At 36.4% G+C, this 53,316-nt stretch overlaps 3 protein-coding genes across 5 annotated transcripts; 2 read left to right on the top strand and 1 right to left on the bottom strand.

The window, feature by feature from the left end:
• The first annotated feature begins 7,430 nt into the window (after positions 1 to 7,430).
• LOC109062507 (guanine nucleotide-binding protein G(I)/G(S)/G(T) subunit beta-1-like) lies at positions 7,431 to 28,008 on the top strand. Of its 2 annotated transcripts, none has more exons than XM_042726574.1 (11): positions 7,431 to 7,823; positions 15,040 to 15,147; positions 16,476 to 16,514; positions 16,652 to 16,758; positions 17,203 to 17,266; positions 20,189 to 20,351; positions 20,662 to 20,728; positions 21,693 to 21,894; positions 22,030 to 22,246; positions 22,993 to 23,108; positions 25,684 to 28,008. In XM_042726574.1, exons 2-10 carry the CDS (start codon positions 15,091 to 15,093, stop codon positions 23,097 to 23,099), a joined length of 1,023 nt encoding a protein of 340 aa, XP_042582508.1. In that variant the 5' UTR covers positions 7,431 to 7,823; positions 15,040 to 15,090; the 3' UTR covers positions 23,100 to 23,108; positions 25,684 to 28,008. The 2 variants fall into 2 exon arrangements, with proteins under 2 accessions (XP_042582508.1, XP_042582507.1); XM_042726573.1 differs by having other exon boundaries at positions 22,993 to 23,136.
• Positions 28,009 to 31,503: 3,495 nt separating this feature from the next.
• LOC109062508 (cysteinyl leukotriene receptor 2-like) lies at positions 31,504 to 36,826 on the bottom strand. The gene is made up of 2 exons (XM_042726572.1): positions 36,307 to 36,826; positions 31,504 to 35,130 (listed from the first exon to the last, which is right to left on the bottom strand). The coding sequence occupies exons 1-2, from the start codon at positions 36,311 to 36,313 to the stop codon at positions 33,950 to 33,952; spliced, it is 1,188 nt and encodes a 395-aa protein (XP_042582506.1). The 5' UTR covers positions 36,314 to 36,826; the 3' UTR covers positions 31,504 to 33,949.
• A 1,184-nt stretch (positions 36,827 to 38,010) lies between these two features.
• LOC109062509 (RNA-binding protein 5-like) lies at positions 38,011 to 49,002 on the top strand. 2 transcript variants are annotated; one of them, XM_042726569.1, is made up of 23 exons: positions 38,011 to 38,220; positions 38,296 to 38,451; positions 39,246 to 39,315; positions 39,880 to 39,953; positions 40,705 to 40,788; positions 41,677 to 41,737; positions 42,233 to 42,298; positions 42,491 to 42,651; positions 42,840 to 42,937; positions 43,048 to 43,135; positions 43,226 to 43,294; positions 43,384 to 43,453; positions 43,601 to 43,701; positions 44,237 to 44,360; positions 44,449 to 44,540; positions 44,617 to 44,781; positions 46,577 to 46,717; positions 46,810 to 46,878; positions 46,966 to 47,139; positions 47,386 to 47,460; positions 47,558 to 47,658; positions 47,773 to 47,902; positions 48,610 to 49,002. In XM_042726569.1, exons 2-23 carry the CDS (start codon positions 38,413 to 38,415, stop codon positions 48,733 to 48,735), a joined length of 2,178 nt encoding a protein of 725 aa, XP_042582503.1. In that variant the 5' UTR covers positions 38,011 to 38,220; positions 38,296 to 38,412; the 3' UTR covers positions 48,736 to 49,002. The 2 variants fall into 2 exon arrangements, with proteins under 2 accessions (XP_042582503.1, XP_042582505.1); XM_042726571.1 differs by lacking the exons at positions 38,011 to 38,220; positions 39,880 to 39,953 and having other exon boundaries at positions 38,398 to 38,451.
• Positions 49,003 to 53,316: the final 4,314 nt, after the last annotated feature.

The following is a 53,316-nucleotide window of genomic DNA, read 5'->3' as shown; positions in this document are numbered from 1 at the left end:
TTTTGTAATATTTGTCACACTTAAAAGATTCCAATCGTAGAACAAATTTAATATTACACAAGATAATGCAAGTAAATACAAAATGCAGTTTTTAAATGATGATATCATAATTAAAGGAAAAAAAGCTGTCCAAACCTACGTGAAAAAATTAATTGCCCCCTCCTGTTAAATCATGAAAGAACTGTGATTAAACTTTATTTTAGAAAGCTGAGTTAAATTTCAATAGCCACACCCAAATTCAAGAACAGATGAGAAACAAAATAGTTGATATGTATCAGTCTGGAAAGAGGTATAAAGCCATTTCAAAGGCTTTGGGACTCCAGCGAACTCAGAGCCATTATCCACAAATGGAGAAAACTTGGAACAGTGGTTTACCTTCCCAGGATTGGCCAGCCTACCAAAATTACTCAACATCTAAAGAACTGCAGGCCTCACTCACCTCAATTAACATCAGTGTTCATGATTCAACAATAAGAAAGAGACTGGGCAAAAACTGCATCCATGGGAGAATTCCCAGGTAAAAGCCATTGAAAATAAGAACACAAAGGCTTGTCTCACATTTGCCAAAAAAAAAAAAAAAATATCTTGATTATACCCAAGACTTTTGGGCAAATATTCTGTGGACTGATGAGACAAAAGTTTAACTTTTTGGAAGGTGTGCGGCCCGTTACATTTGGTGTAAAACCAACACAGCATTTCATAAACAGAACATCATAGCAGCAGTCAAACATGGTGGTGGTAGTGTGATGGTCTGGGGTCAGGACCTGGATGACTTGCCATTATTGATGGAAGCATGAATTCTGCACTCGATCAGAAAATCCTGAAGGAGAATGTCCGGCTGTCAGTTTGTGACCTCAAGCTCAAGCACACTTGGGTTACGCAGCAGGACAGTGATCCCAAACACACCAGCATGTCCACCTCTGAATGGCTCAAGAAAAACAATGTGAAGGTTATGAAGTGGCCCAAGATAAAGTCCGGACTTAAATCTGATTGAGATGCTGTGGCATGACCTTAAACAGTCCATTCATGCTCAAAAACCCTCCGATGTGGCTGAATAAAAACAATTCTGCAAAGAAGAGTGGGCCACAATTCCTCCACAGCGATGTGAAAGACTCACTGCCAGTTATCACAAACGCTTGATTTCAGTTGTTGCTGCAAAGGGTGGCACAACCAGTTAGTAGATTTAGATTTGATTAGATCAGATTTATTAGACAATTACTTTTTCACACAGGGCCAGGGAGGTTTGGACAGCTTTTTCCCTTAATAAATAAAATCATTATTTCAAAACTGTATTTTGTATTTACTCAGGTTATCTTTGTGTAATATTGAAATTTGTTTGATCTGAATCTTTTAAGTGTGACAAATATGCAAAAAATAAAAACAGGAAGGGGGCTAAAACCTTTTCACGGCACTGTATAATACTGACACGAAAATTTCACAATGCAAAATCCTAATACTCCTGGCATAATTTTCATTATGAAAACTACAATTTTCCGTTAAGTTTAAATTTAAATATGACATGTACATGGTATATAATGATATATGAATTGAATTAATTTATATAATTATAATATCATTGAAATAAACAAAATATCTAATGTCAGAAAATTGAGTGGAAAAAAATATCCCATTTTATTAATAAGCTTAGTACTGATAATTACTGTAGAAATATTGTAATATTTTACAATACCTAATTTTTTAAAGAGAATTATTAAAGAGAATAAAATAATATTTTTGTAATTTTCTTTTTTTTACAAATTAGTAATTTGTTTGCTTGTTCGTTGTAGGCATACAAAATGAAATTAGGTAATACTATTATTTATTAAATATTATTTATTAGTGCCTCTGCTTGTTCTCAAGTCAAGTGCTATTTCGTTAATAAAATAAAATAAAAACATGCAAAATATTACTCTGTTTGATGACAAAGTTTTGAGGGTGTTTGAGTGTAGCCTTTACCTCCTCATCAAACAAGGCTCTGCATTCTGCATCCTGATTTTTTAGTCTCTTTCATGGTACAGCGCCATTAAACAACATTTTATCTGCAGCAAACAACATTTTATTATCAATATTAAACATTAATATAACTAAAGTGCCTTTTATCCAACATATGTGTTGATGTTAAGTGCTAGCAACTGTATGTGGGACAACAAATCCTTGATTAAAATGAATTGTTGACTAAAATTAATCCAAAAGATGGATGGATTACGAATGATGTAATTCTGAAAGTGGGCTGAGGACTAAATCACATCCGTGGCCTAATGTTTTGCAACAATTAAAATGCCAGTGTCATGTGTTCATTGTAGTACACAATCTGCAGATGGCGTCGTCCATATGCTATTAAAATTATCTTTCTGGCCAACGCTGCCTCCTAGCGGTGACAATGCATCAGTGCTGATCCACTCTAATCCTCTTATTTGTCTGTTTATGAAACACAAGCCAAACTGCTCTCAAATTAACTGTCTAACATGCTAAGAGGAGGAGATACAGAGTAAATATAATCCTTAGTTACAAGATAATACATGTAAGCAACACTCAGTGTACCATATGTAATTTTTTTTACTTCATTTAGCCAAGTATGGTTTCATATCCCTTCCATTTCTACAGTAAAAATACTTTAGTTTTAAATTGTTCATTACAAAATATATGATATATGTAACATAGCAATTTGAGTGGCAAAGTTGATATTTGAAAAATATATTTTTGTTGTTTATTTACAGAGGCCAATATAAGAAATTAATTAATTTAAAAATAAAAGCAAACTTGGTTTTAGTAATTATTTTAGTCAATTGGTATAATTTTAGATTATGTAATATACAGCACCATTGATATTAAACAGTATAATAATAATGAAAATTGCATAGTATCCTGACCCAGACATGTTTTCGTGAGGTTTTGTAAGTTTCAACCATATAGGTCATTATAAAAATCAGAAATACAAACCCAGTTCCAAAAAAGTTGGGACACTGTACAAATTGTGAGTAAAAAAAGGAATGGAATAATTGACAAATCTCATAAACTTATATTTTATTCACAATAAAATATAGATAACATACCAAATGTTGAAAGTGAGACATTTTGAAATGTCATGCCAAATATTGGCTCATTTTGGATATCATGAGAGCTACACATTCCAAAAAAGTTGGGACAGGTACCAATAAGAGGCCGGAAAAGTTAATTGTACATATAAGGAACAGCTGGAGGACAAGTTTGCAACTTATTAGGTCAATTGGCAACATGACTGGATATAAAAAGAGCCTCTCAGAGTGGCAGTGTCTCTCAGAAGTCAAGATGGGCAGAGGATCATCAATTCCCCCAATGCTGCGGCGAAAAATAGTGGAGCAATATCAGAAAGGAGTTTCTCAGAGAAAAAATGCAAAGAGTTTGAAGTTATATTCATCTACAGTGCATAATATAATCCAAAGATTCAGAGAATCTGGAACAATCTCTGTGCGTAAGGGTCAAGGCCGGAAAACCATACTCGATGCCCGTTATCTTCGGGCCCTTAGACGGCACTGTATCACATACAGGAATGCTACTGTAATGCAAATCACAACATGGGCTAAGGAATACTTCCAGAAAACATTGTCGGTGAACACAATCCACCGTGCCATTCGCCGTTGCCGGCTAAAACCCTATAGGTCAAAAAAGAAGCCATATCTAAACATGATCCAGAAGCGCAGGCGTTTTCTCTGGGCCAAGGCTCATTTAAAATGGACCGTGGCAAAGTGTGGTCAGACGAATCAAAATTTGAAGTTCTTTTTGGAAAACTGGGACGCCATGTCATCCGGACTAAAGAGGACAAGGACAACCCAAGTTGTTATCAGCGCTCAGTTCAGAAGCCTGCATCTCTGATGGTATGGGGTTGCATGAGTGTGTGTGGCATGGGCAGCTTACACTTCACTAAAATAACAATCAATGCTGAAAGGTATATCCAAGTTCTAGAACAACATATGCTCCCATCCAGACGTCGTCTCTTTCAGGGAAGACCTTGCATTTTCCAACATGACAATGCCAGACCACATACTGCATCAATTACAACATCAAGGCTGCCTAGAAGAAGGATCCGGGTACTGAAATGGCCAGCCGGCAGTCCAGATTAGACAAGTGTATTAGACAAGAATGGGATAACATTCCTATTCCTAAACTTGAGCAACTTGTCTCCTCAGTCCCCAGACGTTTGCAGACTGTTATAAAAAGAAAAGGGGATGCCACACAGTGGTAAACACTGTAAAGTGTAAACTTTTTTGAGATCTGTTGATGCCATGAAATTTAAAATCAACTTACTTTCCCCATAAATTATACATTTTCTCAGTTTAAACATCTGATATGTCATCTATGTTGTATTCTGAATAAAATATTGAAATTTGAAACTTCCACATCATTGCATTCTGTTTTTATTCACAATTTGTACAGTGTCCCAACTTTTTTGGAATCGGGTTTGTATATTTTACTTCCTAACAAATAGCCTAAGCATGTTTTCCCTCTTAATTTACATTCAATTCTGAAATTAACTTTATTGTGTTAAATGTTCAGTCAGATGGTATTAACAGTATGAAGGTCTAAACAATATTTTTCACCAAACAGGATGTTATTAGGCTAATTACAGCTGTCTAATGTGAAATATATATCAAATAACCTTTTAAATACATTAAAGTCATCATGCAATGGCATTAGCAATCATTTTACTTCCATATTGTGACATATTTCTGAATAAAACAGGAAATTTGGTGCAAAAAAATAACCTGATTTTATTTGTTGGAAATGGACTGGACATTTAATCTTCTCTTTATGACAGGTGGTTTGAGAGCAAAGGATGAAAAATAAGAGTCGTGATGTCAGCTGAAAAGAGAAGCAGAACATTTGTTTCATGCTGAAGATATTCATCACACCGTGTCACTGTGAAACACTAATGACTCGGGCCCAAAATCTAGTTAACTAAAAAGAAGTTCTGGATAATTTTACCGAAGCTCCTCTCATTGTCACAATATAATTGCTGAAAATACTTCTCAAAAAGCACCACATAATTGCTTGAAGTTCCTGTAATTCCTTATTTCAACACTAAAAGGACTGTTAAAGGGATAGTTCACACAAAAATGACAAATCTGTCATTTATTACTCCCCCTCATGCCGTTCCAAACCCGTAAGAACTCTGTTCATCTTCTGAACACAATTTAAGATATTCTTGTAAAAATGTAAAAAACAAAAAGTATTCTCGTAATTTCGTAAAATTACGGTTGAACCACTGATGTCACATGGACTATTTTGTCGATGACTCTGTACCCTTCTGGGCCTTGAACATGGTATGACCTGGCAGGTCAGAAAGCTCTCGGATTTCAACAAAAATTTCTTATTTGTGTTCCGAAGATGAATGAATGTCTTACGAGTTGGAATGACATGAGGGGGAGTAATTAAAGGGATACTCCATCCCAAAATGAAAATTTTGTCATTAATCACTTACCCCCATGTCGTTCCGAACCCGTAGAAGCTTAGTTCGTCTTCAGAACACAATTTAAGATATTTTGGAAGAAAACCGGGAGGCTTGAGACTGTCCCATAGACTGCCAAGTAAATAACAGTGTCAAGGGCCAGAAAAGTATGAAAAGCATCATCAGAATAGTCCATCTGCCATCAGTGATTCAACCGTAACGTTATGAAGCTATGAGAACACTTTTTGTAGATGAAGAAAACAAAAAATAGCACCTTTATTCAACAATTCCTCTCCTCTGTGTCTCTCCAAATCAGCGTGGCGCCAATTTGGCAATTCTGAGCAGTACGCAGGCGGCGTACGCTCTTCTGTGTCAGCTGTGCTGCACCGATGCGCTGTTGTCTTTCAAACCAAACCGTAAATACACGTAAAAAACGTATCCTTGTGGCACTACGCCTGCGTACCGCTCAGAATTGCCAAAATGGCGCTACGCTGATTTGGAGAGACACAGAGGAGAAGAATTGTTGAATAAAGTCATTATTTTTGTTTTCTCAATGAACAAAAATTAACCACACAGCTACATAATGTTACGGTTTAATCACTGATGGCAGATGGACTATTCTGATGATGCTTTTCATACTTTCCTGGACCTTGAAACTGTTATTTACTTGGCAGTCTATGGGACAGTCTCAAGCCTCCCGGTTTTCATCCAAAATATCTTAAATTGTGTTCTGAAGACGAACAAAGCATTTATGGGTTTGGAACGACATGGGGGTAAGTGATTAATGACAAAATTTTCATTTTGGGATGGAGTAACCCTTTAATGACAGAATTTTCATTTTTTGGGTGAACTATCCCTTTAAATTGCCATGGTATTATTTGTTTGTTTATTTGTTTTGGTACATGATACATAATACCAGGGTATTCTTTGAAGTACCTTGAAATACAATGCAAATACAGTGGTCAGTGATGGTCAACAAACTAACAAACAAATACCAATGCACTGCATGACTCATGAGGTTTTACCATTGTAAAACCATGTTTAACAATAACAAGTACTAAAAGTACTACAACATACAATGGAACTACTATACTTCCCATAAGAAGCATCACTTTTAACAGCTTTCAATCTAAATGAAAGCTTTTCCTCCACTATTAGAAGTTTAGTTTCATTTTGTCCTCTCTCTTGTTGTTGTTGTTGTTGTTATATAAAAAGAATGGGGCTAGTTGTCAGATGCTGTTCTCAAACACCTTGTTCAAAACCGCACAGTTTGAAGGCTGCTGAAATTATGATTTTCAATGCAATAAAGTGATGCTTCTAACGGGAAATATAGTAGTGCCATTGTACATTGCAGTACTTTTAGTACTTGTTATTGTTAAACATGGTTTACAATGGTACCATGTCTCATCAGTAATGCAATGCATTGGTATTTGTTTGTTAGTTTGCAAACTACACAATCAAGGTAATGGCAGGCTCCCATTGGGGCAAGTTGTCACAAAAGGCCCACATTTGTAAAATGTCTTTTCTTGCTCCTTTTTTATGACAACGGTGAAAATGTTGAGCCTTTTGTAGTCTTGATGTGTGCCTATAAACTGACTTCCTAAGATAAACATAAAAACATTGTCTGGAGTAAAATATATTGTCTTTTGTCTATTTTGTATTGTTTTCACGTTTATTTTTAATCACTTTTTTATTCTGTTATCTGTGTCTTGTCATTCTGTGTGTGCACTGGAAGCTTATTCTGTCACCAAGACAAATTCCTTGTGTGTGTAAGGACACAATTCTGATCTGATTCTGAAAAATTGTGACAACTAGCCCCAGCCTTCTCCCCTAAAAGTCTGTGGGTGCTCAAGTGTGTTTTATAAGTTTGTATATATGATTTATAATGACAACATTTCGATGCATGTAACAGTAGAAAACGTGCAACTGTGTGTACAAATGTTGCTAAATTGGCTTGGAAACGTTTGTGTCAATTCCATTCCTGCGTAAGAGCGCCGCTGTTCTCGCTCGCGCGGCGTGGGGTTTCCCAGAGCAGACTGCAGGGTTACCGCGCCCATCTCCGTCTGATGGCCGGATGAGAGGTGAACTGAACTGGAGAGAAGTGCTCCTTCAAGGAAGGCAACGGGAAGTGGCCACCGACGGATTTATTCGTTGACCAAAGTCTGCAATCGGACATTTATGAGTGCAGTTTTTCATCGCAGTTGAGATCCCCCTCAAACAGGCTCATTTCCCGCCCGCTGGAGCGAGTTTTGTCGCTGTGGCAGTGGACTCGGTACTTCTCCCGCTGCTAGTTAGCGAGCTAGCTCGTCTTGTTCGTTGATGCGTGGATTTGACAGCCACACCGTCGTTTTTTTCGGTCAATGCCATATAAACAAAGGCCATTTACGACTGAGAACAGGTATGGAACACTAAATGCCTATTTCAAGTGTGTGGAACTGGTTGTTTCGTTTAAAACGGACGAATTTGTTGAATAAAATGCTGGTCACCATAGAAAATGAAGGGGGGTGGGGTGAGGCGCAGGTAGCGGCTAGCCGACCGATTTACATACACAAAGCCAGGCAAATTGACCAAAAACATCTTGTCGTTTAGAACAGTTATTTGCGCGTATTGTTATTTTTGGGGTATTTAATCGTTTGTTTCGTTAATATAGCACGAATGGAGTCGACCGACTTAACTGGAGGCAGTTTTTCGCGAGTCGGCTTGCTAGCACATAAAAACGGCGTTAACGTTAACTTACCTCAGAAATCAAACCGATTGTGAGAAATCGGTTGTGTGGTGATTAGACGTGTTTTAGAAGCATTAAAGGTCGATATTGGGCGAGGGTGGTAGGGGTTTTTGTTGAGAGACTGGTCTGTAGGCTAACTGGCTAATTACTTGAGCTTCTGCTGGCAAAATATTCGGCTTTTCAACCCAACTAACGTTAGGCCTTCCTCTGTGTTACAGAATCGATGATTTTTGCTTGCCAAATACTGGACAAGACATTGCCTTGTACTGGATGTGAATATTGATCGAATTGCAGTCTGTAAATAAAGATTAGTCATTTATTTGTTCACCCGATTGTGTATTACAATCTGCACCATCTGGCTGAATATTACAAGCAATTCCTGAGTGTGCGTGTTTTATTTATATATTTACGTGCAAATGGATTTATTACACGAGTCCAAATGGCTTAACCTGAATCCCAGTGTGCATTTAAGCGACTTAAGCGTGTAAGTGTTTGTCTTTATTGCATTAAGCGTGCACTTGATGCTTTTAACTAGTCTTTAAAACAACCGAATTGGATTTCCTTAACTATGTAACGTACGAGTCTCTTTAAAAGGCCTTGCTGGTCAGGTACAGAGGTGCACTGCCTCCCTCCTCGACATCTCAGTGATGCTCCACTGCGACCCTCTCTAAACTGCTTTTGCTGATGATAAAGCCATGTTAAATGTGTTTTCTCCTGCGAACCAACCGGCCAGCATTTATCACAGTAATGCAGCAAAAAGCGCTGCAGCTCTTCAGATACGCGAAATGAATGGAGCCTGATGGCCTTTATTATCGCTGCTGGAATATTTTAAGAACGGGCGAGCAGCTCAGTATTGAGGTCACTATTAAGGGATTGGTCGGGGGAATATAGGCTATGGGACAAATATGTTGCGCCCCCCTCCTTTTTCCCCTACCTACTTTCTCTTCGCTGGCATTTAGATAAAGGAACACCGTTCATGAATAAATAAACGGAATCAATGAATTCTTCAATGTGGGGCCCAAGAACAAGATGGCGTCCGCAGTCTCTCTCCGGCTTCCCTCTCCGCACTCACATCAGCACGCCGTGGATTTAACCCTCTGAAACGGCGAGGAAATGCATCTTTCCGCTGCAAACACGGCGATTTGTTTTTTAAAAAGAGCTTTGGTAAACATCTCGATGCAAAACTGGATGCATTTCGGAATGAAACGCTCTTGACGTGTCTAGTGCACTAAAGCTGCACGTCCATCATTTCACGCCAAATGAAATAATCGCATATCGAATAGTATTTGGAGAGCGTCGTGACGTAATCGTTAACACATCAATCGCATTTTTGAGTTCAACTTGTGCTATTCGGTGCTCTGCACTCCTGTTGGTGATTTGTGCATCAACATGCACATAACGCTCACAATGGCATGCTGTGTTAAGATAATGCGAATGTATATAGTTTATTAATTTAAAACGAAAGCAAAATGGGTGCTGCACGGCAAATGTTGATTTTATAGTTGTGAAAGCCAAGCAAACATCCTGCTTTTTGTCCATTAGAGTTGGTTCCCTTGAGTTAATTTATTTGTTATATTAAGTGTTGATTTTTAATTGAACTTTATATTTACTAACGCATTATTTGTAATGCATATGCATTTACATGTTGGAATTCCTTCTGAATGGCTTATTTATGATGTGCAATACACACACATTGATTTATTTTTGTAATTGTGGGTAACTAAAAGCATCAGTTTGATTCCCATTGGACGCTTGATAAGTGGGGGGCTGTGATGGCAAAATTGATTTCTGTTTATCCTTTTTTTTTATTTTCACGTTGACACCCATTTGTCATTCAGATGTTGAGATTGTTCATGTAAAATCACTGTGTGTCTTTCTCCTAAATTTGTGAAGTTTTCCAGAAAGGCGATTCCTGTGACGTGGATCCACAGCAACTTCATTTTGTTGTCTTTTCCACATGAAATATATGTACAAGTCAATAAGACAAGTAGCAAAAGTTCAGTATTTTGTTGAATGCATAGTGCCAGTCCCACAAATTCTTCGACTGCAAGCCCATCTCCGTCCAGCTGTTTTTCCATGAGTGACGCTGAGAGGGATTACAGATTTACTGTACGTGGATTTTAGCTTTTAGGATTACAGGCTTGGATAGTGATAGTGCTGGTTACTGTCTTTCCTGTGATCCAGCTTTGGCGATATGCATTTTATTTTTCTTCTGCTAATGCCTAATAAGCCACATCATCCTCCAGCAGTTGGAGTAATTTATGTTGATGGAATAAAATTCAGTTTGGAGATCAGCGGTGGCGTGCATTATCAAGTCAGACATTTTTAGCGTGTTTGGGTCATTTACAAAGGGTTTTGTGAAATAAATGTTTTCTAAAAGGATCTAAGAAAGATTTGCCCTAAAGTGACCTGTGAATACGCAGTCTGTGGCACCTTTAGGCCATTTCTTACAGCTCTCTTTTTGTCCTGCAGTCAGCTGACTCTGATCAAGTGTTTGTTGAGAGGGTGAGATTGAGCTCTGCTAGCACATATGTTGATGCCTTACTGCATTTGACTTTGCTTTGTGCTGTCTTATACTCTGGTCTTTGGCACAGAATAGTCAGTATTTGTGCATAATGAAGTTTCATTTCGGCAGACAATAAAAGGTGAACCCCCCTCATGATGTGGCTTTGTAACACTGAACTACATCATGTTTGTGTATATTAATGACAATATCAGTTTCAGCCTATATTTATGTTATATCTAACTTTTTAAATGATCAACATCGTCCTGGTTAATCTGGTACTGTAAGCCTGTAATATCCAGATTTATTATTTCCATTCCGCGTTTTCGATGGAATAATAGTTATAAATAGTTAATAAATAGTCATCAGCTATTTATTTTGTTTTACTTGTTAAAAGTGATCTGCATTAGTCTGATTAGTTCAATATTGAAAGCTGTTAATATCAGTGTTCATTTTAAATATCTGAGTTTATTTTTAGCTTTTCTTCTATGCTGTTTTCTAAGAAAATAAGGCTTTTTCTGCTTTTGTTATAATATCGGCCTTTTTTCAGTTTAAGCTTTTTCTATGCTGTGATATTAAAGCATAGAAAGTTACATTTATTGGCATGGGATAGTTTGGATTGATATTAAATGCCAGTAATATTAGGGTTTTTCCTCAATTCAAGCAGTGGACTCTTTTTATGCGTAAATAAAGTTGTAGTTAATATAGACCATTGTTTGGGTATTGACCAAATAAAAACTGTAATTGCTATCAGTGTCCACCAAATTTTTCATATTGGCATCTCTATTAGTATTCATGTTGGGTTGAGTAGTTGTGCTGTACTGAAGGTGAGATGAGGGACTTACCTTTTGTAACCATGTCATTTTGATCAGCAAGATTAGAGGATTTAGGCGTATTGTCTTGATGCAGGCCCATTTAAGAGGTCAGCCAATCAGGAAGAAGCAAGTGTATAGGAAAGGATAAGACGTTCAACAAGAGAAATATTTTCTGGCTGTCAAACACAAGGAGCCTTGTGCAAGCCGCGTAAGGTAAGAAATTCAGGGTATAACCTGAAACTTTAAGGAACTTTTAAAGCTCACAGCCACAAGACAGTGATTCTGGTGTCTCAGGAAATTCTTGGCAAGTAGCAGGAAGTTACTTGCAAGTGCTTTTCATCATCAACATACTTTAAGTATTTTGTTTCTGTAAGCTAATTGAATTTTAAGTATGCTTGCTTATTGGTTGCCTGCCTTTATCAGTTTTTGAGTTATGGTTGCTATGTGTGTAACTTCCCATTTTTTTTTTACCGTTTGATCTACCAGGAAACTTTACATGGGATGCTTTATTCTTCTATGGGGTGACATTCAAGAAAACTGTCGAGAAATGTTTGAGAGAGTTTTCTTCTGATAGAATATATGCCTTGCTCGTTCACGCAGCTGCCTTTCTCTTTTCAAACATGGAACCATTGATTTCACAATTAGGACATGGCATAATGCACCAGAGGGCAGTGGCAATTACAGGAAATGGATCCAACCAAATTTTTAGTGCTCCAGTTAGATTGCCCGACCACAGACATCTGGAAGTAGCAAGCATATGTGCAGCTTCGCTGTTATGTAGTGCTTATATCACTTAAAAGTACTGATCATTGCCTGACGGTCCTCAGCCGACCCGTGCAGTGTAATTGTCATCATTTCTTCATCCTTTCTCTAATCATTCCTTCCCTGGTCTTTATGTTCTTCTAGACAGTCTTTGCTCAAGCTCGAACCTGCATTCATCTTCCTCAAATTGGGACGACTAAGACCAGGCTAATGGAAAAGATGACAGCTGCTTGAGAATCGAGATATTGTGCAGCTGCAAATTGGTCTATATTTAAATTAAAAGTAATTTTTCATGACTCTTTTCTAAAGTAGGGCATACGACGTTGGCCTAGAATGGCCAATTCACTCATTTGAAGAACTTGAAACAGTATTTGATGTACAAAATTGCATTTTTTTTTTTTAAATGTTATAGTTGGGATGCAACGAAACCATTTTTTTTCCAATTCGATTTCTTTTAAATGTATAACACAGTAATGAAGGCAGCAACAAATGATAGATAGGAGTCCTGTCTATAATATGTTGCTGCCTCCATTAATGTGCTATACATTAGATTATTAATAGCCTTATAGGACAGAACAAGAAACGCTTATAATAATCTTTCATTGCACAAAAGTATTATAATATGAAAAGCTCCAATACAGAGCGGCACAAAGCACTTATGTGCATCTTGTGCGCAGAATGATGCGCTTGAAGCAACGCAGAGTCACAACACACTGTGCTCTGCATAGAGAAGTTCAAAGCACAAAGGAAAGAAATATTCATATGAAGTTTATTAAATCTGTGCAATAGTTTATTGAGCCTTTTAACAGTTTTAAATCTCAGTTATTGAGCGCTCTTGAAGAGAGTTTCATCATTTTGACTGTCGTAACCGAACGCGGCACGTAGTTTGAATGCTGAATGGAGGATGACAGACATACGTAGCGGAGAGAAGAGTTCACGTGAACTTGATTTTAACGACTGAAATATTCATCTGTACCTCACATGAAACTATGGAATGGCTTCAGAACACTTAGTCTTTGACTTTATGGTGCTTTATAATAATTTTGTGCTTTCGTGGGGCTTAACAATGACACAGATTGGTATACGCACAATATCGGATTTGGATCGGTTCGTCTGAACGATACCCGATCCGGCAGAAAATGGCAGTATCAGAGCTGATACCGATTCTGAGTATCGGATCGATCCACCAGTTTCCTGCTAAAAAGCCAAAGTTAATGTTTATGCATTTAAAAAGATTTTTTTTTTTTTATGCACCAACACCTTAAAGTAGTAATATGCTATTAGAAATAGTATGTACTTAAATTAATCAACCATAAATGCATCTTGGCCTTGGTTGCTCATCCAAATCTTCTTCAGTATATCGGTGGAGTAACAGCATATTGCAGTGCACATGACGACAAATGTGCCACAATTGCATTAACTTGAAACCTTTGTCTGCCATTGCATCTCCAGAAGTATGCCGATCCTTTCCTGCTCTTCACATACCTCTAAAATTAATCCCATCATTAGCTGCCTTTCTCCAGAGTTAGATGCGTACACTCCGTTGGCCCATTAAAACAGCTGCCTTCATCAGCCGTTTGTCTGAGTGCATGAAGGATTTGGGTCAGCAGGATAGGTGCTGCTCTTCCGATCAGTGTCACCGGTGTGTCTTAACTGGATTTGCCTGAAGGAGCTGAATCAAGCGTGTCCCAGGATTATGTCAATGACACTGTGGAGAGAGAGGTGTGAAAACACTGCTGTGGGCTGGGAACGCTAATAGGATGAGAGCTGGCCTAGAAGGACTCGAATCTCTAAATCGAGATTAAAACGGACAGGCTTTAAGTGTTTCAGAGTGCATCAGGTTATTTTTATAAAGGAGTCGCTGTTTGGAATCAGCATTTCATCCTGGAAACCAGACAAAGAATAGTTGCCCAGTATGGACATTGCAGCATATTAACCTTTAATGCTAGCTATTATAGTTGATTGCCATTAGTCTTTTGGATGGAATTAAAATGACCCCATTTACTCTCCTAATTCACATTCCCGATTCTCATGGTGTTTGTTTGCATGAGCATTTATTTAAATTAAATAACTTGCTCCGCCTTTGAAACGACTTTGCTTTTCAGCTGATGTCATCAAGCTCTTAATTTTTTTTCAGTCCCTCCCTCCAACCACATGACCCCATTTTTAGAAGTAGCGCCCATTTTTCATCATCCAATCAATTCCCAATGGATAAAATCGAGTTCTGCCCTACATTCTCATTGAATATCCTGTTTCACTTGTAATTTGGCACATTATGGACATAAAATGCCATTTTATGTTGTGTTTAAACATTTTTCTCATGTTAGAGTTTAGGTTAAGGTATTTTTTTTTTCCTTTGCTGATTATTGACATCATAAAAGGACCGAATCACAGCTCGTTTCTTGCTGTTGTTCTCTTTGTACTTCTGCATTTTTCATTAAGGAGCAACAACTCATTTCACCACAAGAGGAAATGGTTCTTTGGTTGCTTTCAGTAGCTAATGTGGTGGGGTGGGATCTTGAATTTATAAGATTGTGTATTGATAAACAATCTACTAGCGATCCATTAACATGTTACATGACATGGTAAATGCAGACTGAGTGTTGTTCTTGTAGATGCAGGTAGTGTGCAATATTAGTGCGAACAATATGGGTGTTTCTGTATCTGATGTTGAGACCTTTTTATTTGTTTTAAAACAGGAAATACAGACTAAAAGCCAGATAGCCCTCCCTTTAATATCTTTTGAAGGGTTAACCTTTAAATCGGAATTAGATCCTAAATGTTTTCTCTCTCTTTTTCTCTTCTGTAGATTAGAACGTGTCCCGGCAGTAGGAGTGAGGCAGAGCTTTAGAAGAGGAAAATGAGTGAACTGGACCAGTTACGCCAGGAGGCTGAGCAGCTGAAGAACCAGATCAGAGTGAGGATCTCTAATACACAACTTCATTAATTTATTCCTAATCCATACCTGTAAAACATATATCCAAAATGTATATGGTATAATGCAATTGTATCTTAAAGTTGCTAAAATCGAATGAATGACAATTTGACATAATATGTACTAAATATTGCACTCCAAAATTGCAAAATATGGACTAATGGATTGGCCTGGTTAATATTAATTTTAGTACTTTTTTAAAAATAGAAAAATATCTACTGATTATTCAGCATCAAATTAAATAGACGGTTCACCCAAAAAGGTGAAATTGTCATTGACTCACCTACAAGTTGTTCCAAACCTGTGTGACTGACTTTCTTCTGCTGAACACTAAAGATATTTGGAAAAAAAAATGTAACCAAACAGTTGTTGGTCTCCATTGACTTCCACAGTAATTTTTTTATACTATGGGAGTCAGTGGGGACCAGCAACCCACACGTGGTTACCCACATTCTTCAAAGTATCTACTTTTGTGTATGGCAGAAGAATGAAACTCATGCAGGTCTGGAACAACTTGAGGTTGAGTAAACAGAATGACAGAATTTTCATTTTTGGGTAAACTATCTCTTCAAGACTCCAGGTCAAAAGAGGTCTTTGTAGCCTCCAGTTGTTGTTGTGGTAAATGTCAACCACCAGGGAAAAAAACCCCATCACATTCACGATTAGAGATTTTGACATGTCTGCTATATTTAAAATATCAGTGTTTTAAAACTAAGCATATTTCCAATCAAGCTATAAACTATGTGCATGTTTGTTTTTTTACAACCTGATTACTTGGTAGTCTCTTGTTACGCAAAAGTATTTGCATAACCAAAAGACATTTAAATACAGAGGGCAGTTATTTACATAGTTCTACACCATGCAGGATAAACATTTACTGTAACTGTACTGTTTTCATTCCTCACTGAGTTCCAGAAAGAATTTACACTCGATACTTCCTCCATGAAGCCGCTTTACATTTTATCTCAGCATGAGATATTTTTACCAATCCTCAGCTATTGTAATAAAATGATCAAATTTGTCTAAAACCTTTGAGCTTTTAGCTATAATCAATCAAATCAATGAATAAATTCCCATTAACAGGTCAATAACGCTACCAATTCGATTACTCAGTTTGAGCAAGGTGTTGGATGATGTGAATATTTTTTTAAAGAAGGAATTGTATATCACTATTACAACAAATCTTCTGTTACTGTATGGTTATTATATACTAAACATTAACCCTAAATGTTTTGTATATTACATAATCATGAAATAATGCCTTGTTCCACAGTATCGAAACTTGTTTTCTCCATTTCTTTCTTTCCTAGGATGCAAGGAAAGCTTGTGCAGATGCCACACTATCACAGGTAAGAAAATATTTGATTCTAAGTTTGTTTAAATGTTAATTTAAGCAAACCCAATTTAAATAAACAGATTAAGCTCTATACCGCTGCCATCTGTGTGGATAATTTAACAGTTTTTCAATTCACACACACGTTTTCAGATCACAGCCAACATCGACCCTGTTGGCCGAATCCAGATGCGTACAAGAAGAACACTGCGAGGACATCTGGCTAAAATCTACGCCATGCACTGGGGCACCGATTCCAGGTACAGAACCGCTCCATTACGTTATTTGCATGATGGCCTGACCTTATTTGTAAGCCCTTTGAAAACATCCTTATACATCAGGGCGAGCTACACCGAGGGGTTTCCCGTTCGCTGTGGAGGTGGACGAGCTCATGGCTCGAGTGGTGGCCACTGCATGCTATCCCTATTGCATTGAATCATGTTCTTTTATTGTGTTTGTGTAGGTGGTGAGCGATGGTTGTAAGTAGGTGTTATGACTAAGCATGTTGTTACTATTATAGTTACAGCCAAGAAAAATCCATAACGGTACCATTTTTGTTCTGAATGATGCTGGGAATAGTTTAAGATTGTTCTGGGAGACAATCCTCCTGATTGTTATTGTGCAGGCTGTGATTTTACATCCATGTTCCCTCTTAGGGATGTAAACCCCACTCACTCAACTGTGCTCTTGTGCTTTCTTTGCAGGCTGCTTGTCAGTGCCTCCCAGGATGGAAAACTCATTATTTGGGACAGTTATACCACAAATAAGGTATTTGTACTTATTTTTTGATTTTTTGAATTTAAATGTCATATAAAGCATTTCAGTATCACAACATTTTGTTTTGGCAAGAGTTTTAACAAGTTGCACCTGTTTTCTGGGGTGGATACTTGCAGCCATATTGTTTTATTTTATTATTTTTTTTAATGGAATTGTTCTAAACAGGCAGCTGTTGTAGTATAGTAGTTGTTTGACTTGCATTTTTTTTAATACGCCTTTAAATATCTTATAATCTTTTTATAATGCATCTTAATGAACATTTTTCACATTTCCGGGTTTCTCAGCAGTGCAAGTTCATAGTTGGGTTACTTCAAGAGCAGTGAATGGGAGAGTACCACAAATATATTTTTTGCATTCCCTTTTGCTCAAATAACCAAAGAAAAGTTCCATCATAGTGTTTTTTCATGACTTTCAAAAAAAGGAAAAAAAACGAGAAAGACTGATATCGGCAGTCAGAAGAGAGAACGATGTCAAATTTTCCATCCCTCCCATAGACGTTGCATTAGAAACACCCTTGCGTTAGCATAAACTAGTTTTTTGTATTTTGATGCAAATGTGATATAATACAAGGTATAGTGTTATAAATGTACGTACATTTACAAAAAAAAAATCTAAATATAAAAAAACTTTCAAGGATTTACAATCCTGATGACTGTTAAACATGTCATCACAGTCTTGTGAAAAGGGTCCATTGTTATCAACCCCCCAAAAAAAAATATTCAAAGTCTAATTAGACTGATGTTCTAAACATTTGTTTTAAAAAATTTATTTTATTTTTATTATTCATATGAAAATATGAAGATAAATACATTTTAATTATCAGCCACATAAAAGATAATTGAATATTGTCTCATTTTGGTAAATTCCTGTTTATTTTCTCAAATAAATTGCCACAGACCAAGCATCACTATTGCCTGGAAGGAAAAAAAAAATTGTATATGTATGTATGTATATATGTATGTGATAGTGTGTGTATATATATATATATATATATATATATATATATATATACACACATATATACAGGTGCATCAAAAAAAAAAAAAATAAAATCTCGTAAAAAATCACATATATCACAAAAACAAAACAAAAATTGAAAATCTCTTATATAAAAAAATCACAGCACACACACACAAAAATATTAAAAATTCTGTTCTTTTAATTAAACTTGTGATGATTTTGGCTCACATTTAACAAAAACCCAGCAAATTAGAATATGGTGACATGCCAATCAGCTAATCAACTCAAAACCTGAGCCTTCAGAATGGTCTCTCAGTTTGGTTCACTAGGCTACACAATCATGGGGAAGACTGCTGATCTGACAGTTGTCCAGAAGACAATCATTGACACCCTTCACAAGGAGGGTAAACCACAAACATTCACTGCCAAAAAAGCTGGCTGTTCACAGAGTGCTGTGTCCAAGCATGTTAACAGAAAGTTGAGTGGAAGGAAAAAGTGTGGAAGAAAAAGATGCACAACCAACCGAGAGAACCATAGCCTTATGAGGATTGTCCAGCAAAATCGAATGTCATCTGCTGGTGTTGGTCCATTGTGTTTTTTGAAAACCAAAGTCACTGCACCCGTTTACCAAGAAATTTTGGAGCACTTCATGCTTCCTTCTGCTGACGAGCTTTTTGAAGATGCTGATTTCATTTTTCCCGCAGGATTTGGCACCTGCCCACACTGCCAAAAGCACCAAAAGTTGGTTAAATGACATGGTGTTGGTGTGTTTGACTGGCCAGCGCACTCACCAGACCTGAACCCCAGAGAGAATCTATGGGGTATTGTCAAGAGGAAAATGAGAAACAAGAGACCAAAAAATGCAGATGAGCTGAAGGCCACTGTCAAAGAAACCTGGGCTTCCACACCACCTCAGCAGTGCCACAAACTGATCACCACCATGCCACGCCGAACTGAGGCAGTAATTAAAGCAAAAGGAGCCCCTACCAAGTAGTTCATGTACAGTAAATGAACATACTTTCCAGAAGGCCAACAATTCACTAATGTTTTTTTTATTATTATTGGTCTTATGAAGTATTCTCATCACAATAAAAAGTGAATTGGTGGGTTTTTGTTAAATGTGAGCCAAAATCATCACAATTAAAAGAACCAAAGACTTAAACTACTTCAGTCTGTGTGCACTGAATTTATTAATAACACAAGTTTCACAATTTGAGTTGAATTACTGAAATAAATGAACTTTTCCGCGACATTCTAATTTAATGAGATGCACCTGTGTGTGTGTGTGTGTATATATATGTTTATATTTATATTTATCAGGGATTCCCATACACTGATTTATTTGTGGCAGCCCGCCACAATATCCACGTTGACTGCCACAAATAACCACCGCCCACTGCCATCAGTTACCGCGTCTCACACACACGATCGCGACTTTAGCACTATATTTTGCAACTTTCAGACCCTTTTAGCAACTTTTTTCCATAAAAGGTACATACTGACAAACCTAGCAACTTTTTTGGATAAACCTTAGCTATGGTTCTGTTCAGTTGGAAGATTTCTCCATTGCTGCCCCGCGAGCATGAGGTCTGACTTCCCGTTAGCGCAGTGTGGGTGTTTCCAAGCACCGTCGCTATCTCTAGGCGTCTGTTCTGTGCAGTGAGAGATTTTGCCCTAATACAGCAGGAGAGAAGCAGCACGTTTGCACACTCAAACACACCAAATCAAAAAAAACCTCGTCATCTTTTGCATAGGCAAACACTTGCATTTTGTAAAAACCTAGTTTCTGTTATGTCATTATAATATTACAGTTTTGCCCTAATACGAATAGACAATACACACACTATCATCATCATCAACTTGAATCTCCGGTTACATATGCTACATATTACTACCACTTCCCTTCCATATTCCATATTCCTTTTCCTGAGCATTCCATGTGTTGTGTTTCAGGTCCACGCCATTCCTCTGCGCTCCTCCTGGGTGATGACCTGTGCCTACGCTCCTTCAGGGAATTATGTTGCTTGTGGAGGCTTAGACAACATCTGCTCCATCTACAGCCTCAAGACTCGCGAGGGGAACGTGCGTGTCAGCCGTGAGCTGGCCGGACACACAGGTACAGGACGTGTCCTCCCGAGACACACACACACACACACTCTGATCTTGGCTCTTGTGAATATACACAAGGGTCGATGTTTAGCAAAGCTGTAATGAAAGCATGAAACTGCACTGCATCTGATCGACTTTACTGACTGTGTCAGCAATTAAAGCACATTTCCCCTTTAAATTATCATGAGTGTAACACAATGTAAATCATCCTCCTCGCAATGACATATTTTTAATTCACAGATATTATTTTGTTTTAAAGTATTATACATTTCTTAAGATTTTGAGAAGAATCGTGTTAAATTTCCTCCTGTCTACAGGATACCTCTCTTGCTGCCGCTTCGTTGATGACAACCAGATTGTTACAAGTTCTGGCGACACCACCTGGTGAGTGTGAGGAACTGTATCCCAGCAAACCAAAGCTTGGATATCTTGGATACTAAAGCTTACATCTGCAAACAGGACCAGATTTTGCTATCAATGCCAACAGGAATATTTTTATATTTTCAATTTTCTTTAAAGTCAGAAATCAGATTATACATAAAAAAAAAAAAAAAAAAATATATATATATATATATATATATATATATATATATATATATATATATATATATATATATATATATATATATATATATATATATATATAATTTTTTTTTTTTTTTTTTTTTTTTTAAATGGCATATGCGCTGTATTTGTTATGTCAGCATTCTCTTATTTTTTAAAAAATGACCATTCTCTAAAATAAAAAAAATCAACACATCAAATCGTTTGAACCATTGCTACAACATTATAGGACAGACAAAAATAATTTCTTCACTTTTTTTTATTTTTAACTCAATTTATTGTGTTAACTGCTGAATAAAAAAATTAATTTATGGGAAATATGTATATCATAAACTACAAACTAACATTTGGGCCCATTAAGATTGTAGACTGAATCTGCCTATCATCTATTTCTTATTTTTGTTTCATTAAGTTAATTTTGATATTTATGAATACATTTTTAAATACAAATAAAAACTGTATTTGTTAACATATATACATAACATCATAATATATCACATTCTGAGTGTATATTATTACCATTTGTTGTTTTCTTGTGGCATCTGATAGAGCGCTTGAACCCAGAAGCAGTGACACGTGATGTCAGATTTAACATATGGATTGTAAAAATATGTAATAAGATATTGGCACAAGAATAAACCGATTTACCAAACAACCTATAATATTTATTATAAGATATTTAATTATATTCATGTAAATGTAGACATGATCAGATTTTCCAGCTCTTATCTGCAGCTCTGAGAAATGTTGTAGTCATTTTGAAGCACTGTGATCTGTCCTGCAGTGCTCTCTGGGACATAGAGACCGGTCAGCAGACGACCACGTTCGCAGGTCACACCGGCGATGTGATGAGTCTGTCTCTGGCTCCAGACACCAGGCTGTTCGTGTCAGGAGCCTGCGATGCCTCTGCTAAACTCTGGGACGTCCGTGAGGGCATGTGCCGACAGACCTTCACTGGCCACGAGTCAGACATCAACGCTATCTGTGTGAGTGTTCCTGCCTCATTCTGACTAGCAACAGTACAGTTTAAAACTCATAGCTGTGTTCTTAAGAATAGCCGCTGTAGTGCATGCACTTTCCTGAAGAATTGAAGCTAAAAGAAGGTTATATTCCCCCCACAGTTCTTTCCCAATGGAAATGCGTTTGCGACTGGCTCTGACGATGCCACCTGCCGGCTGTTTGACCTGCGCGCCGACCAGGAGCTCATGGTCTACTCTCACGACAACATCATCTGCGGCATAACCTCCGTGGCCTTCTCGAAGAGCGGCCGCCTGTTGCTCGCCGGCTACGATGACTTCAACTGCAATGTGTGGGACACCCTAAAGGCTGACCGCGCTGGTGAGATACGCACACGCAGATGGCTGAAAAGCTGCAAACATATGCTAGTAATAGTTACTATCAGTGGCATGTGGTCTGGTGACCGCCCCGAAAGCAAGCAAACCAACTGTACTACACACACCCACACAAACAATGGTGTTGTTTTACATATGGTTCAGTGCCTGCTTCCTAACACGCCACATTGGTTTGTCTCTTTTGCATATGGCAACATGCACTGTATTTCAGCTCATCTGAAAATTTAAAACATTACTTTTAAAGGCTTGTGGATTATCAACAGACCATTTGTACTGCGCATATATATTTCTATTTCCAATAACTAATTTTTGTTTGATCATTTTTGTTGAGTGAGTTTCTGAGAGAAAATCCTTTCTTAAAAAAATCTAATTGAATTAATTTATATACACTAGCATTTGCAAAGTTTTCACTCATAATAAGCTAGTAAATTTGACTATTATAAAGAAGCAGCAAGAAACACTAAATTAGACATGAAATTCAAGTGAGACTTTAAGCTAGTCACTTTTGCAAAAATGCTGTTCATCCTTTCCATTAAAATGATAAAAAATTAGTGTAGAAGCTATTTTCACTCAAATTGCTAGAAAATGTAACCATTAATGACAAAGAAATGGCAAGTAACATTTTAAAGTAGAAAAACTGAATTAGTGTTTTCTTGTAAAATATATTCCAATAATATTTTTAAAAATATAAATAAAACACTGTATGGTTTACTGACAACTGGACTTTTTCAGGTGTGCTGGCCGGCCACGACAACCGAGTTAGCTGTCTGGGTGTAACTGATGACGGTATGGCAGTGGCTACAGGGTCCTGGGACAGCTTCCTCAAGATCTGGAACTGAACGCTGAAGGTGCTTTCAATACAACATGTCTGATACAGTAAGAGTCAGCCTCTTCCAGCACAACCTAATGTCAAACAAGAGATACTTTTACATGCCATTTAAATGTGTCCTTGTATCACCTCCTGCTATTTTTGGGCCACATGTTAGTGAAGATCAGAGGGCTGATATGTAAAATAGCCACTTTTTATCTTTTATAGTTTTTTTTTTTTATATTTTTATCTACCTATCTATCTGTCTAAAAATATATATATGTGTGTGTGTGTGTGTGTGTGTGTGTATATATATATATATATATATATATATATATATATATATATAAGTATATATATATATATATATATATATATATATTATATATATATATATATATAGAGAGAGAGAGAGAGAGAGAGAAAGATAGATAGATAAAAATATAAAAAAAAACTATTAAAGATAAAAAGTGGCTATTTTACATATATATATTTGGGGTGGAACGGTTCAAATTTTTCACGGTTCGGTTTTGTTTTAGAGTCACAGTTACGGTATGGTTCGGTATGTGCTGTGTTTATGTAAAAACTATACTTTCGAATAAAAATAAAGAAAATAAGAATATTCTATCTAACTACAAGCAACAGCACAAATAAATACAAAAGAGTAAAGATACAAATAAAAGCAAGACTGTCACTTTAAGAGAATGCACTGATACATTATGTTTAGCCGGGGATACTTACCAAGATGGACATTTTGACATCATTTTTGTGTGAATTTCTCTATTCAAACACAATGCTTAAGAGAGAGCTTAATATTTGCTTGTGTTCTAAGACGCAGAAAATAAATGACTGCTCCAGCATACATCATTCGCATTGAACAAGAGTGAATGGTTTGTGCAGGTTTTTTTATTTTCTAATCGCTGTTGTTGTATTGTACTGGGAAGCCAGAATGCGCATCCATCAACAGAAACATACATTAGCCAAACCCTGTTTTTAATATATATATATATTTTTTACATATTACCCTGGACCACAAAACCAGTCTTAAGTCACTGGGGTATATTTGTAGCAATAACCAAAAATACACTGTATGCCAAAAATCATTAGGATATTATGTAAGGATCATGTTCCATGAAGATATTTTGTAAATTTCCTACTGTAAATATATCAAAACTTCATTTTTGATTAGTAATATGCTTTGCTAAGAACTTCATTTGGACAACTTTAAAGGCGATTTTCTCAATATTTAGATTTTTTTGCACCCTCAGATTCTAGATTTTCAAGTAGTTGTATCTCAGCCAAATATTGCCCTATCATAAAAAAAATCATACATCAATGAGCTTATTTATTCAGCTTTCAGATGATGTGTAAATCTCTTAAAAAAAAAAAACCTAACCACATGACTTGTTTTCCATTCCAACAAAAAAAAAAAAAAAAAAAAAAAAAATAAAAAAATTAATTTTTAAATGAAATGTTATGATTAAATTTGATATAAATATACATTTTGTAATATACCGTATTTTTCGGACTATAAGTCGCACCTAAGTATAAGTCGCATCGGTCCAAAAATACGTCATGACGAGGAAAAAAACATATAAGTCGCATTTATTTAGAACCAAGAACCAAGAGAAAACATTACCGTCTACAGCCGCGAGAGGGCGCTCTATGCGGCTCAGTGCTCCTGTAACCCATTAGATCGGCTGCATATTTTACCATATTTTACAGTTTGTAATCTGCAGAATAGGATTTTCTTTTGGGGGGCATTTTGTTTGCATTCCGTCTTTCTCAGTTGTCTTTAAGTTAATATTTCAGCTAACAGTTTTCAGTTGTTTTCAGTTAATGTTTTCAGGGGTATGCTACAGGATCACCTAGCAGCATAGAGTGCCCTCTCGCGGCTGTAGACGGTAATGTTTTCTCTTGGTTCATTTCTCTTGGTCCATTTCTCTCGGTTCATGTCAAATTAATTTTGATAAATAAGTCGCACCTGACTAGAAGTCACAGGACCAGCCAAACTATGAAAAAAAGTGTGACTTGTAGTCCAGAAAATACGGTAATTACATTTTAATTGATACTTTTTTTATTTTATATTTCACTTGTCTCTTACCATCATTATTACTGTGGTAGTTGGTATGGTGCTGAATTATGAACAATCAATCATAATATTTTATTGTTTTTCTTAGTTATTTTAGTTTTAGGTTTACTTACAGGTTTACTACTTCACTCAGGAATTGTTGATAAATTGTACAAATAATTTCAAAGAAGCTGCAAAAAAATTTATTACACATGACATTAAGTAGAAAGACATACTTCAGTAACTATTTGATTTTCAGCTTAAGGTTTTTTTTTTTTGTTTTTTTTTTGTTTTTTATGGTGTAGATTCACAGAATTCAATTTACAAATAAGAGTATCTGTTATCCAAACATTTATTTCTAAATGAATAGTTTTGCTTGTTCATTTCTTGCAGTATAATGGAAACGTTACGTTTTAACTTGTGTATTTATGACAGGATTATATAGAGTTTGATTATTTGATTTGATTATATTTGAGTCTGATCTAAATGAGTCATTCTATTAATATCTGCTTTATCATTTTGGTCTCTCTTTATCTGTCCGCAGATATCATTTGAGCTCCAAAGTTGACTGGAAGACCATTCCAACTTTAGAATGTTAAATTTCACAGCATCGTCAACAACAAAACACCTTATAAAACTGACTGACACCACCATGAAAAGAAATAAAACTTCTAAGGGAAAACAATGCCTTTCCTACACCAAGAAGAGCACAATTTGTTTTATCACCCAGCTTAAAAAAAGAAAAAAAAGAGAAAAAAGAAGATTTCCTGTGGTATCAAATGAATAACTTGCATTCCTTCTCGGACCATTCTGTGTCACCCTGTAAGAGAAAACACAAAACACTATCATCCTACGCTTATGTATCATGTGTCTAGAAAGCAAATGTTGGAGTGTAATTGTACAAATTATTTAACTCTTATTTTTTTTTTCTTCTTCTTCTTCTGTTCCTTTTATCTGATAGTTCCATCTTCTAGATCATTTTCCCGCCTGTTTTTTCTGTTTAGATGATATGTTTCTGATTAGTAAAACTTTTAATCCTGTTATAAAACCATGTGAAAACAAGAAGAGTCATGTAAAATGCTGAAACTAGACCAGGATGGAAGAGCAGCTTTTTTGACGATGCCAATCATGTGTTTTGTTTTGTTATTTTCGTGTGCACTAGGTTGCTCTAGAGGTTGTGTAGTTTTCATGAATGTGACTTGAGCGAAAGGTAAAGTTCTTGCGCCCTCTTGTGAAAGCTTCATTTTCATATTTTTGGGCGTCCCCAGACAGCGTTCACCTCTGATTGTTAATATCGCTGGGCTATTGCCGATCACCGGCTAATAAGAACAGCCTTAGCTTTCTTAAAAAAGAAAAGGAAAAAAAAAATGTAATCCTGATCTGTGCATTAGTTAACTTTCAGTGTGAATCCGGGTCCTTTGTCATTAAAGAAAAAAAAGAAAATGCCATAAAAATGCCATATCTCTTTGAAATACTTTGCCATTTCTGAGTCTGAGGTACTCGCTTCATTTATCTACGAATGGCCGTTGTAAATATGGGTATCCGACTTGCACGCGAATGCAGCATTATATCCTAGCTAATGTTTCTTTCCAGTCTCGTCACAGCTTTGTTTGCACAATAAGAAACTTGACTAACGTTTTAAGCGTTAACTAACCAAGCACATGCCGTTAATCACATTGAATGCTAATTTTAACGTAGAAAACGCACAAAAAAAGTACAAAAAAAGTGAAGAAAAAAAAAAAAAAAAAAAAACGCGCTAAAAATACAATCCTCTTTCATTGGATTAAAAACAGTTCAGACTAACCCCTTAGCTTATCTTCTGGTCTTACGTTTGTACGTTTCTTCGAGCTTTTGGCTTTAATTCCGATTTTGGGGATCGTTTTGGTCGGCGGGCGGGGAGTGTTTAGTTTAGTTTTTTTTTTTTTTTTCAGCCGTGTCGGGGTCAGTGTTTGGAAAAACCGAAACCTTTTTCTTATTTTTTCTTTTTAGCCCAGTTCCAGAGAGAGAACAGATAGCCCTGTCTGTGCTTGGAAATACAGTTACTACTATGTGAATGAAATGTTGTACAAATCAGTGTCTGAAAATAATGATAATTCTGAAATTTTTAAGTTAAGCGTTTTATTTCATCTGCCATGAATTAACGTAGTCGCATGCTGTAGAATTTGCTTAAACAGGCGCTGACGTCTTTAGGCCCACTTACCTCCACCGGGACGACGAAACCGATATGAAACTGAGAAATTTTGACCATTGAAGTTTTAGACATGCTGTGCATACATCCTTTACTTTTACTGGCGAAGCTATGCACCTGTGTGAGAAACCGTGAGGGAGAAACGACATATATTTCCTGCAGACGACCTGTAAATCATGGCCATGCTTCCTGAAATTGTCCCGAATTAAAAAGCGACAGTTGCGAAAAGTCCCGTTTGAGAAAAACCTTTGTGTGAGTTTTCTAAATCAAAACGTTCGATCGGAGAATCGCGAGAAACTCTTTTGGCTTTTCTTTAAACGTTTTGAAATGGCATCTGACATGGCAGAGTCTTCTGTTCTTTTTCCACTGTAAACAGATGCACTTTCTTTAATAGTTGTGACTTTTTTAATTGTTTATTTTTTTCCTTTCTCTGCGATAATGTACAATAATTGTGATGTATTTGTGTGTGCTGCCACCAGTAAAGATTAATTGCAGTTCAATTAAAATGGATTCCCCTTATTTTCTCTCTCTCCATTAATAACTGTAGATCTCAGCACTCCCTAGCTCACCTTTTGTATTTAATTTCAGTTTGTCGGTGTACCACAGAAAGCTGGATGCAACATAGATACTATATTAAAATGTACTGTTATTTAAGATGTAATAAAACAAGTTTGAGATGTCTCTGATGTGCTGATGTTTTGCTAGAGAGTTTTGCGCAGCAGAAAGTAACCGTAAATAAAAGAGCTTTTAAAGGTCCTTTCTGATATTTTAATGAGCTGTTTGGACTCTCGTTCTGACGGCACCCATTCACTGCAGAGGATCCACTGGTGAGCAAGTGATGGACTGCTAAATTTCTTCAAATCTGTTCTGATAAAGAAACAAAACTCATCTTGGAGGGCCTGAGGGTGAGTACCTTTTTTAGCAAAATATATACAGTACAGACCAAAAGTTTGGAAACATTACTATTTTTAATGTTTTTGAAAGAAGTTTCTTCTGCTCATCAAGCCTGCATTTATTTGATCAAAAAATACAGAAAAAAAATGTAATATTGTGATATATTATTACAATTTAAAATAATTGTTTTTAAATTTATTGTACTTTAAATTATCATTTATTTCTGATGCAAAGCTGAATTTTTAGGATCATTATCACATGATCCTTTAGAAATCATTCTAATATGATGATTCATTATCAAAGTTGGAAACAGTTCTGCTGCTTAATATTTTTTCAGAACATGTGATACTTTTTTAGGATACTTTGATGAATAAAAAGTTAAAAAAAAAAAAAAAAGCTATGTTTTTAAAATATAAATATTTTGTAATAACAATATACACTACTGGTCAGTACGGAAGAGGATTAGGGCCAAGCATTAATAAAAAAATAAAACCATCTCGAGATTAAAGTCATTATATTGCGAGATTAAACTCATTAAATTTCGAGAAAAAAAGTCGAAATACAATCTTGAGAATAAACTCATTAAATATCGAGAATAAAGTCGTTGTGTTTCGAGAAAAAAAGTCGAAATGAAATGTAGAGAATAACGCATTAGATCAGTGTTCATTGCATAGCCTATAGAGGACATGGCAGAGTGGATCACTTAGTCAAGCTATATTTTAGACTTTCTTTCAGTAACAAAGAAATACTATCAACTTTAGCTAATTATGACACAATAATAATTAGCACACGAACTTTAAAGAGAATTTGCAAGCGGCTAGGTCTTTTTAGAAGAAAAAAATCAGTCCAATTTGCGCGATGTAGGCTACTCGCTTTTGTCCAACAAGAAAGGTTATCGCTGGCTTCACCCAAAACTGCACTCTGGCACTTGGACAGCTATGATAAATTAAAACCGTACGGCATTGCCATTAATGGCGTGTAATGTAATGAGTTTATTCTCAAGATTGTATTTCGACTTTTTTTTTTCTCGAAATTTAAAGAGTTTTTTTCTCGAAACACAACGAGTTTATTCTCGATATTTAATGAGTTTATTCTCAAGATTGTATTTCGAATTTTTTTCTCGGAATTTAACGAGTTTAATCTCGAAACATGCAACGACTTTTATTCTCGAAATTTAATGAGTTTATTCTCAAGATTGTATTTCGACTTTTTTCTCGAAATTTAACGAGTTTTTTTCTCGAAACACAACGACTTTATTCTCGAAATTTAATGAGTTTATTCTCAAGGTTGTATTTCGAATTTTTTTCTCGAAATTTAACGAGTTTAATCTCGAAACACAACGACTTTATTCTCGATATTTAATGAGTTTTGTATTCTCAAGATTGTATTTCGACTATTTTTTCTCGAAATTTAATGAGTTTAATCTCGCAATATATCTCGAGATGGTTTTATTTTTTTTATTATTGCTTTACCATAACCCTCCCCCAAACCTCCACCAAATTTCAGTAATTAATTTTTCATTAATTTTTTTTTCTTTAAATAAAATCAAATAAAATCCATACTTTTATTCAGCAAGGATGTGTTAAATTGATAAAAAGTGATAGTAAGGAAAATATATTATTAGAATATATATAACTATAATTTTTTTATTATTTTGAATAAATGCAGTTCTTTTTAACCTTTTATTCATCAAATATATTAGACAGCAGAACTGTTTCCAACACATAATAAATCAGAATATTAGAATGATTTCTAAATGATCATGTGATAGACTGGATGTTACATGTGACACTGAAGGCTGGAGTAATGATGCTGAAAATTCAGCTTTGCATCACAGGAATAAATTATTTTTTTAAAGTATATTCAAATAGAAAACTATTATTTTAAGTTGTAATAATATTTCACAATATTACTGTTTTTTCTGTATTTTTGATCAAATAAATGCAGGCTTGATGAGCAGAAGAAACTTCTTTCAAAAACATTAAAAAATAGTAATGTTTCCAAACTTTTGGTCTGTACTGTATATATATATATATTTTTTGATGGAACTATTCCTTTAAAGGAAACAAAAAGTTTCTTTCTTCTGTGGAACAGAAAGGAGATGCTTTGAAGATAGTTTGGCTCCAAATAACATTGGATTGCATTACCTTTCATTGAATGGACTTAAAAAAAAAAATTATGTTCTGCAGAAGAAAGTCATACAGCTTTTCAGAACTGTCCCTTTAAGGGGGCTGGTATTTTTCTGAAATGAATCTGTAAAAATATAATGGGCTTATGAATTTAAAAACAATTGCTAATTTTGCATGTGAATGTGTCTTTGAACCTCTATCTACAACAATGCATTCTTTGTGGAGTTATACAAGCAGCTCATTGTTACCACTTATTATGCAATAGTCAGCAGTTATCTTCAGGAAAAGCAGACAAACATAATAAAACCTTAATTTTTTTTTTTTTAGGTACACCTGCTTGTTAATACAAATATCTAACTAGTCATTCATATGGCAGCAACTCGGTGCATAAAAGCATGCAGAAATTGTACAGAAGTTTTATAACGACTAAGAAACATGGTGTAACTGCAGATAGTTACAACATGAGTAGTCAAAAACACGATGCTATCATGTCATCATGACTCTCATGTGTCTCTAGGCAAGATATCCAGTGTAGAAAGACTGCATGCATATTTTAGTGCTTTTATTAACGGGTGTTAATAAATGGTTTTCAGTGCAACATTTTTGGGTGGTCGAGAAGGTTTAGATGAGAACACGTGCCTCAATAATAACTGTCAGATATGTTTTCCCTTTCTGGTGTGTTGTTTTTCCTCCTTTTCTCCAAAGGAAATGATTTTGGGCCAATTATACCTTATCTGACAGATCTATTCCTGTTTCTTGGGAAAAGTATGCAGGCTAAACCACGTTTATGGAAGATGCCTCAGTTTAGCAGTGATTTCCTTTAGAAACAAACGAGTTTCTGAGACACAATCACACTTGTGATTATGTTGTTAGAAGTCAAATACCAGCTAATTACTTCCCATATGCATTTATTAAAATAGCCCACTTTATTTTTAAAAGCACATTGGGACACAGAATGCATTACTCGTCATTAAAGGTTTCAAATGGTTGCCTGTTGTAGGGTTATCACAGATTCTGAGTTTAGTGACTCTGGCAGAGGAATAAATGTTAAGCTAGCAAGTAGGAGACAGTATGTACTGCAGTAAGTAGTACACTAGTATTCTCATGCTGTATAATTCAAACAGTAGTCAAGAGCTATCATTTTGTTTTTGTGATTTTATTAAAACAGACTTCATAAACAACCTTCTTCACATAGTGCTTTACAAACAAATTTTTTACATGCAGTTTAACAATAAAAAGTAAAGAGCATCATATAAAATGAAACATTAAGAATGTCAATGATAACACAAAATTAGTATAGCTATGCTGCAGGATGCCTTCATGAATGCATTGAGGTGGCATTAATAATAATGGCCCTATGCAATGAGAGAGCAAAATGTTGTTTGCAAATCAGCAGATATAATTTCTGCCAATTTGCCTCTAAGAAACACATAATGCAGGCTTAAAGACTGATTAACCTTATTATCTTGGTATTTTGAAGAAGTCCGTGAAATCACAGAGTTACACACTCTTCCCGTCTTCAATCACGTTACCTGGAGTTGCAGCCACCAAATGTTCCACTGAATTTCCTCTCAATGGGGTAACAGATGATGGTCTTTTATGTAGGCCTAGCTGTTGTTGTTTTTTTGGGATAGAATGTTTCTTTGAAGTCTTTGAAGTTTTGGAATTCTCATTTTCAGAATTTATATGATCCAGTGATATAATGAACACAATGAATCATTTCTGATAAATGCAGATAAATGTTTTAGTGGTGCAATCAGCAGAACAAGCTGCTTTGAAAACACCTTCTGCTTGCCTGGACACTTGACTAAAACTGCAACTTGCAATAAGCTGTTCAAATGTATAGCTTATGGGAAGTTCATAAACGACATGGCATAAACGTCTCATAAACAAAAAAAAAAAAACCAAAAAAAAAAAAACAGATATTTTAGTCTTGGAAGAATATGATGGGAGATGTCTGACGTTTGAATGCAGGTTTTTAAATCAGAGCCATTTTTGAGATTTCCTCTGAAACACTAGAGAAGCACATGAGATGTCTATCTGAGAAGAACGAAATCTCAGCAATCATCTCCATTTTCTCCCCATTTAACCTCATTGCTGTCTAGGGAATCATTTCTGGGATTCAGATACTGACAAGATACCATTTGTGACTTTCATTTCCTGTAGGGAACAATTATTTCTGTGTCTTAAAATAATGTCCTTATCTTCTTGAATAAGCTTTGCTGGTTTTTGATTAAAACTAAATATGCACTTTTAAACAGGTTCTTTCTTCCATTACCATGTTTATTGTGTTTATACAGTTCTGTGTTGTTTGATGTTATTAGCGCAGCTTAAACGTGGTAAAACTCTGGCTTCAGTGCTGATTTTAATACAAAGCACGGTTGCGTTAAAAGGCGAGACACAGGGCAGTGAAACGAAAAAAACGCAAGGTCTAAAGATGCTTAAAAAAAAAAAAAACATTTTATGGCAGATGGCAAACCAACTTCTGGTGCATTTACCGCCCCCAACTAAACTGGAGTGTGAAGCGCTAATAAGCAACTAATAATAATAATAAAAAAACTAAATTTCTTCAGATTAATTCTATTTCTTTAATGTATTTTATAATAGCACCATATATTTTACCTTGTTCTGCATGCTCTTTCAAAAGGCTCGTCAAATTAAATGATTCAACACCCATGTTTCTTACTTCCTTAATGAGTATGAACCTCTCTGTTTCAAAAATTTTTTTTTTTTTTTTTTTTTTTTACATTTTATTAAAACATGCTCTATTGTTTCTGCCTGATTACAATAAATACACTGACCTGTTTCATGTTTTCCTATATTAAACAGAAAGTGATTTAATCTAGTATGCCCTATTCGGATGTGAGAAATAATTGAATCTTTTTTCCTATTGTGTTATTGTATTATGTCTGCCCTTGCTAACATGGCCGTCTAGCAAGTTTACATAGAAAAACAATGGAAAAGTAGCGCAACAGAACGGGAAAATGCGCTCTGTGTGAAACTGAAACGTCTTATAAGACTGATTTAAAAATAACATTTTGTTTACTTATCCTGTTTTTATTAAACAACATCTCGGACGCCAGTTTCTGTATTGTAGCGTGGTGTGATTCTCATTGCGATCGCTTGGGTTGCTATCACAGGCATTTACAGTTCTATGAAGAACATTTGGTGTAAAAAGTTTCTTTAGATTATTAAAATGTTCTAAACAAAAAAAGAAAAAAAAAAAACTGGTTCTGTTTTTTGGGAAACCAAACTGGTTCTCTAATGGCAATGCTGTAAACCCACATTATTTTTAAGCATGTACCTGGATGAATCTTGCAAGAACATGTCCAGGCTGCAGTTTTCTTGGGAATAAAGCATTTGCCAAATGCATAAATCTAAATATGACCCATTTCTGAGGTTGTTTGAGATTCACCCACATTTTATCTAATGCACAACATCTTTCACATCTCGGTCTTTTAGTTGAGAACTAAAAAAAAAAGGAAGTGGAAAAACGACCAAGATGTTATACAGTAGGTTCACTTTTTCAAGACAACAATAAAGACATCTATTTTATACACTCGGATTTCTTCCTTTTCATCAAGTGCAACTATCTTGTACTACTGCAAATCATCATGGACTTGCATTTCTTCAGAGTCTGACAGTTTGCATTGCTTGTCAGACTTGCACCCATCAGGGTTATTTTCGTTTATGACTTGGCAGGAGCAGGGCAGACAGTCTTGGTGTACAAAAGTGAAGCCTTGGCGCCTTGACTTCTGCGAGCCGCTCTGACGTCGAAAAGACGGAGAAACACCACTATTGCTGAACGAACCTAAAGTCCTTCGATCTGACACTCTACGGATGGCCGTGCGGAAAGTCTCTCCTGCAAAGTAGTACAACAAGGGGTTGAAGCAACTGTTGGACGTTGCCAAGCACAACGAGATGACCAGAACTTTCACGAGGAACTCAATAACCGGGCAGCTCTCGTTTAAAACCTTGGCATAAAGATGGACTGTGCGAGCGACGTGATATGGTAGGAAACACAGCAGGAATGTGCTCAGGACAACGGCAATCAAATACACCGAGCGTCGGCGGGTGTTTCCTCTTCGGTTGCCAATTTTTCGTCCTTTGATGAGTTTGCAGATGATGCATCCGTAGCAGACCAGAATTATAATGAACGGAATGACGAATCCAAACGAAACCCCCACGTAGTTCAAGCTGTGTATGAGATGCCATGATTTGTAGTTCCCCGGTTCAAAGCAACGCATCTTGTTATGCCGCTCTATAGAACCTGTCGAGAGGAATGGTATTGACGAGCAGGCCACAAAAACCCAGATCGCAAAGCATGATAGTCTGGCTCTCCACACCGTAACCAGGGACTTGTTGCGAATGGGGTGAACTACAGCGATGTACCGTAGTACACTGAGACCTGTAAGAAACAATACACTTGTGTACAGGTTGACGTAAAAGGAAAATACACACCAGCGGCAAAACCAGTCAGGAAAATCCCACTGACCGCCCCTAAAATAGTAGACCAGACGGAAGGGCAACGTCAAGGAGAAGCTAACATCTGAAATAGCCAAGTTAGTCATAAATACAGTGTTGGCCGTCTTCTTTGGAGTGAGACGCAGGAACACAAACAAAGCCACAGAGTTGCTGATAAATCCAATAGGGAAAACCACACTGTATGTGACTTTGTACGCCAAATATTTGAAATCTTCACTTTCCTCACAAGTCTGATTCATGTCAGGTTCTTGGGTGATGTTGAGCCAAGATGGAGTTACCGATGTGAACGCAGGAGCTGGAGGCAAAAAGAATAACAATTAGAAATGAAACAATTGTGTTGCAATCAGAAAAGGCGCAGTCATGGCATGCTGTAAGCATGCAAAATAACTTCATATTTTGCTACAACAAGATGTCATGCTCTAGGGTTTATGGTTTTAGTTAAATTCAATTTTAAATCTTCAAATCTCCTTCAGCAAACGTTTTTGCACCAAGAGGTCAATCTGTACTGGTCAACTATTTCTAATCTAATACAATTTGTAAACCAGTTTTATATTTAATAAGAGTTTATATTAATTTTGTATGTAACAATTTAGTATTTAAATATTAAAAAAATAAATTTCCTGTATAAGTGAATTGCAAAAAGGGGGTTAAAATTATTGTGATTATCATCATTTGAATAAAGGAAATGGAATACTTTATATTTGTGTGTCTATAAAAGGCTCATGTTCATGTTTATTTTTTTTCAACTACCCAAATATCGTTATTTTATCAAGAAGTCTGTTGTTTCCAGTAGTCGCATCCATAGTTCATATGCAAAACATATGCAAAAGAATATTCAGAGAAATAAAAACAGTTGCACACTAACAATATTCAAATGACGGGTGTAAATATACACCTGAAAGACAAAACATGGACTGTTGTTCTGCATTAAGAAAGGCATTGTTAATTAATAATGTGACTAATAAACTAATTTTCTATAAGTAACTTAACTGGTCTGGTTATGCTACTGAAATAATAAATGTAGTGGTTAAATATACTAAAGCTGCTCTTCACTGGAATGACTAACGGAACAACTCTAACAAGTTTTCCAACTAGTCCTACACTAAAAGCACCTAAAGGTACCAGCAGGCTTTTTAAAACTTACCATGATTATTCTTTACCCAAAATGAAGTACTATGGTACAGAAATGGAAAAATAGTTATGGTACTGAATTAGTAGTATTTAAGGTTCTTCTAAGAATAGCCTGCTCTTTAACTAGTGCAAATCCAAAATAAAGTTTATAATCACCACTGTACAAAACGGTACAGAATAAATATCACTGAACGTTCCATTGAAAGAACCCTGCAAATATTGTAAATTAATTTCAGAACTATTAAATCACACTCTATGTACTTTTGTATTTTTAAAATTAATATCGAAATACGAAGCTCAGTGTGGCTCGTAATGAGACTGGAGCTGGAGTTTAAGTCACCTGTCATTCTCTCTCGACCATCATCCTCCTCATCGTCAGCGGACTGATGAATCTGGAGCCTGGGAGAGCGTTATTTAACAAAATGTCAAAATGTTCCTCTCTTCCTTTATCATGGTCTTGAAGTGTGCTGCCTCTGTAGTCTACTTGGGGCGTCCCATCTTTGCTTCCAGCACGCAATAGCACGAAGTGCACCCGACTCTCCAAATAGCAAAAAAAAAGTTACGTCCGAATCTTTTATAGAACCGCTTGCTTTCAATGATTCGCACGAACCGATTCGCACAACGTTTTATTCGACTGCGGAGATGTGATAAACAGCATATTTTCGCCAACATAAAATTAAAGTAAACTTTTAAATCTACTTCTGGGGTGTTTTTTGAATAATGATTCAAAAGAATAAGCGAAATGTTTAGTGGTGCACAGATACTGAACGAAACGAGTCGATTCAACTTCCCTAAGAATTCAAGAGAAACCACACCTTCAGGGTTATTTTTTTTATTTCTGTTGGTAGTTTCTCTGAGCAGGTGTGACAGCTTTCTACGCGTAATTCATGTGAACTGTAACGTTAATTGCGTAATTCTCAGTACCAAGCATGATATTTCCATAATACATGGTATTAGCCTACTTTTTTTGTTATAAACTTATAAAACAAGAAAAACAAATATATGTATTAATAATAGATTAAAATATAAATTAAAATATATTTTTTAATAAAATCATCATGATACATACTTCAAGGTTTTCATTTAGTCAAACTGTGTGTTATTCTCTAACCAAATGTCACAGCTTGACTTTAGAGGAAGCGCGGCTAAAAAGAAAAAACTACATTTCCCGTCATGCAACAGCAACAACACGCCACCTCACCTAAAGGCATTCTGGGAAGGAGAAGCTCGTAGACCATTTTAGCTGCAGATGACATCGAATGACCTGAAGAAGAGTGTGATCTTTCCTCGAGAAGGGATCTGCTAGCAGCCGTCAGATTTCTCGGTTTATATGAGAAATATTTCATTTCAACGCCTCTTTGAAATATATTTGGTAAGTTTTCGTTGTTTGGTGCGTGTTTTGCGCCTTTTTCAACGACAGCCCGACGACACGGTCTCCATTTTGAAGTGTCTTCCTGTAGCTAACTGAACTTCTCACATAAAAAAATAGAGACCACACGAACAAAACATATTATGATACTACTACCATACGGTTTTTTAAACATGTAACCATGGAAATGACATATATTTATATTTTATGGGCATGTACCATGGTATTCTAGTAAGTAACGTTACATTGAATTCACGTCATCAAGTAAATACCGCGCCATTGGAATGCATTCAACTAATTTAAGTATCATAGTATTTCCTTTACAAAAGTTTTGTGAGCTTACCAAATGGTAATACCATGTTAAATCGATATGTACCGTTGAATTAATTTACCATGCATTTGTATTTTTTTTTATTTTTATAATTTAACCAAGAGGCGCTAAGTTTGTCATGCCAACGCAAGGCTTTATGATGTCATATATCTGTGATATGTGCAACAAACTAATATTGTTGCATGTTGATTTATTTTATATGTGGTATATATTGACTAATATATATTTTTAACAGGCCTTATATTGAGAAAAGTGTTTAAGGATATATAAACGTTTACTTTAAAATGATTTATGAAGGTTTTACGTAGATTTGCTGTAAATGTTTGACATCCTAATAATGATCTTTACGTATTGTTTTAACCAGGATTAGCCGTACAGAACGCAGCGGCAGGTACGGCTCTGATCAGTATCGTGACGATGACCGCAGGGACCGGCGAGATCGTGATGACCGCGGATACGACTCGCACCGCTGGAGTGACGATCGCAGAAGTGACCGCTACGATGGTGAACGGAGTGACCGAGGTGATCGATACTGGAGCAGGGACAGTCCAGAGGTGAGGACTATCCAGTATATGTGTCTCTTGATATGAGAATGATGCTAACTTCACCAAATCTGACTGGTGTTACAGCGAGGAAGGAAGCGGCGCAGCAGTGATGGATCGGATGACGGACACCACTCGGATGGTGATTACTCCGAGCACGATTACAGAGGAGACCCGGCTGACGAGAAGGAGAGCAAGACCATCATGCTCCGGGGTCTGCCCATGAACACTTTAGAGGCAGATGTAAGTTGTTGTTGTCTCCCCGACCCAAAAGCAGGGTTTAAAATGGTTTCCACAGTATTGGAAAACCTGAATATATCACAGAGTTTTCTGAAATTGCGTGGAAATTTCTAAAAAATATAATTATCAATAATAAATAAATGTAACAAATATTTCAGAACTGGAGTAATATCTATATCATGGACATTTTTGCACTTAATAATAGCAACAGTAACAAACATTTTAATATTTCCAGGCCCAGAATAAAATATATATATATATATATATATATATATATATATATATATATATATATATATATATATATATATATATATTTATATATATATATTATATATTTAGGCTGTGTATAAAATTGAATAGTAATTAATTTAGTAAGTATTCCGGGCATTGGATTTAAAAATCGTATCATGGAAATTTCTGAATGATTATAATTAATAATAATAATAATAGTAGCAAAAAATTCCAAGGCCCAGAATTAAAAATAATAATAATAATAGCATCAAATTAATAAATTGTCAATAAATTGAAAATTTTTTTTTTTTTCAGTTAACATATTTAATAATAAATTATTTTAATAAATATATTAAAAATAGGCCTAAAGTGCAAATAAAATTTGTAAATTCCAACCAGTTTTTGTCACAATTAAAATAATTATTTTTCCTAATTATTAAAAATGCATCGTAAGGTTTTTAGGTTTAGCTTTGATGTTTTATCCTGGATTTCTCTATGAAAGTCGAACTAGAAGCTGGCTTGGTTTTAGCAAACTTGATTTGACTTTTCCTTGTGATTCACAGATTCGAGCGGCCATTGAGCAGCTGGAGGGGCCAAAGCCAATGGATGTGAGGCTGATGAAAAAGAGAACAGGTGAGACTGACGTACCGCGGACCCTTCCTCTCCCAAACAAACCTGTGTCCACTGGGCCAACCTGCTTCCGCTCAAGCGTCTTTTGCCATAGCAACATGTTATATATCAAGTTTTACCCTTTCAGACTACTGAGTTAAAAAAAAAAAATGTTGTACATCTGATATATGTTTGGAGGTAAGTTTTGTCTGGGTTTTGTGTGGCTCGAAATTGGCACAGTTTTATTTATGCCAATTGAAGTTACATGAACATAGATTCATGTATCTCGTTTAAGTACAAACATATTAAAGACAAGCCAGAAGTTAATCTGATGGCAAGATGTTAATTCTAGCTATGTTTATGACTGTTTGCTTGGTTTTGATTATTGATTCAGCGTGTTAGACCAACAGCTAGAATATTATAAGCTGCTGTTGCTATGGTAAAAGCTTCCAGGCAACCCCCCTACATCTCTTTGGCCTCTCCGGGTCAAGGGGGTCACGAAGCAGTTTGTGACAGAGTTTGAATGTTGTACCTCTGAACCATATAAACTAACACGCCTCCCGTCTGTATATCTGAATGCCTCTCTAGGTATAAGCCGAGGTTTCGCCTTCGTGGAGTTTTATCACTTGCAAGATGCTACCCGATGGATGGAGACCAATCAGGTTGCTTCCTAATCACCAAGTCTAGCTTTTACCCCGGGGAATAATGCAAATTAAATAGAAAAATATGAATGGAAGGAAAACAAAAAACAAAGTTGCTGCCCCAGCAGACTATATGGACAGAAATGGAGCAAAGCCACTGTTTTTGAAGGCAAGGTCTGACCAAAACATAGAAGAGCCATTTGATGGATGCTCTGGCTTCATGTTATTTATTTACCAGAACTCTGTTTGTTAGCACGGGTAAAATAATCACTGATTTTAAAAAGGAAGTAGATAATACAGTTCAGGTGTGACTTGAATGACTCAAATGGGTTTTAAGCCACAATTTTTGTCATCATGCTCTAAAAATGTTTTTTGCTTGTTTTTTCACAAGTGATGTTAAGTTTCGAGGCTAGAAGTAAAAGTGTTTTTAACATCCCATTTCATGGACATCACTGTTAAAATGTATGAGGAATTTTTAATAGTAATTAGTTGTTTTGTGCAGAGAAAGTAAATGTGGTGAGCCTATGCTTCTTCTTGAAAGCGCCCCCCCCCAATCCCATTTAAGAAAGGAGTGCCTTTTTTTATTTATTTTTTTTTAACACTCTGTTCCGGCCCCATCCGGACACTCGGGTCCCAAACACACACCATCTTACACATTAAACCCTCCCGGGCGATCCTCACCCTAAACCCTCGTGGCTAATGTGGTTGTTCTTGGGCTGAGATTAAACCTTCGTAAGAGAGGAAGTAACCAAACTCTTTCTTCCTTTTCCAGAAACTGCTGTCCATTCAAGGCAAGACTGTTGCCATGCATTACAGCAACAACCGTCACAAGTTTGAGGACTGGCTCTGCAACTCAGTAAGTTTCATGGGCTTCCCAAGATTTTGAACTGCATTTGCAATGCCAGTTTCATATTGAGTATTGTTCCGGTTTATGAAATTTCAATATTAGATATTTTTAAAATGGTTTCGGAGGAAAAACCAAGAGGTTCTGGTTCAGCGTTTTTTGTTTTTGGAGAGAAAAAAAAACAAAAAACAATACTTCTATTACTCAAGGTTGCATTAAATTGACCAAAAGCTACAGTGAAGATATTTACTATGTTAAGAAAGATTTCTATTTCAAATAAATCAACTTTGAAAGAATCCTAAAAATGTATTGCTGTTTCCACAAAAATATGAAATGGCACAACTGATTTCAACATTGATAATAAGAAATAAGAAAAGAATGATTTCTGAAGGATCATGTGACACTGAAGACAGGAGTAATGATGATGAAAATTCAGCTTTGCATCACAGGAATAAATTAGTCTGCAATATATTCAAATAGAAAGTGTTTTAAATTGTAATAATATTTCACTATATTATCGTTTTTGCTGTATTTTTGATCAAATAAATGCAGCCTTGTTTATCACGAGTGTTTTTTTTTTTTTTTTTTTAATGCCAGTTAACGCTAATCTTATGAACGGTAGTGTTAATCTGTGGTGTAGTTGTTATTGTAAGTTTTGCATTAAAATAAACGATGGATACTGTAGGAAATAAATGACTCCTCTAAGATCTTAGAAATGTTGTCAAAACATCCCTAGCTAAGCTTTGTTTTGGAAAATTAGTTGTGTAGCATCTCAGTTTTTCAAATGGTCCACTTGGTGGATGTCCATCACGGTGAGTGTTCAAGCCACTCTAGTGTGCTTGTTACCTGGTGCCCCATAGCAGAAGTGTCAATTAAAACACTATGACCGGTTGCTTTCAGTGTGGCCTGTACAATTTCCGGAGGAGGCTGAAGTGCTTCAGGTGTGGCGCAGCTAAAATGGGTAAGTAGCTCCCTGAACAGGAAACCGCTGTGTGCACCCATCCGGATGGTCCAGTCAAACACCGTCATGTCCTTGGAGCTTTTTATTTTTAACTAATGAGATCTTTATGGGGGTGTTATCATGTACAGTGTTCCAAACTAATATATAATAGTAATTAATTGTTTTTAGCACTCATGATAGCTGGTATTTCTTTTTTTTTTATAGATGGTAACTTACATTATGGCTCCACTTAATGTTTTATATGCTTGCTAGTCAAATCAGGCATTAAAAGGTATAAGCACTCATATTATTAGTTTACAGTACCTGCCTACTTAATACCAATATTTTAAAAACAAAACACTCGTTTTGACTGAGGACAGTCTCACTCTGGGATTGTTGGGATCGTGTATAATGACCCGCCCGAAGCCTTTGTATGGGGCTCTTTCAGTAATGTTTGATCAGGCTTCTGTGTTTAAAGAAACTCAGTGTGCTTTTATTCTTTGTGCTTATTTTCAGATTCTGAGTCCAGCAGCACCACAGCAGCCACAGACGCCCAACCCAGCGGAGATTATTATGGCGATAGTAAGCACTTTTCCATAAATACCACCTCTGAATTAGGGATGCACCAAAAAATATTATCTAAAAGTCAGTTGCATATAATTGGGTTCCAAAATGATCCAGTGTAGGCTGATGCTGATCATTTAAATGCAAATGTTGGCTGTAGTGTGGTGTTCAGTGCTTGTTTGACGCTGACAAGTTTGCATGTTTTGACAGCCATCATCCTGAGAAACATTGCCCCTCACTCCACTGTTGAAGCCATTCTGACGGCACTCGCCCCCTACGCCAACCTCTCGCCCGGCAACATCCGCCTCATTAAGGACAAACAGACGGGCCAAAACAGAGGGTTTGCCTTCGTCCAACTTGCCTCTCCTTTGGTACGTGTTTTATCCCCTCCTCAGTCTATAGAAATCTCTTTTGTTCCAAAGATCATCTTAAACAAATTTAGAGAGATTGATCTTGTAAGGGGAAACCTGTGTAAAATGATTAACGGTCAATAAGATTAGACCAGCATGCACTTTTGTACCATTTTTAGCACATTTTGATGATGTTTGTGCTCTTGCAGGAAGCGTCACAGCTCCTAACCATCCTTCAGGGATTACAGCCCCCTCTCAAGTTGGATGGGAAGACTATTGGGGTTGACTTTGCCAAGAGTGCTCGAAAGTATGCATCTCTCGCTCATCCTCCTGCGGTTGATTTGCTCGGAAGAATTTTTCCACTTACTGTAGCTTGATTAATAATTCAGTTTACTGTAATGCCTTTTTGTTTCTCAGGGATCTGTTATTGCCAGATGGGAACCGTGTTAGCGCTTTTTCGGTTGCCAGTACAGCCATTGCAGCTGCTCAGTGGTCCTCCAGTCAGGTATGAACAACTTTATTGTAACCTTGCCTCAATGTTAAAACAGAATTATGCATGCATGACTGGTTTAATTGACAATATTTCACTTTGCAGCCTCAGCAGAGTGTGGAGCCGACATCAGAATACAGCTACCTGCAGGAGGGATATGTGCCCTTTTCACAGGTCAGCTGACTGCACCATCTGAAACACCAGCACATTCATATAAATCATTTTGCTATTGAGCTGAGCTAAGATGGGTTTGTTGTGTTCAGGAGTACCAGGCGTACTATCAGCAGCAGGCTGGAGCTGTGGACCCTTCCCTGGCTAACGGTATACTTGGAGGTAGTGCTCGCATGGCATTGTCTATTTAATTTAGTTGGGGAATCATAGTAGGGTTTTGCCAGATCACATCATGTTCTTCTATGAACGTAAAAGCATCAGTGGTGCTTGCTGTTTCCAAGTTGAAAACTGGTATGTTTGGATTTGTAGCGGCTCCGGGTGTGAAGGTTCTTCCTGCTGCTACAGGAGTGGTGATCTCTCAGAGTGCGCAGGTCTATCAGCCTCATATCATTGGCCAGCCAGCTGCTCAGGTGACTTTTTATGCTATTACTTGTTTATTAGATAACTTTTACTATTACTAATTATTAGATTCTAGTGCAGCGCTTCTTAACGAGGGACAAGGATGCACTTGAGGGCTTTGTCAAATTTCAAAGGGCTGCAAGATAAAGTATTTCAAATAAGGCAAAGTAGGTTTTAAAATAAATGTAAACAGCTTAAAATCTTTTTTTTTTTTTTTTTTTTTTTTTGCTTTTATGTTATTGGTGTTTCAGTGTGTGTTTTCCCAACCTAGAATAAGTTATTGAAATAATAGTCATTTTTAATAGTGAGTCTAAGTGTTATATTACACAACTTCCGTTATACAACTTATTAGATGGATTTATTTGTGATTATTTTAATATCTCGCCACTCCTAGTTTCTGTAAACAAAAATTCATAGAAAACAAGCAGCTTTGACATCACAGCAGAAGTGCTAGAAATATCTTTGGGGCTCTGAGAACCACTGTGCTAGTGTAATGATCGTTATAATCTCATTATAACCCTTTTTTATTGTCCATGTGCATTGCAGATGGAAGGCAAAGCTCAGCCCATCGCAGCTGCTGCCACCATTTCCACCCCAGCAACCTCTGCAGTCACGGCATCAGCTGCGGCAAGCAGCACAGCTACAGCTACCTCTCAGGAAAACCAAGCCAGTAAGAGCAGATCACTAAATCCACATCATCAAATCAGAAGACATTATTTTACAGGTTTCTGATTCTCTTGTCATCTTATTTCCTCTAGCTGTCCCAGACACTTCATCTTATCAGTACGATGAGTCTTCTGGGTATTATTATGACCCCAGCACTGGCCTGTACTATGACCCAAACACACATGTATGTATGCCATGTGGTTTTCAACAAGGCAATACTGTTTCATCTGAGGGTTCTAAGTAATATTGTTTTTCTATAGTACTACTACAATTCCCAGACTCAGCAGTATCTGTACTGGGACGGGGAGAAGCAGGCCTATGTGCCCGCGGTGGATGCCAACAACGCTGCTCAAAGCGCAGCTGCCTCCACGTCCACACCCCCAAAGGAGAAGAAAGAGAAACCTAAAAGCAAAACAGCTCAGCAGGTAATAACAATTCAATATGCTTGGAAGCTTTTAAAGTACTACTGTGTTCTAAGACTAAACAGACTTCATTTTTTGCTTTCTTGTCAATACAACAGATAAAAAGACTGAAAATAGACTGTAGAGCATTTTGATATAGAAATACAATTGTCATGTGGCTTAATGGTCAAATTGTGATGGCTGTGATTTTATTCTAGAAATAGGCACTGGCGATTTCAAAGTGCTTGTTCATTTACATGCGTGCAATTAGGGGTGTGCAATATGACGATTGAAATGTCTCTACGCAATATCGTAGTATCGTGCTACAGCGCACATTCTATCAGCTGCAGTTCTGGCCCCTTCTCAGTCTCAGTATACTGTACAACATGACGTACATTCACTTCAAATGTTACTTCAGTGGTAGACTTGCACTGCACACTGCAGATATTTTCAATCCAAAAAGTACATTATTTGCATTTGTTTTAAAGCCTTGCCGGTTAAACATTTAATTTGTGTGCTACTCTGACATTTTTCTGAGCACGTAACGTTACACTTCCAGCGTGTGCGCATTAAAAAGCCTGTCACGCAGCACATGATTACTGGACTAATTAATCTTTCGTGTCTAACAGTTGAGAGAAAAACGTATATGTTCCTGTATATTAGATGTGTGCAGGTCTTAAAGGGACAGTAGTAAACATGCTGCCGCTTGTCATTAAAGGGATAGTTCACCCAAAAATTTTATTTCTGTTATTATTTACTCCCTCACATATTGTCCCAAACCTGTATTAATTTCTATCTTGTGTTGAACACAAAATAGGTTATTTTAAAGAATGTGGGTAACCAAAAAGTAGCTGGTCCCCATTGACTTTGATAGTAGGGGGGAAAAAATACTATGGAAGTTAGTGGGGACCGGCAACTGTTTGCTTGCTTACATTCTTTAAATTAATGTTTTAACAGAAGAGAAAAAAGCTCATTCAGGTTTAAAACAACTTGAGAGTGAGTAAATGAATTAATTTAAGTGAACCATCCCTTTCATTTTAATAAAACAAAAAACTTGAAGAGAAAAACCATTCACCGCTCTTGACAGAAGAACTTTAATATAGTTGGTTTAATAAGAATCAGTGTATACATTATGTATATAGAGTTTTATTTTTATATTTGTTCGTTTAATTTCTTGAATGCTATGCTAAATACACCTACTTTACCTGAAAAATAAAGCACTGTTTGTTGTATTTGAAATGCGTATCTTTGTTTTTTATAACAAAGATAAAATGACAAAGATTTTTATCTTTGCCCTCGTTGGCCTTAATATCTGCCATTCTTTTTTTTTATTTAATATTTTGTTACCTTGTAATGCTTTGTTTTTAAAATGGGGAAATTAGTTCGGCTGTACTGCTCAGACAGTTTGCAAAATAGTAAAACCAACATGACAAAGAGCAGTGATAAAATCGTGATATTCCTGCAAAATTTCACAACGCCTGCCCCTGTGTGCAATTCATGATTCAGTGTTTCGGTTTCTCAGAGCACCAAACATAAAAGCTGGATTATTTCAAATTTGAAACATTAAGAAATTAACAATGTTAATATTTGTATTGTAATTTTGATTTTGCAGTATAAAATATATGCAGCCCAGATAGACTCCGTGTGATTTAAATCTAGGAATCAGACAATTGTATTGTATTAGAACACCCTAGCAACCTTTTAGCAATGTCCTAGCAGCCATTTACAAAACCCTAGCAACATTCTGGCAGCACTTGCGTGTTCAGAAAATAAAAAAAATTTAAATCCTCCACTTGTACTAAAAATCTTTGTTTGTTAGATTGCGAAGGACATGGAGCGCTGGGCCAAGAGTCTGAACAAACAGAAAGAAAACTTCAAGAGCAGCTTCCAGCCCATCAGTCAGGAGGAGAGGAAGGAGGCCGCGGCAGCAGATGCTGGTTTCACGCTCTTTGAGAAGAAGGTATGAAAGCTGAAGGCACTTAGATGATCTCTTTTAATGATGATGGGTTTGTGATAATGCATGGTTTGTGTGTTTTCTTTGCATGTGAGCAGACAGGAGCGCTGGAGAGGCTTGTAACAGAGGCGTCCAAAGCCACAGAAGAAGAGAGCTCTTCATCAAAGGTCCCGGATTCACTGTGCACCATTACAAAACATGTCAAGTTATGAAGTTATGTTAGATTAGTTTAACCTCGCTGTGCTGTGCTGCAGGTGGGGCTGGTGGCGGCGTACAGCGGCGACAGTGAGCCTGAGGAGGTCACAGAGGGTGATGACAAGGAGGACAAGCTGACCGACTGGAAAAAGATGGCCTGTCTGCTGTGCCGAAGGCAGTTCCCCAATAAAGAAGCTCTGATCCGCCATCAGCAGCTCTCAGACCTGCACAAGGTAATGAGCCTGAGCTGTTTGAGTTGCTTTACAATCATTGCCATCACTTTTAAACATTTTAATAACCATTTTAACTTACCTTTTATGGGTTTTTTTTCTTTAACAAATAAAGTTGTAATAATTAAGTTTACGTTTCTGTAAGAAGTCACCATTATTCCAAACCTTTGACCTGTAGAGTGTTATTTATTTACATTTTAAATATATTTACATATTACATATTTAAATATCTATATCCGTGCATTCCAGCAAAACTTGGAGGTTTTCAGGAGAGCCAAACTGAGTGAAGCAGAACTGGAAGAGTTGGAGAGGAAAGAGACAGAGGTGTGAGCCCTCATTATAAATTCAACCACACTTCCTCTTAAAGAGCATTTTCTGGACGTAACTGACACTCCTGTCCCTTTTACCTTGTACTGAACAGATGAAGTACAGAGACAGGGCTGCTGAGAGAAGAGAGAAATACGGTATCCCTGAACCCCCTGTGCCCAAGAAAAGGAAGTTTACCCAGCCAGCACCTGTAGTGTAAGTTCAAGTGTTTATTTTGACGCACAAGTTTATTTCAATAGAGATGTTTACTAATGCAATACAATTGCAGTAGCAATATAACAGTGCATTTTGTGCCATGTGGTTTTACAGAAATTACGAACAGCCCACTAAAGATGGTCTGAACAGTGATAATATTGGTAATAAGATGCTGCAGGCCATGGGCTGGAAGGAAGGCAAAGGTCTGGGTCGAAACCAGCAGGGCATCACAACACCTATTGAGGTACGACTCATTCTACCCGCCATGTTACCATGGTATACTCAGTTTTCAGTTTAACACAAATGGGTCTTGTACAATTAGCATAAATGTATTTGTCAGTGTAGGCAGTGTCTGTTAGTGTATGAAAAACATGCGTGCATGGACAAAATTTTACAATTTGACAAGCATCAAAAACAATTTTGCACAAATTTGGAAGTTGTAAATCCAAAGTGTCCTAGATTTATCAATCTTTTCAGCAGTTGTTATTTTAGTGTAGAGTTAATATTATAACTTAAATTTCACAGATTGTTTTCATTTGCATAATTGTTCTTATTTCTTTATTTACTTGTGTTAGTACAATGTTTAAATAAAATGTTCTAGCATTTTTTTTTTTTCAAAGAAAGAAAAATGTTTTGGTATGGTTTTAGTTTGTTTCCTTGCTTTCCATGTTGAATATGCTAATTAAAATAAAGATGCATTTTAATATTCTTGAAAGGTGTTATTTCACAATAAATCATGCTGTGAGCATTGTGATGAGCTGTGCTGTAACACAAAAAAAACTGAACTAGGCTGCAAATAAAAAATATTTTTGCTTTTTGTTGGTTTTGCAACTCAATAATTGTATACAGGTGTGGCAGAAGGTTAATTTTGATTCCCGGTCGCACTTGAGTAGCTTTATGTGCAGATACTTGACATAACTAAGACATGAATCTTCGTCATCTTGTCTGCAGGCTCAGTTGAGAACGAAGGGAGCCGGTCTGGGAACTAAAGGAAGCAACTACAGCCTCTCTGCTTCAGATACTTACAAAGATGCCGTCCGGAAAGCCATGTTTGCACGCTTTACAGAAATCGAATAAATGAAGATCTGTCATGTCAGTTTGACTAAAAGAAAAAATTCATCGTCTGTGCTGGGGAGTATCATGCATTTTTATTTTAAATTCATCTCAGTTAATGAACATATGTGACTAGAAGAATGTGTACATATGTACAAAGTCCTCGAGAAATGTGAAGAACGCGTTTTTGATTTTGATTATTATTTGCTTTTTTCAAAATAGATCTTGAACTGTGTAAAGTTTATATATGATCTCATTTTTGTACATAAGAAAATAAATGAGACAACTGAATTTGAATGCTTTCATCTTTTGTGTGTAATTGTCTTTCATGGGACTTCATACTGATTGGATTGTTTGTTTTTGAGAATTCAATTTACAAGTCAAATGCTATTATGCTGAAAGCTAAAAAATTCTCTAGAAAAGCCTTTCCTCTTTGACTTTACCACAACACGTCTACTAAAGACATGAGTGTTTGCTAAAATAATGCTCTGTCATGCTACCAAAAGGTGAGAATTTTTTGCTTTCATTGTGAAGAACATGTGCCAAATACAATATTATTTTAGCAGATTCTTTCTATCCAAAGTGACTTGCAGACAGGTATGGTGCATCTGCGAATCCACCTAAACATATTCAAACAAATCAGACTTTCCTTTAATAATATGAAGTAAATTTAATAAAAGTTTCTGCTAAAATGTGAATGCAGTAACTATGAGTGTTTCCATAATGTTACATTTACATTTAGTCATTTAGCAGACTTTTATCCAAAGCGATTTACAAATGAGGACAATGGAAACAATCAAAATCAACAAAAGAGCAATGATATGCAAGTGCTATTACAGAGCTGTAACAATTCTCCACTTAACCCAAAAACAACAAACTTCTGTCAACCAAATACTGCAATTATCTAATTTACCCCGTTATGTAGTAGTGATTAAAAAAAATCCAATATATTAAGGTGGATGTGTAGGATGGGGACAGGAAAATGTACTGCATACTGTTTATAGGCCTATAAACCATCACGGTTTATGAACATATGGGATACTGTTATTTTTATTTTCTGTTGTAAAGGAAAATGACAATCTTGTTTGCTTTGGTGAAAGTTTGTTGGTGTCACTGACTCGTCAAGTTTCTCAACCTTGTCCGTCAGCCGTGACATTACTTACAAACAAGTTAATTGTTCTCTTGAAAGAACAAAGAGAAGTTGATTCCTGTGAATAAGGTGTTGCTCTAGCATTCCATGGATTAAAAACTATGCCACAGGCGATGACAGAATGCAACCAGCGAAACAAACACAACACGTTTGAACACGCAGGATCTCACGATTTGTGAGAAGCGAGAACCTTGAGAGGCAGAAGCCATGCAACATTACATTAGCATTTACATTTAGCAGCTGAGTCCCACACCCTTACACATTTAATATGAAATACTATTTTTTATTTATTTAGTTTTAGTTTTTCTTTCTTTCTTTTTTCTTTTTTTGTAAAATCCATTTAAATAAACTCCAGTTCCCAATTACATAATTTTTTACAGGAAGTTACACCATTCTGGCCGGAAAATAACAGCACAAAGGTATGTATTTGGTGAATTATGATATTTTGTGCCATTTGTTTGTTTCACTCCAAACGTTCCATTCCGTTGTAACCTGTCAGTCCCTCAGTTTCCAATGAAAACCCAAGCTCTTCTGTCAGAAAACCAGTTCAACTAAATTATAATTGATTGGTTTTTCGTTATTGCCTGAGCTTGACTGGAACATATTTATGACAGGCTGGTGTGTAAACTTATTTTATTTTTAATTACACGTAATTAGAATAGCCCACTGGAGTCTGATTGATCAGTCCGCCATCCACCGAACTCATATCTTTCTTCACTCCGGGGATATGAAATAATAAATATAGGGAACATTAAAGCCATTTTGTGTGAAATAGTGGGGTAACAGATTTAGTCAGATTTGGTGACCCTGCAGTAGCCTGTATCTGCAGCTGTACATATCAGAGCAAAGTGAATCTGGGTAACATTATGCCATTTCATAGCTAATCAAATACAGTGGGGTAACAGATTGCAGTGACCTCTAATGCTGAACATTGATGACCCCACATTAAATTTGTTCACACCGGACCAAAACTCTCTAGCAAGGTAAATATATTTAGACATAAGTTGTCAGCAGAAAAAAAACCTTGATAATGGAGAAAGCAATCAAATAAATAAATAATACAAAATAATTCTATGGGAGAACTGACCAAAATTGTGTGATCATGTGTTAATGCTCACCATTTGATACCATATCTGTACCATGGTACTTCCACAATTTTTTAGTAAGGGCATTTTGGCATTTAGCCACATCTCAGACTCATCTCAGCGTTAAAGTGATTGGTATGCATGAGATTCACACGTTCAACATTACAGTTTGCAGCTCCAGTTATTTCATAACTACGAACTGGCTTCCAAGTATGCAGATGCATGGCATCACAAGCGTTTAACTAATTCTGTGGTATGTTTTTGACAGTCAGGAGGAGTGGTTATTGGTGACAGACATGGGTGCTAGTTGGACACAGAGCTGGAAGTAGGAGTTCAAAGTTCACAAAATCCACCTTCTCACCTCTAAACCAGAGCTTCTGCTTCAGCCACGAGTGAGTCTGAGTCAATAAACTTCATGCACTGACACAATGATTTATGTGGATGAAGACAAAGTAGATCAAATACACATATTCATGATGGAAACTGCTGTAAGAATCAGGCCAAAGGTTTTTGCTGGTCTAACGGCCCTAAACTGATACGAAGAAACTAATACCAATACTTCTCTGATACCAAGAGAAAACCATATCTATTGGTTGTAAGAAAAACAGATCCACTGGACTACAGTAGTTATGTCAGCAATGCCACCATTTTCATTGTTATAATTTACATGCAAATAAATGCATATGTGTAAAATGTAGGTTAAAATATAAGCATCAGTTTCCAAAATCCATCATACTGAAAATTTAAAGTTGAAAGTTGCAGTGGGATATTCCTCCATTGTTGCGTCTTCTGTACAGAAGTTTTATGCTGGTCTACACCTTCAGCTGGTTTATCTACATGGCTCTTCCCTTCAACACACCCAAATTCCTCATCTTTCTCAGCCATGTCTCATACTGTCTTACGGTTATCTACTATCTGGTTTCTCTCTGTAATCTGGCCTGGGCTTTCTTGGAAATCAGATGCTGCTCTCACAGAATGAAAAAAGGGAAATTGTTGTGCAGTGTGTTGCTGATTACAGATACCATTGATTGCCACACAGATCCCACACAGTGACTTTATCAAAAACATTTAAGTCATACTTATGCTATTGCATTATAAGAGCAAAAAAAAAAAAAAAAAAAAAAAAAGAGAAGTACAAACTAAGGTATCACAGAAGTCAGTATTGTTTTGTACTGTTTCCCAGCAAATATATTTATGAATTTAATGAGTTCTAGTTGTATTTCAAATATTAATGCATTACTGTATGTATGTAGTTTTTTGTTTGTTTGGTTAGTTACTTAGTTTAGTTAGTTAGTGGTGGAGCCAGGGAAGTTATTTGAACAGAATTTGAGCTCAACAGAAAAAGTCCTTATTGTTGAACCCTGATTAGATTGCAATATCAAACATCAAGCATTATCTGTTCTCATGTGCTGCAGGAGCTTTCCTCAAAAGGAACAGCAATACTTTGAGCTTTTTTACAGTGACTTTCATTTAACCAGTGTTGCAGTAAAATCCTTAGCTGCAGTTTATACATATGCCATTGAAAAGTTTGTAGTTGGTTGGATGTTTTTTTATGTTTTTTGTTTTGTTTTGTTTGTTTTGTTTTTTTCACCAAAGCTGCATTTATTTGATCAACAAGTTTGCATTTATTTGATCAACAACAGTAATATTGTGAAATATTATGACCATGTTCCTGTCATCAAAGCTGAATCTTCAGCATCATAACTCCAGTCTTCAGTGTCACACGATCCTTCAGAAATCATTCTAATATGCTGATTTGCTGCTCAAGAAACCTTGCTTATTACGATCAATGTTGAAAACAGTTGTGCCACTTCATATTTTTGAGGAAACTGTGATAAATTAAGGATTCTTTGATGAGTAGATAGAACAGCATTTATTTGAAATAGAAATCTTTTCTAACACTTTAAATATTTTAATGTCACTTGATCAATGTAATGCATCCTTGCTAAAAGTGTAAATTTCTATCACTGATAAAAATTAGGAATAAAAAAAAGAGGCCTATATGTGTTTCATGCAGTCCTTTCCTCCACTAGGTGTCAGTAGTGAATGTGAGAGCCTCCTTTCTCTTCCTGTCCCTCTCACCACTGCTTGGTTCCTGCTTTCTGTGATAGGCTGTTGTTCATTAACCGTCTCCTTTCTATACTGGACCAGAACTCACTCCTTTGACCAGCACTCCTTCACAGCCTTCAACATCAACATCCATGTTATCAACAGCATCCAGACCGGCGTGGATCTGTTGTCCTCCACACCAGTTCATCTCATCCACTTCTTCTACGCTGTGCTGACCCGAACCCTTCACCCCATACATACTCTTCATCCCCCGGCCGGTGTTGTGCCGAATTCTTCACCCCTGCCAGATTCTGCATCCCC

The sequence above is a fragment of the Cyprinus carpio genome, chromosome B6, assembly GCF_018340385.1.
Source record: "Cyprinus carpio isolate SPL01 chromosome B6, ASM1834038v1, whole genome shotgun sequence".
In the NCBI taxonomy this organism is placed as follows: domain Eukaryota; kingdom Metazoa; phylum Chordata; class Actinopteri; order Cypriniformes; family Cyprinidae; genus Cyprinus; species Cyprinus carpio.
Note: the sequence above shows the minus strand (reverse complement) of the source record. Positions and strands in the feature narration are given on the sequence as shown.

What these genes read in the sequence shown, in the direction of transcription:
- LOC109062507 (XM_042726574.1), top strand. Translation starts at nt 15,091, where the DNA reads ATGAGTGAACTGGACCAGTTACGCCAGGAGGCTGAGCAGCTGAAGAAC. An exon ending in AGCTGAAGAACCAGATCAGA is followed by an intron (nt 15,148 to 16,475) that starts GTGAGGATCTCT and finishes TTTCTTTCCTAG; the next exon opens with GATGCAAGGAAAGCTTGTGC. An exon ending in CAGATGCCACACTATCACAG is followed by an intron (nt 16,515 to 16,651) that starts GTAAGAAAATAT and finishes ACACGTTTTCAG; the next exon opens with ATCACAGCCAACATCGACCC.
- LOC109062509 (XM_042726569.1), top strand. Translation starts at nt 38,413, where the DNA reads ATGCTCCGGGGTCTGCCCATGAACACTTTAGAGGCAGAT. An exon ending in GATATGTGCCCTTTTCACAG is followed by an intron (nt 43,295 to 43,383) that starts GTCAGCTGACTG and finishes TGTTGTGTTCAG; the next exon opens with GAGTACCAGGCGTACTATCA. An exon ending in ACCCAGCCAGCACCTGTAGT is followed by an intron (nt 47,659 to 47,772) that starts GTAAGTTCAAGT and finishes GTGGTTTTACAG; the next exon opens with AAATTACGAACAGCCCACTA.